This window comes from Tenrec ecaudatus, chromosome 7, assembly GCF_050624435.1.
Source record: "Tenrec ecaudatus isolate mTenEca1 chromosome 7, mTenEca1.hap1, whole genome shotgun sequence".
NCBI classification, from domain to species: Eukaryota; Metazoa; Chordata; class Mammalia; order Afrosoricida; family Tenrecidae; genus Tenrec; species Tenrec ecaudatus.
The window spans coordinates 96,186,283-96,258,371 of NC_134536.1; positions in this window are offsets into that span (position 1 = coordinate 96,186,283).

Below are 72,089 nucleotides of genomic sequence, written 5' to 3' on the forward strand. Positions count from 1 at the left end.
CTGGTCTAGCCAGATTTGCAAGGTAGAATTGGGATCATGATAGTTGGGGGGAGGAAGTATTTAAGAACTAGAGGAAAGTTATATGTTTCATTGTTGCTACCCTGCACCCTGCTTGGTTCATCTCCTCCCCACAACCAAATGGGCTCTTGTTTTCTTCACAAATGATGTTTGGATGTCCTTCCACACCTTATTGCATCCTCTGTAATTAGTGTTCAATGAGTCAAATATAATCCTGAAACATTCCTTGAATTTAGATAAAATGTACTCAAGATTTAATTTTGGCTCTGGTGTATTCGCTTTAATTTTATTCAACTTCAGCCTGAGCTTACATATGAGCAATTGATGGTCTAGCTCATGGTCAAGTTCTGCCTCCTTTTGGCTGCTGATATTTAGTTTCTCCATCATCTCTTCTCATTGGTGTTGTCAATGTGATTCCTTTGTATTACCTCAAGAGAAGTCCACATGTATAATCACCTTTGTGTTGTTGAAAAAGCAGTTGCTGATACTTGAAATATCAGTGACATAACTTCCAGCATCACAACAAAATCTAAACCACCACAATAGGATGTGTTAATCTGGGTAGACAAATTCATGGACACTTGTATGTGTTTAGGACAGAGTTTTATATAAAGGGTAATTAATTGTACATTAAGAAAGCATCCAACCCAGTCCAGTCCAAGCCCATAAGTCTGATGTCAGCCTACATGGCCGATACCAATCTATAAAGTCCTCATCAGACTCAGCAAACACATGCAGTGATGCTGAATGCAGGACCATCAGAGCTCAGTGGGTAGAAAGTCTTTGGATCAAGTGATGTTGTAAACATCTCAGTGCTGGCAGGGGTCTCTGTGTGGCTTCGCCAGTTCCCTTGGCTACATCAGGGTAGGTCCATGTGGCTTCTCCTCAGGGATGTCTCACAGGAAGTCAGCAGAGAGAGAGAAATGTCTCCTGCCTCAAAGGAGGAAAATACAGGAGTTCCCAGAATTCTCAGGAGAAGGCCATGCTCGCAGAGAGGCCTCATTGGTTATATCTTGATTACAGGCCTAACTCCACCACTTCACTTGTAATCCTCTCAAATTGACACCAGATTTTGTAGCTATCACATATGACAAACTGACAAGTGGGGAATTTCTATTCCACTAGCAATAAATACGTTCTTAACAGGAGCTTAAAGGGGTAAAGAAAATTAGAAGTAGAAAGAATGACGGCACATCCTATTGCTTTCATTCTTTCTTGGTTCTACTCCATTATGACTTTTACCTCTACCTTTCCAGATCACTAATTATTTCCAATGTTACTGAATCAAATGACCACTTTCTGGGTATCGTCTTACCTGACCTATCAGCACTATTTAACCACGTTGGCCATTCCCTTCTCCCTACATTATATTTTCTCCTGTCTTCCAGGACACCCATACCCTCCTGATACACTTTATATCACTTGACTCTTCCTGTGAGTCTGTTTTATGCCTTGCTTTCATTCCCTTGGGCATTTAACATTTTAATATCCATTGCTCAGGTCTTGGTTCTCTTCTTCATATATGCATGTTTTATTGATGATCTAATGCAGGTTTATGGCTTTAAAAATCATCTAATCGCTGTTGACTCTCAGTGTTAACTTTGTATCAAGCTTGACGGTCTATATACCTAACAGCCTACTCATTCTATCACCTGGGATGGATCAAAGCAATCTGAAACAGAAATGGACAATGTGATCTTTCCAAACTCTTCTCACAATTTGCTTGACCTGAATTTTTATATCATTCAATGACTATGGTCTACACTCTACTGTTTCAATTGTACAGGCTCAAATCCAAGGTTTGCTTCGCAGACATAGATTGGAGGTTTTTGGAGGATACATAGGGAACCTACAGGAACAGCAAATAGCACAAGGGACTCAGGGGATGAGGGTACAGTGGTGGTGGGTAAAAGGGAGACAGTGTCAAGGAGTCCCTCTAGAAGAGGATTGTTTGGAAACTTATTGTGGTAATAATTGTACTATTCTACTTGATGTGATTGAGATATGGAATGATATAATATATGTATTAATTCCCAACTAATAAAAAAGCAGAAATGAGAAGATAAAAGTAGGAATTAGGAGGTGATAATTCCCTTTATAGCTTTTTATTTTTAATAAAGAGCTTTGAACTAGATGTTTTACCTCCACAAATACTAAATGTAAAACTCATAGGCTGAAATAAATATGGCCACATTAACCATAAAGACAAGAATATACACAATATTCAAACTTTAGGAAAAGAAATTACAGTGGTAATATTTTATTATAGGAACTAATTATAATGTTATTTCTTTCCATAATGATACATAACATTAAAATAACATAATTTTCTCTACAGTTTTATAATTCAATACCAAGAAATAATTTAAATAGGTCAATTGCTGCAAAAATAATATTTATTCATCAATTTTTATGGGAATGTATTGCTTCCTGAGACACCAACTAGTTTTATCTGCTAAATAGTCTATAAAATATAGATAAATAATATAGATAAAGAATAAAACTTGAGTACTGAGGGCACACACAAGTTAATTTTATTTTCCCTTACCTAATGAGCATGTCCATAAATCACAAAACAATATATATCAGGTTATATTTACATTTCAACTGTATTTTCTTATCAGATATTTGGAGTTGTCAATTTGATTTTATATAGGTAGCTATTGAAAGAGCACACTGCTCAAGAAAGACATTCTTTATCAATTAAGTTATTAATTGGTTTTAATAAGATTTCAGAGTATATTTTTTGGTTTAAGTTTGAAAGATTATGTCAAGACAATATTATCAGAGATTCATTCAGCCTCGATGACTCCCTAATGGTAGGAGTCCATGACCATTTAAAATTGTAGTCTTTATTTTCCCTTTCTAGACTAGGATTCTTCTACAAAATATTTGATCACCCATGTTTCTGTTGTTCATCCCCCTGGGAAAGGGGGCGGTGGAGTTAATACATTGATCATTGTGGTTGGTTCCCACTTTCTCCCCCACATTCCTCATACCCTTATGGTACCGCTACTTTCATTATTGATACTGAGGGTTTTATCTGTCCTGCATTCTGTGTGTCAAGAGCTCTTATCTGTACAATTGAACGTGTTCTTGTCTAGCCAAATTTTAAAGATAGAACTGGGGTCATGAAAGTAGAGGGGAAGACGGATTAAAGAACTAGAGGGATTTTATGTGTTTTGTCAGTACTGTACTGCACCCTGGATGGCTTATCCCTTCCTTGTGACCCTTCTGTGAGGGGATGTCCAATTGTCTACAGATGAACATTGGGTCTTCATTCCAGCTGCCTTCATACACATCAAAATGGTTGTTTGTTTTGGGTCTTCTGATGCCTGATACCTGCTCCTGTCGCCACCTCATGATCAAACAGGTTGGTGTGCTTCCTTTATGTGGGCTTCGTTGCTTCCCTGCTAGATGGCTACTTGTTTAACTTCAGGCCTTTAAAACCCAAATGCTATATCTGGTAATATCCGGGAACCATAAGCTTTCTTCACCATATTAGCTTATGCACCCATTTGTCTTCAGTGATCATGTCAGAAAGGTGAGCATCACAGAATTCCAGGTTATTAGAATAAAGTGTTCTTACATTGAAGGAAACTTGAGTAGACAATGTCTTTCTGCTACCTTAATACTTAACCTGTAAATATATGTACATAGTCCTATATCCCTATCATTTATATTAATACGTTTACATATATACATCCCTATGTTTATACCTATATAAATGTATTTTGCTTCCTAATTCTGGCCTCTATTTCCTTTTAGTTTCCTGCTGTCCTACCATCATGTTTGACCTTCATCAGCTCTCTGTGCTTCCTCTCAGCTACACTGCACTTGTTCAAATCCCACCAGGCGCTCTGTGCCCTCCTTGCCATAGAGTATAATTCTTTTGTCATTCCATTGACCCTGGCTTTGTTGGCTCTCCACTCCCTTTCCCTCACCTCCTCCTCCTCTCCCCTGTCCCCCCAGAAAGGTCTGTCACATTGTTTTCTCCTCAGGATTGTTTATCCTGCCTATCTTATATAAATAGACATGAATTGTTAAAAAGCCCATGAAGAGTTCCAGTTCTGTCTGCTGACCCTTGCGAATGTTTTCCGATTGGGTCTGATGGAACGCCAAGCCCTGCCTCCCGAGTCAGAAGTTTATTTTCAGAATTCCTCTGGAACTTCGTTGAGTTGCTCCCCTTACTGCTCCGTTACGCTCCCTTTGTGATATACCCAGGTGTGGGAGGGTCAGACTGGATACAATTCATGTATAACAGAAATGTGAGGGAAAGGAGACAGTGGGTGGTGTAAAATATGAAAATAAAAATAATTTATAAATTATCAAGGTTTCACAAGGTTTAGAGGCAGGGGACGGGGGTAGGGAAAAAAGAGGAGGTTATATACCAAGGGCTCAAGTAGAAAGAAAATGTTTTAGAAATGATGATGGCAACATATGTACAAATGTGCTTGATCCAATTGATGTATGGATTGTTATAAGAGCTGTAAGAGCCCCCAATAATATGATTTATTAAGTTTTAATTAAAAATAAAATATTAAATGAGACACAGAAAACAAAACAACAGTGGTGATTCAGAAGTAGATGGCCAGGTTAGCACCTCTGGGTGAACTTGAACTCCCAAACTTGTAGTTGATAGCTAAACACTTACCTATTAAAAAAATAAAGAATGCTTAATCAAAATAGTCAGTCAAGGCAGCTAGGTACAAAACGGGGCTCTGGTGGTGTCGTGGGTCCACACTAAGCTCATAAAGGGAAGCTCAGCAGTCCAAAAACTCCAGTGAGGGGAGGAGGCGTACTGCCCATGCAGAGTTGCCCTCTCACTAATCACACCAGCAGTTCTGTCCGGGGTCACTCAGAGTCAGAATTAGGCACAGTCCAGTTCTTTTGTCTGATAGCAAAAGGACCAGTTGTTCATAAAGGAATCGGCCACACATGCCATACTTTCCGCCTGTCCCTAACTCTCCTTATTCCTGTTGCCCAGCAAAGAGAAGCCAGCTTCCTTCGAGGACCACTTAGCCTCCTACGCTGATAGCTTTGTGAAACAAGCCACCAGTCAGAGCACAAGTACTAAAAGCTCAGAGCATGAGATTTATACCAGATACTGCGGCTTCGGGAACGTTTCCCACTAAAGTCTTCTTTTAATTCTGAACCATTTTACTGGCATATGATCCACATATCATGCAATTTAATGGCTTGATCTTATTAAGGGGGGCTTAATAAGATCTTATTAATTGAGCAATTAATGCTACAATTTCAGAGCATTGTCTTCTTTCTTGTACTTGCTATCTCCCTATGTCAGCTGACCTCCCTGCCATGTCCCTGGATAGTGGTTACTCCAGTCACTGCCTCTCTACTGCATGTGATATACAGATAAATCAAAATTAAACCAAGAAACAAACCAACAAAAATGACAAAACAAAACAGAAACCCTCAATCAAAAAGATAGCAGAAAACATTACAAACTGAAAAAGCTTTAAAATGGATCAAAAAGGAAATCTCTAAAACCCCAAACCAGCACTACAATCATTGAGTCGATTCCAAATCCCAGTGAAGTTAGTTGTCTGAGGGAGTTAATGATAACTTTAGAGAGTTTGAAAATAATGATTGCTTTCCAAGAGCTCTTACAGTTTTTGTTTATCTGCATCCCAGAGTGCAAAGAAAAAATATCCCCATTGTTACAAGGAAAAACAAAGAGGGAGAAATGTGGTTTTTATACCAATAGACAGGACGTTGATGATGACTCTGAAGAGGCCAGGGACTTCACTGGGAGCAGGAGATGGGAGCAGTGGGGTGGAGGCCTAAAGATGGAGGGCGTAACACAAACAAGCAATAAAAGTATAAAAATAAAAATTGCTTAATGAAAAAAAACACCTGAAGACTCCTTACTCCTAGGATCTAAATATTGGTTTGAGTAGCTAAAATCTAAGCCCACTGTTGTGGGATCGATTCCAACTCATAGTGTCACTGTCACAAAGGGTTTACAAGCCTATAAGCCTTTCCAGAAGGGGCAGACTGGCCAGCTTCCAGTAGTAGCCCACCACTTAAATCCCTGAGCCACCAGGGCTCCAGTATCAAAATGATCACTGTAATATAATGTGGCAATCTATAGGCTCTGCCTTAACTCATCGTAGTCATGCTTCACATAAATGTAACATACATTTGGTGAACTCCAACTAGGTGCCATGCTCAACATCACGCACGTAACAGATCAGATTAATCCAGTGATGGATTCAAATTCAGAATATGCTGCAGCAATTTTCTTTATGGTACCACTATTGCCCTTGCAGCTGCAGTTAAAACACTCATCATTGGGATGTGGGCTTTCAGAGTGACAGCAGGACCAACATTGTTTATTTCCTAGGTGTGGAACGCGTGTTCATAATGCCTTCAAGGAGACAGAAATTCGTTTTGGCCAACAAATGTTCATCCAGCTTTCTGCTCTTTGAACACAGCACCTATCCTAAATTTAACTGAAGCAGAGAATATTGTCTGAGAATAATGAAACCAGCATTAATTAAAATAGTCTGTGGAGTCACAGGCCAAGTTTGCTAGAGAAGTTAAAGAGGACATGATGCGGTACTGCTCATAAGGTGGAGGTCGTTTCCTGGGGCTGCTTATAAATCACTGGCAGGCCTGCTGGCAGTTATCAGGACCTCCACAGTCTGAGACTCGGTTTTAGAGACAATATTCCAGTCGAGATAGAGTGTGAGCAAGAGAATGTAGCTTAATGGACAAAGCAGTTGGTTAAAACAATAAGACTTGCATTTCCACTGATTGTAGAGAGTTTGAAAAGCTAAGAAGAGTAACAGAGAAGGTGTGAATCAGCTGTAATCAGGCCCCAGAGACAGTCAATCAGCATTTTAAATTTAAATATATATAATATATTATAATTAAAAGTTATATGGAATTATTTTTAATTTGGTGTTAAGATAATGAGCATTTTAATAATTCTTTAACCATCATTTATCTTGGTGGGACACACACATATCCAGTGGCTTCAAAAACTTTGTAGAAAAATTCCATTCTTTTAATTTGGGTTTTCAATGAACTTTTTGACATCCCCTCATGTCTCCTGTGGGTGTCTCCATGTACATTTATGGATTGAAGCTCTGTGGCACCAGGGTTAAATTCTGGCTGCTAATCAGAGAGCTCTGTAGTTTGAATCCACCAGGCAATCCATAGGAGAAATATGAGGCAGCCTGCTGCCACAAAGACTGACAGCCTTGGGAACTTTAAAAGGCAACCCTTCTGTGTCCTATAGGGTCACAATAACTCAGACAATATATATTCAATTATATATATGTGGTGAGATATATAATATGTAAAACATATATATATACAATATATATGCAATTACCTTTTAGTGACTCATTTAGAAAACACATGAAAGTATTGATCTAAAAACACAGTATATAAACTTTAAGTTCATAATTTTTAAGTAACAATATAATTATTTTATTTTCATTAATATTTTGGAAAAAATGTTTCCTCCACAGGTAAGCCAACAAAAATGACCAGATTGGCCCTTGAGTGTGAATGCTCATCAAATGGGCCATGGTCAGATACACTGCATCTGTCCAGCCAATGCATAAGACTTTCATACGCATGTCTCATGTATTCGCATGAATCCACAGGTTGGATGAGAATCTTAAAGGCATCTCTTAATTTGTAATTTTGTAATTTTCTTCTTTATTTTCTTGTGTCATTTTTCTATCATTTTTAAATTACATTTGAGACCATGAGCTCAACTCATTTTCTAAGCTTCTTGTGGAAGACCCCAAATTAAAAACTTTAATCAATAGGTGAAAATAAAGACATAGTCTTCCTCATATTGTATATATTACTATTTCTAAGAACAACAACCACAAAAACAACCTGGGGAATTCCTAATAGAATATTTGCTTAACCACTTATATAAAAAAGCCATTTTAAAAAGTAGACAAAATAATAAAATAAAACAGAATTATATGTTTATTTTTTCTTTTTAAATCATTTGACTCGGGCCTCATATAGCTCTTATCACAGTCCAAACATACATACATTGTGTCAAGCATATTTGTACATTTGTTGCCATTATCATTTTCAAAGCATCTTTTTCTACTTGAGCCCTTGGTATCAGCTCATCTCCCCCTTCCTCATAAACCCTTGATAATTTATAATTTTTTCATGTCTTATACTTACTGCTGTCTCTCTTCATCCACTTTTCTGTTGTTCATACCCATGGGAGGAAGTTATATGTAGATAATTGTGATTGGTTCCCCCTCTCTCCTCCCACCTGGTATCACTACTCTCATTATTAGTCCCAGTGGTTTATTTGTCCTGGATTCCCTGTATTTTCAGCTCTTATCTGTACCCATGTGCATCCTCTGGTCTAGCTGGATTTGTAAGATAGAATTGGGGTCATGAGGGTTGGGGGAAGCATTAAAGAACTAGAAGAAAGTGGTATGTTTCATTGGTGCTACACTGCACCCTGAGTGAGTCATCTCTTCCTTATGACCCTTCAGTAAGGGGATGTCCAACTGACTAGAGATGATGGCCTTTGGGTCTCCACTCTGCACTCCCCCTAATTCACACTGATGTGATTTTTTTGTTCTGGGTCTTTGATGCCTGAAACTTGATCTCATTGACACCTCATGATCACACAGGCTTTTTTTTTTTTTTGTAAATCATTTTATTAGGGGATCATACAGCTCGTATCACAATCCGTACAAACATACATTGTATCAAGCACATTTTTATATTTATTGCAATCACCATTTTCAAAACATTTTCTTTCTACTCCAGCCTTTGTATCAGCTCCTCAGTTTCCCCCCTCCCTCCCTTATGAATCCTTGATAATCTATGAATTATTATCATTATTTCATGGGTTACACTGACAGATGTCTCCCTTCACCCACCTCTCGGTTGTCCATGCCCCTGGAAGGGTGTTGTATGTAGATCATTGTGATTGGTTCCCCCTTTCTCCCCCACCTTCCCCTTCCCCTCCTGGTATCGCTACTCTTATTATTGGTCTGAGGGGTCTATCTGTCCTGGATTCTCAGTGTTACAAGCTTGTATATGTTCCTGTGTAGTATGTTTTTCTTTACATGATATTCAAGATAGGTAAATCTATGGAGATAGTAATTAGATTAATATTCCTTAGGGTTATATCAGATGAGGTTGGAGAGAAATGGGGAGTTATTAATAATGAGTACAAGAAAGACTAAAATGTCTAAATTTGGTTGTAGTGATGAGTGCACCACTCTTTTCAATATGTTGAAAATATTGAATTGTGTCATATGTGAATTATATGTCAATAAAACTGTTAAAAAATGTCAAAAGTAAAAGAAAGAAAAACACTAAGAAATAATACCATTGCTCATTTATCATGCCCTATCTTCTGCCTGTTTTAATCCTAAACTGAGTTTCTTAATGACAAATATAATGCATGCTAATAAAATTTAAATTCTAAAACAAACCAAAGCCCAAACTACACTATCATGTCAATTCCAACTCACAGCACTACTATATACCAGAGGTGCTTACAGGTTTTCAGCATGCGAGCTACTTATAAATTGATCAAGTCAAAATGATCTACCAACTGCAAAAATGCACAACACATATTTTTATTTATTCATAAATGAATTGAGAATTCTTTATATGTAGGTTTATGTACCTTGCATAGTCACTTGAGTCCATATTGCACAACACAACACAATGAACTATGTACATTTTTGTCATTACCCGAGTTTACTCTGATGACTTTCACTGAATGGAATGAGCCAGGGATGCCTAGTGCGGACAGTAGCTGCTGACAGCCAGCCTCAAGCACACTTCCAAATGATCACCAGTCATGGTGGAACGGTCCTTGGACTTAATGATCTTTAAGTGGGAAAAGGCTGACTCACATGAATAAGTAGAGCCGAATACTGCAGTCAAGGAGGTAGCACATAGTCTCATGTTTGGGTACTTTCCCTCTGTGAGTAAGTTCCAGAACTGCTCATGCGCTCTGGACTTCAGCTGAATGTCAGCTTGTAGTGTCAAAATCTCCCATTCTGTATGAAAGTGATACGTGTTTGTTGTCTTACTTGGTCCAGCTTCCCCATTCACTTTAATACCCTTTCTTACATTTAAGAGAAAAAAAACAAGGTCTAAAAATTGTTTGCGCATGCATTTGACACCTAAGATAGCATCTGATTGGCTGTGCTCTGTATCAATTAAGTGACGGGATTGATGACAGGCTTACGTCTAGTTTTTTAATGCCATGCAATCTACCCACTGCATGTGCGATGACGAGTAGATCGCGATCGACGTATTGAGCACCCCTGTTCTATAGTTTTTGAGACTGTGCGTCTTATGGGAGCAGGTAGCTCCAGCGCTCTCCTGCCGAGTAGAGGTGGGTTACACCCGCCCACCTTGTAGTTAGCAGTCCCGCTCAGAACAGCGCAGAACTGCACCTTGGGTTTCTGAGTTTTTAAATCTCTCTGAAAGTAGACAGCGTCATCTTTCTCCCACAGAGTAGCTCGTGGGTTCAACCAGCTGACCTTGTGATTAGTAGTTCAATATATAAACCGTTTACACCACCAGGGATTGTTGAATTCACTTTGTAGTCCTGTCTATATTGTTCAGCTCAAAATGTGGTCACAGGAATAAGTTCATTCAGCCTGAAAGTTGACTAACGGCCATTGTTTAAGACATTTATCAGTTTCTATCTGATGAGTAAGTGGGGCTTTTTTCAAAGATTTGAGTTTTGCTTCAAGTTTTCTCCCATGGCCCCCTAATGTCAATTCCTTTCAGAACAGTCGGTTGAGTTATCAGGGCTAAGTTTAATGTAGCTGATTTGTCCTGTGGGTGAATTATTTCTACATATCTGTGATTTTCTTCACTCCTCTTTGTTCTGGACCAATAGTTTTATCTTGGACCCCAGGCACTATTGACCAAAGAACATGTTATTGTGAAATACGTTGTGTAAAATGAACTTGATGTCCCCTGAGACAATGGTCCTTACCTGCCAGGCTCAGTGACTTATTTCCTCAAGGTGTTTGGTGAAAGCGAAGGAGTTTTTTTAATTTTTCCTACTAAATGCTTAGTTATACCCATATATTTTCAGTTTATCTAAGTACTATGTGGAAATAGGCTCTATCAAACATGAATATATCTGTGGATGTGGTCAAATTTACCTTCCCACACATGTAGCTTGTGTGTCTATCTATGTATCCATTTGTAGATTGTTACTACAGTTATTATAGCTTCTGCATGTAATAGTATTTCATTTTGTTTCCTTTAACTATTTAAAAAACAATTTGGGGAGGAGCTCTTACAGATATTATAACAACTCATAATTCAGTTAGATCAAGTGTAATTGCACAATTGCTGCCATTGTTTTGAAACATTTTCTTTCTTCTTGAACTCTTTGATATCAGCTCCTCTTTATTCCCTCCTTCCCAGACCCTTCACCCAGGTACCCTTATCATTATATTATATGTTAGTATTGTTGTTTTGCGATATTTTACACCATCCAATGTATCCGTTCACCTACAATTTTGTTATTGGTCCCCTGGAGATGACAGCGCTACAGAGGAAAGCAAGAAGGATACAGGTCAGGGAGTGCTCCTGCAAGTCGGACCCGCCCACATGGGGCAAACACAGAGGGGAGTGCAACAGACTAGGAATGGGAGCAAAGCCAAGAAGTCCCTGAGGAATCCTGATTGTAGACTTCTGATGGTGGGAGAGTGGGGGGCAGCACTTGGCACCTCATCAGAATTGGTGTGGAGATATTCACAAGGGGGCCACACTGAAAATCTTAAGGTGTAATGGGTTGGGGTTGGGGCACTAGACCGTTCCATCTTTGACTGCAGGAAGAGCAATGGAGTCTTGTAGAAGGCATCCCCCTGGTTCACGAATGCTGAGGACTAAGAGAGGATAAATTCTCTTGGTAAGCAGCAACTGGGATGGATCCTGGAAAGAAAAGAGGATTGCAATGATAGATTATAAGGGCCTGCTCACTATTTAACAGAGAGATACTTATCTACTCTCGGTCAGGATAAAAGTTAGACTTGGAACTCTTTATATCCTCTCTCTCTCTCTTTCTTTCTCTCATTTTCTTTTGGTGTATATCTATATAAGATAGGCAGGGTAAGTCAGCCTAAGGAGACAGCAATGGGACCAAAGGTTGGGGTGGGGGTTATGGAAACGGAGGACGGGGATCAGGGAGCAGTGAGCCAATAACTGTAGGGGAAAGAGAATAACAAGGGATCTAAAATTGCTAATGAGGAGGGTATAGTGTTCCTGGTTGTGTTTTATCAGTTGAAATGTATCCAAGAGGAATTACTGAGGGGTGAATGATGGGTAAACATGATAGTGGGACAGGAAGAAAGAAAAAATAAAAAGAGGAAATAACAAGAAAGTAAAAATTACATATAGGTATAAATGCAGATATGCATATATGTAAATATATAAATATAGGTATATTTTCATATATATATATGTATGTATGTATATACAACAAGGAAGCAGATGGACTTTGTCCCTCTATGGAAATCCTACCTGAGTACAAGAACAGTTTGTTCTAATAAAGTGGCAATGCATGATACTCACTTTACCAACACAATCACTGAACACAAAATGGGTGCATAAGCAAATGTGGTGAAGAAAGTTGATGGTGTCTGGCTATTAAAAGATATAGTATCTGGGGTCTTAAGAGGCTTGAAGTTAAACAAGTGTCTGTCTAGCAGGGAAGCAATAAAACCCACAGTGAAGAAGCACACTAGCCTGTGTGATCATGAGGTGTTGATAAGAATAGGTATCAGAAGTTCTAAAACAAGCAATCAAATTGATGTGAAGGAGGCTAGATAAAGTGGGGATCCTTTAACTCTTATACTTTTCCTGGTGTGTCCTTTTGGCTTGATTAGCTTTGTATTGTGGCCTCTACTTAGTGTATATTGTCTTCTCTTCACACAATTTCCCTTCTCAGTAATTTAACTTCCCTTCCCCTTCCATTGGTAACCAGCAAAGGTTTCTTTCTGTGTGAAAATCTTTCTCGACTTCTTATAGCACTGGTCTCAAGATTATTGGCTAATTTCATTCAACATTGCACACTCTAAGTTCATCCATGCTATGAAGTGTTTCACAAATAAAGAATTGTTGTTGAATATACATTACATGATTGTATCACAATTTTATGTCCATTAATCCATTGATGAACATTTAAGTTGTTTCCATTTTTTCCTATTTCTAATAGTGCTGTGATGAACATGGATGGACCTCCACATGTTTTACATGTAATAGCTCCTATTTCTGTAGGGTTTATGATGTTATTTTTCAGTGCTTTCAAGTCAATTCCAACTTACATCCACTCTATATGTACGACAGAATCAAAAAACACTTAGTCCTGTGCCATTCCCACAATTGTTCATATGTTTGATTCCATTGTTTTAGCCGCTGTGTCAATTCATTTTGTGGATGGCCTTTGTGTTAGTCTGGGTTGACTAGAAGAACAAATTCATAAACACTCATATGTGTATAAGAAAGAGCTGTATATAAAAGAGGAATTGTATATTAAGGAAGCATCCCAGCCCACTCCAATTCAAGTCCGTAGGACCATATGTCCAATACCAGTCCATGAATACCCCTTTAGACTCATGCAGCACATGTAATGATGCCAAATACAGGAAGATTGCATGTCAGTAGGTGGGAAGTCTTATGGAACCAATGGTGGTGGAAGCATCTCAGCACTGGCATGGGTCTCCACGTGGCTTCTCTAGCTCTAGGGCTCTGGCTCCATCGGCATGTAACTCCATGTATCTTGTCATCGGGAATACGAAGCAGAGGGTGTAGTATGTTCCACCTCCAGGGAGCTATTTATCTCCGTAGTGCCTCCAAATGAGGTCACCAAGCTGCAACATGAATGCCAGGATAAACTCCACCCCTTTAATCTTCATATTATCTATCAAGTTAGCACCAAATTATGTAACTACCATAGACCACCCCTTGTCCATTTCACACAACTCTTTAGCCATATATAATTTTCAAACAAATAATATCTGTACCTAACAGGATAAAACTAAAATGCTCACAATAAAAATAATGTGCCACCCTCATTTAAACAACATTCTATAAGTAAATAAAACAAAAATATTCTATATTTATGTGAACACCTACACCATAATCCTATGAACATACTCCTAGGAATATATTACCCCACCTATGAAAGTTCGTAATCCAGCCGCTTCATGATTTTATCCATCCCATTTTGGGTATCCAATTTCTATACCTCCCAGTGTTCTGAGGAGACAATCACATTCTGTGATGTGAAGAATCTTCATTCCAGTTGGAATCTTGTGAAGTCCACATCCATAAGCAAAGTCAAATCAGGACAGTCCATCTATAAAGTCAGCAGTAACATGCAACAGTTCACAGGCTCAAATATCTTCTCTTCATCTGGCCGCGGTCTTGTCAACTCCATGTAGACTGCCTCATAACCTCACCAGTGCGTGCATTGGCTGCCTTGCCTTTAAGCCATGGGTCTCATCACAAATTCTTGACAACTCTAGTCCCCTTGTGCTAGGACATGAACTCTAGACCAGCAACCTGCTCTTGTCTTCTCCTCTCGTTCCTATGAACCGGTCTACAGGTATGAGTGGCCAGACTCAACCCGTGTCTTTCGTGCTGCATTTCTTTCAGTTCAACTCAACAAGTAGATACAGGTGGTCACCTAGCAAGCATTTCAGTCTGCCCACAGGCTCCTTTTAACGTTCAGTCCTAGAGAGGAGAATTTCTTCATGGTTCCAGATTTTTCCAGTATCAAGCACACACCACTAGTTCAAAATTCAAAGGTTCCTTTTGCTTTACAATCTGTCAACAGCCCCCTAGGCAAGTCTCTTCATCTTCAAATGTCCTGAGCATTCAAGACAGTAGGTGAGGCATATTATTTCAAAGCCTTCTTTGAAGGTATGCCCATTTAAAGGTCAAATTGTAATGGCTCAAGGTAAATGGGCATATAAACACTCTATTTTCATACTTACCATTAATCATTTCTATCAATTATATCAACAATACTAAGCAGAAGAAATCAGTATAAACAAAGTAGAATCAGATCCTAATCTATCCTTATCTATCTTAATCGCTATCTAAACTATTCTATTGATACAAAATATGGGATTGGGCCTCTGACAGCATCAAGCCAGAGCCAGGCTTTCTGTCAGCCATTCTGACCTTCTGTCAGCCATTTTCACTAAGTAGCATGCTCTCTGAGAATTGAGAGGCAATTTCTATCCCTGAGCTCAAAATATGTATACATCATTAATTTTTGCCATTTCAAACAGGGACCACCAAAAACAACAACCAAACAAAATAATCAAAACTTTAACTTCCCATATTCTTCCCAGATATCCAGTAATCTGCATGGCCATATTTGACCTCTGGCTAGCCAAAGAACAAAAACTACCATGAGGCAGAATTGGAACAAGCATCCACTCTCCATTTTTCTCCATTTTTTTTCTCTAGCACCCCACTCCCAAGCTACCATAAAGTGTTAGTCTGGATTGAGTAGAGGAACAAACTCATAGACGCTCATATGTGTATGAAAAAGAGCTTTATATAAAAGAGAGATTGTATATTAAGAAAACATCCCATTCCAGTTCAAGTCTATGGGTCCATTATTAGCCCATATGTCTGATACCAGTCTATGAATGTCTCTTCAGACTCAACACATGCAATGATGCCAATTGCAGGAAGATTGCAGGCCAGTGGGTGGAAAGTCTTATGGACCCAATGGTGGTGGAAGCATCTCAGCACTGGTGTGGATCTCTGTGTATTTTCTCCAGCTCCAGGCTCTTGCTCCATCAGCATGTAGCTCCATGTATCGTGTCATCAGGAATCCGAAGCAGAGAGAGTATACTGTGTCCCGCCTGCAGTGAGCTATTCATCTCCATAGTGCCACCTACGGAGGTCATCAAGCTGTGACCTGATTGACAGGCTAAGCTCCACCTCTTCACTCTTAATAAACTCAACTTGGCACCAGATTATATAACTCCCACAGCCTTCTTTTACACCAACCCACTATCAAGCATCATGTCATTTTCCATTGACTGACGTCTCTTGGTAACATGGCTCAAATATGAGAGAGTTTCACCAAACTTACTTTTAAGGAGCATTCTGTCTCTAACGTGGTCCTCAGTATAAACAAATGAATATTGTTATTTATGATGATTATGATTGGCTCATTAATTGTAACAAATATAGCACACTAATATAAGATTTTAATCATTGAGGTAGATATAAAAACTCTATGTACTATCTGTATAATTATTCTTTGGTTCTAAAATTTATTTTTTAAATATTCAATTTTTTTAACTTGGTGGATAAAAAAATAAGGGTTTTGGAGAAAATTATACCACTGTCATATTAATGAAAATATTGATTTTCAATATTAATTTAGAACAAACAACTTCAATCAGAATGATTATCGGAGATAACATAGAATATCATATATCAAGAAAGAGGCCAAGTCTCCAGTATACAGTAATCTAAAAAGATCATTAGAAATACATGAAATGAAAAAATGATGATAGCAACATATGTACAAATGTGCTTGATACAATTGATGTATGGAATATTATGAAAGCTGTAAGAGCCCCCAATAAAATGATTTTAAAAATTACTTGAAGCATAAACAGGAAGAATTTAAATGAAAAATTAGTCAATCTATATTAGATACTTCACCCTTATTTAAGAAATTGATAGGTGAATGAGGCAGAAAATAAATGAGATATATGATTTAAACATTATAAATCAAATTTATCTATTCATATTTATAGAATGTCTAATAGCTGAATACATACTCATCTCCATCTCGCATGGAACATTCACCAAGATAGAATACGTTCTAATCCATGAATCACCCCAACCCATTGTCATTGAGTCCATTCCAACTCAACACAGCTTAAATTTAAAAGAATAGAAATTACATAAAGTCGATTAACAGAACACATGAAATTAAAATGAATAACTATGGCTCAAAGAAGAAATCCTTAAAGAAGTCTAACTTTTTTGAAACATGAGGTTCTTCTGGGTTGCCACCATGGTACACAGGCCACCATGACTTCACACAGGGATCTCAAATGAATTTTCCTTTTTGATCTCTCGATGGCTATGCCAGTCTCTGTTACTGCTCGTGAGATGGATTACCTTTATACCCAGTGGCCTGGCAAAGCTGACCGACGTTGAGTTACAGTTGTCTGCATTTTATTTGCACCCTCTCCCCAATCACTGTGTAGGCCTTATAAAGTGTATAAAGAGAAGAGAGCCAGAGCAAGCTTTTCACTCCACTCCACCCAGTCTAATCATGACAAAACGTCAGACAAATTTCAATTGTACTAATATCTTACTCAGACTCTTCAAATCTATTCAGATGATCAAAAAGAAGGAAAGGCTGAAGAGCTGCTACTAGGATTAGTTTAACCCACGCGTTGGCATGTCCAGGATGAGATCCTGGACAGAAAAGGAATATCAGGGAATAAAGGAATGAAATATGGACTTTAGTTAATAGTAATACATTATCAATTGCTCATTAGTTATGACAAATATGCTCTTTCAGTGTTAGCGGGTAATAGAAGAAACTGGGTGAAGTCACGTGGGAACTTTCTGAATAATCTTGCAATATTCCTGTAAATCTAAAAATACCTTAATTTCTTAAGCAGCGCTGTTATATTTAGAGAAATAAACCAGATACAAATATATGCATGCTGTAGATATTTAATTTGTAAGGAAGCCTCAGAAAAACTAATTTAGAACTCTGGTGATAGTGCTCTTGGGTTGCCTGAGGCTAAAGATGAGGGTATAGATTTACTGGTAATTGACAAAAGGAATATTAATTTCATGTGACAAAATATTTTACACATTATTTTCACATTACTGTATATCTGTTTTTCTATATAGATAGTATATCTATTTTACAGATTTTAAATTATATCTCAACAAGGTAAATTTAAAAAAATGAAAAATGCATATACCCTTCTCTAAATTTGGGTTCTAAAAGCATATTTCTACATTCATCTGTTAGTTTGTCATACTGCGGTGGTTTCTGTGTTGATATAATGCTGGATGGAAACTGCAGCCAGCATTTCAAATATCAGCAGGGTCATCCATGGTGGCCAGGTTTCAGCAGAGCTTCCTTGCAAAGACATGCTGGGAACCAGGGAGAAGCAGCAGATTAGCCACTGAGCGCCTTCTGAACAACAGTGGAACATTGTCTGATATACTGTCAGAAGATGAGCTCTTCAGATTGGAAGACACTGAAAAGGTGACTGGGGAAGAGTTGCCTTCTCAAAATAGAGTTATGTTTAATAATGTAGATGCAACAAAACTTTGGGAACTTTCATTTGCTGATAAGACAGGATTCAAATGAGAAAGAGAGAAAAAAAGAAGGTGCAAACAGCCATTAATAATTGGAACATAGAATGTACACAGAATGAGGATACGGAAATTGGGAACATCAAAATAAAATGGAATAAAAAATGATCAATATCCTAGGTTTAATGAGCAAAGATAGATTGGTAATGGTCCTTTTGTATTGGATAATCATGTGATTTACTATTGTAAATCAATGGTGACAAATTCAAGAAGAATGGCATTTAACCATCCTAAAAAAGAACTTTCCAAGGCGTATCTTGAGTACAACACAATGCTGTATAAGATAAGATAATATCTATATGCTTACTGGAAAGAAGAGTTAATACAATTATCCACATCTACACACCAACTTCAAAAGCCAACGATGAAGAAATAGAAGAATTCCACCAATTCTTAAGTCTACAATCTGTAATTGGTAAAAAAAAAAAAAGCATTGAAATTTCATTAGAAATTGCTAGTGATTGGAATACTTAAATTAGGAACAAAAGGAAATAATAAGTAGTTAGTAAATATGGTATATAAATGAAACTGGAGATCCCACGATGGAATTTTGCAATTGCAATGACATGTACACGGCACATAGACTTTTCACACAGTTACATTCATTGGAAATACATTTTATAATGCATTTTTGTAACAAATGAGTGGAAGTTCTCATGTGAAGAAATTTGGAAAGCTTAAATAGCAGCTCACCAGATGGAATACTCAGGAATCAATCGGATACCTCTGTGGAAAGAGAAAATGGAGTTCAATAACACCAGCCAAATCAAGGCCAAGGACTGACTGTGAAACAAACCATCAATTGCTCATATGAAGTTTCAGGTTAAAGCTAAAGATTTATTTTAGAAAATTAATGAGAGCTAAAACACAGCATTAAGTATATCCCCCCTGAATTTAGGGCAAATCTCAAGAGGAATTTGAACACATTGAACACTTATGACCTAAAACCTGACGAGTTGTGCAATGACATGAAGAACATCATAAATGAAGAAAGCAAATGATATAAAAAGACAAAAAAAAGGGCTAAGATTGATTTCAGAAACAAGTCTGAAACTTGTTCTTGAATGTGGAGTAGCTCTAAAGGATGTAAGAAGTGATGAAGCAAAAGAGCTAAACAGAAATTTTCAAAAGGTAGTTTGGGAAGACAAAGTAAAGTATCATTATCAAATGTGTAAATATTTGGAACTAGAAAACCAAAAGGGAAGTACATCAGCATTTCTTAAGCTGAAATAATTTTTTTTAATCCAGGCCTTAAGTTGAAATAATATAATAATCGTCAAATGAAATAGAAGTAAGACAGAATCATTGTACCAACAATTTTTTTATCAACATTCAATAATTTCAAATTGTAGCATATAAATAAGAATCAAAACCAATGGTATTGAAGGAAGAAGTTCAAGTTGAAAATTTAACCTTTAAATCTAAAACTTTCACCAAATTGAGGCAGCACTGGAAGCACATGCTCTTCAAGGTCAAATGATTTGTAAGACAGCTACCTGTCCTAATGATTATAAGAGATCCATATTGGTACTCATTCCAAAGCAAGATGACCTACTGGCATGCAGAAAATAATTGTCAATATTAGTAATCCCACATGCAAGTTAAAACTTTTCTGAGGATTATTGAAAAGCAGTTGCAGCAGTACATTGATAATAAACTACTTCATTCAGTAGACAACGTGAATGAGGGAAATCATTACTGATATCAGATGGATCTATGCTGAAAGCAGAGAATACCAGAAAGATGGTTACATGTATTTTACTGACTATGCAAAGGGAGTCAATTGTGAAGATCATAGAAAACTATGGATAATATTGAAAAAAGGGAAGTCCAGAACACTTCATTGTATTCCTATAGCACCTATGTACAGAACTAGAAGTGGTCACTGGAACAAAACAAGGGGACTCTGAATGGATTAAAATTAAGGAAGATATGTATGAAGATTTTATCCTTTCGTCATGGTTATTTAGCCTGTATGCCGAGTCAAAGAAGCCACGTGACAAGCTGGGCTGGATGAAGAAGAATGCAGCATAGGGACTGGAGGAAGGTTCTCCCACAACCTGCTGTACACTGTTGGCATGGTCTTGCTTACTGGAAGCTCCGAGGTCCTGAACCAATTAATGTAGAAAATCAAAGAATAGAGTCTTCAGTATGAACTACATAGAAAGGTGAAGATAACAAAATCCTCACAACTGGACCAACCGACAAAATCATGATAAAGAAAAGATTGAAGTTGTCAAAGATTTCATTGCTTGAATCCAGAATCAGCACTCGTGGGAGCAGCAGTCCAGAGATCACACAACAAATTGCATTGAGCAGATTTGCAGGAAAAGACCTAATTAAAGTGTGAAACAGTAAAGATGTCACTTATTCAAGCCATGGTGTTTTTAATTGTCTTATACACATGCGAAGGCTAAACAATGAATACGGAAGACCACAGAAGAATTGATGTATTTGAATTATGTGTTGGCAAAGGATAGTGAATATGTCATAAACTAGGGGAAGAACAAATCAATCTTTCTTGGAGGAAATGCCAGAATGCTCCCTAGAAGTGATCATGACAAGACTTCAGCTCACATAAGTGTCATCAGGGGGACAAATCCCTGGAAAAGGACAGCATACTTCAAAAACTAGAGATTCCACAAAATATAGGAAAACCCTCAATGACATGGATTGATACAGTGTCTGAAACAGTAGAATCAAACATAGCAACAATTGTGAAGAGGGTGCAGGTCAAAGAAGTCTTAGAATTACTGTAAATCAGAATGACTTCACACACCTAACAATATAAAGCATACTGGAACCTCTGGATTAGTGGGATTCTGTTCTATAAAATTGAGTAGTTATTTATTACTCCTCATATTCTACATTATGGTAGGGAAAGCTGACGTTTACTTTCTTTGGAGAAAAGATATGATTTTTTTCAATAGTTGCATCTTAATATCTCATGATTTTATTTTCGTATCTTTTCACTGTCTGGCTACTCTTTTGTGGAGAATGATACCCTGATAGTTTGTGAGTAATAAGCCATAGGATGCAATGTCATATTCAAAAAAAATGATAACAGAAATAGTGGCTATGTGATTCGAATGTACATAATTCCAATGGTACAGAGAGATGCACACCTGTGATATATCTCTGTGTCTGAAAGCCCCTCCAGTTTCAGGAGAACTATTAATAACTCAGAACTGCGCACTGCAGGAAGATGGGTGCTGACTTTCTAAGCAGGAAAGGAACGGCCTTTTAATTGTGCTAAATGTTGCGCTGCTAGAGTCGTCAGGAAGTAGTAAAAAATTATTATGCTGTGGAAGCAAAATACATTTTAAATTACCTATCCATATCAATGACAAGTAATGGGGTTTTTATTTCCTCTCTTTACATACTATTAAGAAGCATGTGTAGTCATTTAAATTAGGTGTGTTCATGGGGAGTATGTGAGCTGCAAAACAGTGCAGTAGGCATGAACTTTCTAGTTATAACTGTAAATGCCCTTAATGCGTGGTGGAAAACGAGCTGATGACCTTCTCAGGCAGAAAACGTTTGGACTGTCCCTTCCTTGCACAGCCCGGGCCTCACCTAGACTGTGGTGTGGAGCTTGGAAGATACACTTCATAGGGTGAGACAATATTTTAATGGGGTAAAGATTATATGTAGCTTTAATTGAAATATAAACAGATTTTTTAATTATAAGAAATCTTTCAGCTCCCTAAATATCCTAATGAAAAGATGTCCATGTAGATCAGGTGTTTAAATTACCAAATGATCTACATGGCATATATGTGAGGCTACATAATAAGCAACACAATTTTTGTTTCCCTCACATTTTCTCTACCCGCTAAAATCCATACTTATATCCCTGCCTGAAAATAAGATACAATATTTGAGGATGCTAATCAGCATATATTTCCTTCTGCAGCTTTTTACTTAAAACAACAAAATTAATGTTCAAAAATGCACTGTCATAAAATGTTAGTTGTTTCAAATCAAACTTTCCTCAAACAAAAATATTCATTGCTGTTTTAGATTCTTAGTGTTGCTATAACAGAAATACGAGAAGTAAATGACTTTTAACAAAAAGAAGTTTGCTTGATTACACTTAATGAGGCTAGAAGTCCGAATTCAAAGTTCTGGCTGTTGGGAAGGACTTTCTCTAATGGCTCGGGGAGGTCTTTGTCTCTGGTTCACTGTGTTCCTCTTCATCGTGCCAGTTTTCATGCTGTGTGTGTATTCTCTACTCCGTGCTTTTTTGCTTGTAGCCTAAAATCCTCTTCCTATATCTCAAAAGCGTTGACCAAAATATTCCTTACACTTTATAAAGCTTAATTAATAAAAGAGGAAACCCATTTCCAGATGGAATTATGTCCACATGTATGTTGTTATGTGCCATGCAGTCAGCTCCAATTCATAGTGATCCTACGTACAGTAGCGGCCCTAGTCCTACGCCCACTTCCTAATTGTTGTTAAGTTTGAGCCCGTCATGGCAGCACTGTGTGCATTCATCTCATTGGAGGTCTTCCTCTTTTAATCTGACCCACTATATGGTGTCCTTCTCCACAGCCAGGTGTATCGTGACATGTCCAAAGTATGTGAGACAAAGTCTTACCGTCCTTAATTCTAAGGAGCATATTGGCTGTACTCTTTGTTAGTTCTTCTGTCTGTCCCCTGTACTTTCCTAATTCAAATTCACCAAGCCCTCTATTGTCTTCCTTAGTCATCGTCCAACATGTCAAAATTACATGAGACAAAGTCTCGTCAGTGTTGCCTCTGAGGAGCATTCTGGCTGTACTTCTTCCAAGACAGAGTAGTTTGTTCTGTTAGTAATCCATGGTGTTTTGACTGTTCGTTGTCAGGACCGTAATTCAAATCCATCAGTTCTTCTGCAGTCTTCCTTATCAAGGTCCGACTTTCACACACATATGAGGCCATTGAAAACAAAATGGCTTGACTCAGGTGCACCTGAGTTCTCTTTTCAGCACTTTAAACAGTCTTGTCCAGCAATGGGTTGTTTGATCTCTTGATGGCTGCTTTCATGGGAATTGATTGTGGATCAAAGCAAGACAAAATCCTTGACAACTTCAATCTTTTCTCTGTTTTATCATGATCTTACACATTGGTCTAGCAAAGAGAGTTTTGGTTTTATGTTCAGTGGTCATCCATGCTGAAGGCTGCAATCCTTGATCTCCATCAGCAAGTGATTCAAGTCCTCCTCCCTTTCAGCCAGCAAGTTTGTGGTATCTGTGTATTACAAGTTGTTAATAAACCTTACTCCTATCTTAATGCTACATTCCTCTTTAGTCCAGTGTCTTGGGGGTTATTTGCTCAACATACAGATTGAATAAGTATCGTGAGAGGTTACAATCATTTGCTATGATCCACACGATTGAATGTCCTTGCACAGTCAACGAAACAAGTAAACATCTTCTGGTATTCTCTGCTTTCATTCAATATCCATTTGAGACCAGCAATGATATCCCCTGATCCACACCCCCTTCTGAATCTGAATCTCTAGTAGCTCCTTGTCAATATACTGCTACAACTGTTGTTGGATGACTTCAGGAAATTTTTATGCACATATCATATTAATGGCATTATTCTAAATTGGAGCATTTTGTTGGCTCACTTTCTTGGGAATTGGTACAAATATGAATCTCTTCCAGTCAGTTGGAAAAGTAACTGACTTCCAAATTTCCTGGCATAGTTGAGTGAGTGCTTTCAGTGCTTCATCAACTTGTTGAAACATTTCAATTGGTATTCTGTTAATTCCCAGAAGCTTGTTTTTGGCTAAAGCTTTCAGTGAAGCTTGAACTTCTTCCATACGTACCATTTGTTCTTGCTCAGAGGCTACCTCTTGAAATGAATGAATGCAAGCTAATCCTTTTGACATGGTGACTGAATATTTTTCAGTCTTCCTTTTTTATTGTTTTCTGCATAGTTCAATTTTTTACCATAAAATCTTTCAATATTCCAGCTAGAAACTTTATTTATCTATTTAATTAGTTAGTTAGTTCTTTCATTTTTAAGATATGCTGAGCATCTTCTTCCTTTTTGGTTTTCTAATTCCAGATCTTGGCATAGTTTATTATAACATTTTGCTTTGTTTTCTTGAACTGATCTTCAAATTTTTCTTTTTAGCTGTACACCTGGAAATATTTGAACGTCAAACTTGGAAGACATCTATCATGTCACACTCAATGATTGTACTCTGGGTTTTTTTTTTGATCATTTTATGTGTGTGTGTGTGTGTGTGTGTGTGTGTGTGTGTTATCTAAGGATTTCTGGTGGCACGGCAGGTTAAATACTAGGCTGTAAACGGCAAGGTGGGTTGTTCAAACCTAGCTGATGCTCTGAAAGTTGAGGTATTCTGCTTCCATAAAATCTTGTCTCTGACACCCTGAGACAATTTTAACCCACCTGCTGCTCTGAAGAAAAAAGTTGAGACGATTGGCTGCCGTAAGAGTCGGTTTCTGAAACCTTATGAAACAGATTGACTCTGTCCTATGGGCTCCTATGAGTCAGAATTGACTAGAAAGCAGTGGGATGTTTGTTATTCCACACATATACTTGCATCAGTTTATTAAATGACATGTTGGAGACACGCTGTTAAGGAGGAGACATAATCTAATGAGTGACAGACTGAGAAGCACTCCCTCTCCCAAGAAAATCCCAACAAGCAGAACATTGAGTAATACAATAATACTGATGAGATGAAAGCAAGGCTTCAAAATTGAGATAAGATAATATGACATATGTACAGCATTGAAGAAATATGCTGCGGCAGTAAGTTCTTACATTGAACTAATTCAATAACATAATGATATCATTCATGATAAAACCAATTTGATATAGGCTCCATTCACAAATGATCACTTCAGGAAGACTAATCAGACTATCAAGGGGCATTGGTGCTTCTCTAGCTGAATTTTCACCCTCTATGTAAGAAACATGGCTTACCTGTACCTATATAGGTACCAGTGTGCCTCATATGGTACTGCCTGCCACTGGAGACTTGTGTGCGGGTGTGACGTTGAACAGGCACCAGTGCCTCCTCCAGACGAAGATGGACTAGGAAGAAAGGCCTGATGAACTATTTCAGAAAATTAGTCAGTGAAAATCCTTTTGATTATCTGATTTAATCCAAAGCCAATCACGAGGACTGTGTAGGATGAGGCCAGATTTCTCCTGCATAAGAGGTTCCAGGAATCAGGAAACAGCAGTTCACAGCCATATTCCTGAGGTCTCACAGAGGAGCACCCATGTTGGGGGCTGAGGTTTAAACTCTGTCATATGGGCACTGGTTGAAAGAGTTTGCTTCACATTTCCATGACAAATCACATGGTAGACAGCACAGTCGCTGTAACCCTGTTGAAGAAGACTTGAGTTTCTTCCTAGGGCTCTAAAGTTAGGGCCAATGGGTCGTGACTAAATAATTATAGGGACTGTACAGATAACTCAATCATTTTTTAAAAAAGATTTATCTAACAGAATGGGCTGAACATGAACAGCTTGTCCTATAAGGCATCCGCTCCCATCACTGAATGAAAGTGATCAAACAGAAGGACAAGCTTTTGGAAGATACTTCGTAGACAAGATCCAAATATTAAAGACCCTTCAAGGTCCTTTCAGTCCTAGGAGTCCATGGTTTCGTGTATTTTTCAAGAAAGTCGATGAAAATGTAAGCCTTTTTCTCATCTCCAGCTCAGGACTTCTATGCTGAATTTATACTCACATTACCCTGATTTTTATCATCACCACAGGGTAAGCACCTTAGATGTAAAGGAAATTGCTAGTAAAAGGGTCAGTTTGCAATATTGATGAATTCCTGCCAGCTTACAGATAAAATCCATTTCCATATTTCAGTTTTTCCTGAATTCTCCTTTCTATATATATATAATTTTCTGCCTATGACTGTCCCTGCTTGCTTTGTCCACTCCTTTATCTTCTTCCCCTTGGGTATCTGACTTCTGAAGACTTAAGTTTCTGGAACTGTTTACCACCTATGTCTTGCCAAGTTTGACTCTCTAGCTTCTCTTTCACTAAGCTTTGATTGACACTCATTCTGCTGAGCTTTCCCCTCTCAGCAGCAATGCCTTTTACTCTCTTTTTATTATAATCTGAGAGAATATGTAGTTCAATCTTTTAAATTTTTAACCTACTCCTACAAGGAAGGATACCTTTACTTTTTTATTTATCTCACTTAAGAAACATTTAAATTTATTATCTATATATTTGTTATCGTTTTATTTGTAGTCATTTAAATTAAATTAAATTTCTCTGTCCTGATTCCCTGTGTTTCCAGGTCTGATCTGTACCAATGTACATCCTCTGGTCTAGCCGGATTTGTAAGGGAGAATTGGGATCATGATAGTGGGAGGCAAGAAGGATTAAAGAACTAGAGCAAAGTTGTATGTTTCATCTTTGCTACACTGAACCCTGACTGGCTTGTCTCCTACCTGCTACCCTTCTGTAGGGGATGTCCAGTTGCCTACAGATGGGCTATGAGTCCCCACTCCACACTCCCCCTCATTCACAATGATATGATTTTTTGATCTTTGATGCCTGATACCTGATCCTATCGACACCTCGTGATCACACAGGTTGGTGTGCTTCTTCCATGTGGGCTTTGTTGCTTCTCAGCTAGATGGTCGCTTGTTTATCTTGAAGCCTTTAAGATCCTACATGCTGCAGCCTCTGATAGCTGGGCACCATCAGCTTTTTTCACCACATTTGCTTATGCACCCATTTTATCTTCAGTGATCATGTCGGGAAGCTTGAACATCACAGAATGCCAGGTCATTAGAACAAAGTATTCTTGCATCGAGGGTGTACTTGAGTAGAGGCCCAATGTCCATCTCTTTTTTTCATATTCAAGGTCCAGGGTTGTTGTTGGCATCTGCTTCACTTATCTTTTGGGGTCTTTGTTGTAGGGTATATTGCATCTGACTATGCTGCCCTCTTGGTTCATCTATGTCACAGGAAGACCCTTGAAGGAAGTTCTGCTGAGTATAGGGTCTTCACATAAAATCCAGTGGTAATCTAATAATATGCACATGAATATCCACATAGATTTTTGTCTCTGTAAAATTATTTTCTCTGCATGCTTTTTAAGTAAGCAAATATTAAAAGGAGTATTCCCCAGAAAGGTAATTAAAATAGAGGCCATGCTTTCAGTATTAAAATTCTTTGATCATTTAAATTATTTTTAAAGCAAATTACATCAAAGATCATACTTACTTAGAACCCAAAATTGAGGAAGTATTTTTCAAAGCATTAAAAGAAGTAAATACACACCTAGAAGGAAGACTTTTAAATTTAAAGTTACATTTGAGATAATTACTTTCATGCTTAACAAACATTCTGGATCGACTCAGGGTAATGTTTACATTTTGTAAAGAATTGTAAAGTGCTTATTCTCACCCCTTCCCTGCAAGAAGCCTGCTCCCAATCACAGTTATTTTCTTACTATATTGTGCATATGTAAAAATTCCCGAAAAGTCCCAAATTCCATTTTACCTGTGTCATCTGACAGTTGCCTTTCATGTAGCTTCCTCACCGTCTAACCTCTGTCTCTTCTCACTCCCATATGTGAGGAAGAATCAACTTTCTAGGAAGACACCGGAGAGCTAGTAAGCTAGCAGAGCCTGCCCAAGATAAATGTTCCGCATGCGGCCCCGTGGGCTTCTCCTAGTCCTGTGGAGGGACAGGCCAGCACGCCATCTCCCTGACTCTAATTTTACCTGACCACCGGGTGCCAAGTGTCGTGGGTGTTCAGAGATCCAGTCCCTTCCTTTTGTCAGTGAAAATGTTAAATTGAAACTATAGGACCAGTGTATTTTATATTTGTTTAGTGACTAACTCACGTGCTATGCTTTTCACAGTCACAAATTCACCTAAATATAAAAAAAAAATTTTAAGAGTATAGTATAAACTAAGTTTGGCATTATGTTTCTAGAATATTAAGAAATCCGAATGCATCAGGAAAGAACATTAAGTTCAACGCTGGTCAAAAAGTCTCCCAAAATGCCACAGCGGGTTAAGGACAGACGGACCGACTCTGGTGTTAACATGCCGTGATTTGGCGGAGTTGCATTAGTAACTGCTTTGTGTAACACAAAATTAGTGCCCTTTTTCTAATGTACTTGTGGATGATGAAATAGAATCTTTTCTAACCATGGAATTTGATATCCAATTACTCGTCACACCACGTCTAAGCAGACAGTGTTATTCTTATTGCTTTATTAATACCATGCCTGCCATTGTTACAAGATGAACTGTACCCTCCACTGGCTAGCTCACTTAGTCCTCATCCTCATTCTGCCTGTGAGCAGTGACTGTATTCATTTTGTAGACGGCAAAACGAGGCCGTCTCAAAAGCGCACACACATTACCTTGACTTTCCTGATTAATGCCTATGGAATCGGCGGGGGAGGCGGCTCTCTTCTTGCAGTCCTATGCTCGAACTTTTTATCAGCCTTTTTTTGTATAGGTATTTTATCAATAAGGTGTGATTATTCATAATTAGGATAACTGTAAATCCATACCTTTAGTCCTTGTTACTGCCATTGTCTTGAATCATGTTGACTCTGCACAACAGAATGAAAACCTGCCTGCTCCTGTGGGATCCTCACAATTGGGATGTTTGAACCCGTTATTGTAGTCATTGCATTGATCCATCTTGCCGAGGGGCTTCCTCTTTTTCTCAAGCCTTCTCCTTTACCAAGCATGTGTCTTTTCCCAGGGACTGATCTCGCCTGATAATGTGTCCGAAGTGTGTGAGATGGAGGCTCACCTCCTCACATCTCACAGTTAGTCTAGTGGCACTTCTTCCAAGACAGATGTGTTTATTCTTTTGGCAGTTCATGGTATTTTCAATAATCCTTGCCAGAACCATAGTTCATATGCATCAATTCTTATATGATCTACCTCATTCCTTTTCTTTTTTTTAAATCATTTTTTGGGGGCTTGTATAGCTTCTATCACAACCCATGCATACACCCATTGTGTCAAGCACACTTATACACTTGATGCCATCGTCATTTTCAAAACATTTTCTTTCTACTTGAGCTCTTGGTATCAGCTCCTCATTTTTTTTGCTCTTCCTCCCCCATGAACCCTTGGTAGTTAATAAATTATTATTATTTGATGTCTTACACTGACTAATGTCTCCCTTCATTGATTTTTCTGTTGTCCATCCCCCTGGGAGGGGGTCATATGTAGATCATTGTGATCTGTTCCCCCACCGCCCACCTTCCCCTTCCCCTATTAGTATTACTGCTCTTATTATTGGTCCCAATAGGTTTATCTGTGCTGGATTCCCTGTGTTTCCAGCTCTTATCTGTACCAGTGTGCATGCTCTGGTCTAGTAAGGTAGAATTGGGGTCATTATAGTGAGGGTGGAGAGGAAGCATTAAAGAACTAGGGGAAACTTTCCCTAGTTTCCTCGGTGCTACACTGCACCCTGACTGGCTTGCCGCTTCCTTGTGACCCTTCTGTAAGGGGATGTCCAACAGTCTACAGATAGGCTTTGGGTCTCCACTCTGCACTCCCCAACATTCACATTGATATGATTTTTTGTTCTGGGTCTTTGGTGCCTGGTACCTGATTCCACTGACACCTCATGATCACACAGGCTGGTGTGCTTCTTCCATGTGGATTTTTTTGCTCCTCAGCTAGATGGCTGAATATTTATCTTCAAGCCATTACGACCCAAGATACTATATCTTTTGGTAGCCAGGCACCATCAGCTTTCTCTGCCACATTTGCTTATGCACCCATTTTGTCTTTAGCAAATGTGTCAGGAAGGTGAGCATCAATGGAATGCCAGGTTATTAGAACAAAGTGTTCTTCTGTTGAGGGCATACTTGACTAGAGGTCCAATGTCCATCTGCTACCTTAATACTTAACATATAAATATATGTACATAGATTGATTTCCCTATCACTATATATAAATATATTTACATATGTACATGCCCGTATTTAGACCTCTATAAATGCCCTTTGTGTCCTACTTCTTTCCTCTATCTCCTCTTATTTTCCTCTTGTCCAACCATCATGTTTGGTCTTCACTAGGGTTTTAGTAATTCCTCTTGGTTACATGGCCCTTGATCAAGTTCTACCAGGCATCCTATGCCCTCATCGCCATTGATTTTAGAACACTTATTGTTCCCTCGTCCCTGGGTTTGTTAATACCCACTTCCTTTACCCCACCTCCACCTCTCCTGTGCCCCCCGAGAACCATTGGTCCAGTTGTTTTCTCCTCCAGATTGTTTGTCTCACCTATCTATCTAGATAGACATGCAGAGACAAAAATAAACACAAAAACAAGACAGAGTAAAACAAAACAACAACAACAAAAACCAATGACAAAAAAACACCCTATAAATAGTTCCAGGTCTGTTTGTTGACCTTTAGGAGTGTTTTCCAGTTCAGTCTTACGGGGTGCCATGCCCTGGCCCCGAAGTCTGTTTTTGGTATTCCTGAGAACTTCATTGCTTTGCTCTTCTTGCTGCTCTGTTGCATGCCCTTAACATTTCTCCCCAGTGTGGTGGGATCTACCTCACTTCACATGCATGTGAGGCAATTGAAAATACCATGGCTTGGGGTCTCAAAGTGACACCCTTGTGCTCCAATACTTCAAGGATGTTTTGTGCCACAGGTTTGCCCAGTGCCACGCATCATTCGACTTCTTGGTTGCTTTGTTATGAGCATTGATTGTGGATCCAAACAATCCTTGACAACTTCAGTGTGTTCTGTTCATCATGCTGCTGCTGAATTTTTTTGTTTTCTTTTGTTCCTTATTTTGTGTGTGTGTGTGTGTGTGCGTGCATGCGCGTGTGTTCTCCATTGAGTTGCAAACTATAATCAAGATTACAATCTTTAATTTTCACCAGCAAGTGTTCCAAGTCTTCCTTCCTCTCAGCAAGCAAGATCATGTCACCAGCATATGGCAGTTTGTTACTAACCCTTGCTGCACTCTTGATTCCGAGTTCTTCCTCATGCAGTTCAGCTTCTCAGATTATTTACACAGTTTGTAAATGAAATAAGTATAGTGAAGGATACAACCCTGATGGGCATCTTTCCTCATTTTAAACCACGAAGGAATCCTTGTTCTGTTTGAGTGGCTGCAAATCCATCTATGCACTGGCTCAAATTACATCAGCAATAAATAAAGAAGTTCTAACAAGGGAATCTTCTTACATCTTTGTGAATAGTTCATCCAAATTCGTTACGATGCCCCACAATTCATGGTCATCTTTAATGCCGGTGAATTGTGTTCATCAACTCGTTTACTTTCTCAGGTGCACTTACTAGACAGAAGTATGTCATTTTTTGGTTTGTTTTAATTCAAACAATTATCTTCATTGTGTACCAAGGTTAAAACAAAAATCTTATAAAAGAGGCCCACATGAAAATATGTATAGCTGTTAAGGTTAGAAGAACAGTGCTAGAAATTGGTTGAGTGACTAAAATTCAAATACAGAGGCATTTTTAAATAAAGCATCATTATATAGAAAAAGACATAAGATAGTGTTCAAATAAGAACACATACTGCAAAAAACAAATCAAAACAAACAAAAAAACACTTTAATGAAACACAACCCATTTAAACTGGTTTGGGGAACTTTTTTGAAGACGTTTCCAAAGCAACAAATGGGTCACTGTACTTTTTTTTAAGGAAAGTACATTCTGGTACAGTTTGTTTTTCAACTGTGTCATCTTTTTACTTAAAAAAAACACACAAAAAAACCAGATTGAAAGCTGTTTGAACTAGCTTTATCTTCTTTAATAATTTGCAAACTCATATATATAAACTTAAATGGAAATTTCTAAGACAAAGGATTCTTTTTATTTTTCTACATTCATGGCAGCTGTAATTGTAGGATGATACTTTGCGGACTCAGACTTTTAACATAGATAAAATGCATCAACATATTGTAAGCCCTACTAATTAAAAAGACTATGCTGATTTAGAGCTAAAATGGTAAGCAATGGAGGCAAAGGCTATTCCATGTAGAAAGAACATCTTGATTTAAGCCATTGCTTGGAAAAGGCCATTATTAATTTCAAATGACATATAATACATAACAAAATATATGCTGCCCTTCAACTCAATAAATTGGTTTGCAAATACACAAATAGATAGTGCACACAGAAGGAAGTGTTTTATAGAAGAGGTGGCATTTGAAATATGCCTGAAGTGTGAATAGGAGTCAAAAAGTAGGCAGACCGCTGTGTAAATGCTTCATTGCCTGCTGTAGGCGTGCACTGGAAGAAGGAAGATCCATCAGAATCATCTCATCGAGTCACTTGTGCTAAAGAATCTGCTCATCAGAATTGCAAGGATGAATCCAGTGGCAAGGCTAGGGTATTGCAATGAAAATAAGAGGCAGAAAAATGTGTTCTCTAGTTAAAGAAATTGTCCTTTAGTGTAAATGAGCAGAAATGAAACCTGCAAACGAGTGGAGATGGTAGAAATGAACTGGGAGAAACTGTTATCAGAATGTTCCAAATTCTGTCTTTAAAGTCAGGGAGCATGATATTTGTGTAGTCCAGGACGTAGGTTATTACCTGAAACTTAGCAAGCATCAATATTTATTGAAAAAAATAAATAATCAAATGAATAATTAGATAAAATCTAGACTATCTAGGATGCTGTTTCTAATTAAGTGGCTGTACTAAATAAAAATAAGAATGCAAAATGATAAGCCAAGTCTGATATTAACAAAACTATTAATACACAGGAAAGAGCTAATTTCAGGTGGAGGGATGTGTTTTCAACAGGTTTAAGATTTAAAATACAACAGAATATTCAGGTAGGGCTATCTAGCAGAGAGTTTGGAACACAGCAAAGGGGATGTGTGTTGAAATAGATAGGTGAGCCATCATTTCAAGTGTTGCCTATATATTCATTATTTAAAATGTGAGATTCTGTTCTTCATGCTATTAATTATAAAAATCATATCCCACTTTGATTTGTCCATTTGTTTCATTTCCCCTTCTTATCCTGTTACCTATTTCTGAAATACAAAGTACTCTAAAACCAAATGGCTTTAAAACAGTAATTGATAGTTATCTCTCCCCGTTCCCCAGGTTGATTGTTCTCCTCCAGATGGATGACCTTGAGGTCTCTCATGCAGTTGTAGACAAATCACGGGGGAGCTGGAATTATCTGGAGGCTTCCTTGGTCACATATCTGGTATCAGGCCTGGTTTGGCTGAACAGCTGATAGAGCACTAATTTTGCATAAAGCCTTTGCACAGAGCTAGCAGTAAGAACAATTGTGAGGGTGGCTCAGGACTGAACCATGCTTTGATCTGCAGTGTATAGGGTTGCCATGTGTCAGAACAGACTCTCTGGACCTGCCAGCAAAGACTGTACAGGCAGAACACTGTGTACTTACAAGTTTATAATTTTCAGTATTCATTGCATATCTTGTGGATAGCAAAAGATAGGAGAAAGCAATATAATATGAGCACAGAAAAATCCTAAAAACAATTATTTTAAAGAACTCAACTTCATTGCTTCTGAGCTAGATGACTGCTTGTTTACCTTCAAGCCTTTAGTTCCCCAGACACTATATCTTTGATAGCTGGGCACCATCAGCTTTCTTCACCACATTTGCTTATGCACCCATTTGTCAAAGCCCACATGGAAGAAGCATACCAGCCTGTGTGATCATGAGGTGTCGAAGGGATCAGGTATCAGGCATCAAAGAACAAAAAAGAATATCATTGTGAATGAGGGGAATTGAGGAGTGGGGACCCAAAGCCCTTCTGTAGGCAACTGGACATCCCCTTACAGAAGGGTCATGGGGAGGAGACTAGCCAGTCGGGGTGCAGTGTAGCAACGACGAAACATACAACTTTCCTCTAGTTTTAAATACTTCTTCACCTCCCCCTATAATGATCCCAATTCTACCTTACAAATCTGGCTAGAGCAGAGAATGTACGCTGGTACATATAGGAACTGGAAACACAGGGAATCCAGGACCAATGATCCCTTCAGGACCACTGGTGAGAGTGGTGATACCAGGAGAGTAGAGGGAGGGTGAGGTAGAAAGGGGGAACCGATTATAGAGATCTACATATAACCTCCTCCCTGGGGGACAGACAACAGAAAAGTGGGTGAAGGGAAATGTTAGGCAGCGTAAGATATAACAAAATAATGATTTATAAATTATCAAGGGTTCATGAGGGAGGGTAAGAGAGAGGAAACAATGAGGAGCTGATGCTAGGGGCTTAAGTGGGGAGCAAATGTTTTGAGAATGATGAGGGTAAAGAATGTACAAATGTTATACAATTGATGTATTCATGGACTGTGATAAGAGTTGTATGAGCCCCAATAAAATGATTAAAAAAAAACTCAACTTCAATCCTTTCTTATGTAGAGTATCCCATTCGTATGCAATATGGGCTTTGGCCCCTGGCAGGCCCACAAGAGGGCCTGGCCTTTGGGCCCTTTGACTAAGTAGCATGACTCTGTCTCTGCGATGTCCAAAAACATCCACAACCTGCGACCGTATGTCCATCACATTTACACCCTCTCAGGTAGGAATAGCCAAAGAAACTCCTCAGAATCAAAGCTTTCACTTCTAGTGCCATTTCCAGGGACCCGCTGAGTAAACCACATGGCCACGCAAACCCCTCTGGCTCCTGTGGCCAGGCCATGGAGAAGGAAAAGTAAATCCCCCTGAACGCTATATGAAAGAGAACAGAAATGACTCCGCCCTCCATCTCTATGGTTTGTTTCTCTAGATTCCATGCCCTGTAACAAAGGTGTTAGGTTGACTTTTCTAGAAAAGTGAAACTCATGTAGCATGTACGCGTTTATGTATAGAAAAAGATTTATATCAAGAAATGTCGTACACAATTGTAGAACTACATTCATCAAGTCCAGTTCAAGTGACACGTCTCCTGACTCGAGGAGGCTGACAAACAGCAAGGAAGATGATGAACGGTGTGAGGGGCGAGTGGGCACAGAGTGGCAATTACTGAAGCACTATGAATCTGAAGTGGGCCCAATGACCCCACAATGGTAGTGTGCTGCGACTTCCTGGGATCAGCAGGTGCTATAGCAGGAGATGGAGGAACCAGCGGCAGGATCCAGCCCCAGCAGAGGATGAAGGGTCAAAGAGGAGTCAGCTCTGGCTTTCTCTCTCTCTTATCCAAAAGGCAACACCCAACCCAGTGTCATCAGGTTTGACCTGACTGAAATGCTGGACTCCAAGAGTGTCTGCTTGACGTAATCCCTAAGCTTCACACAAGTTTTGCATGGCTGTAGATATATAATTTCAGTCTCATCCTCAGTCTTAATAGGGCCTTTTCTGCTGTGTCTTCTCTCTTCTTAACAAGGAAATCTGTCATCTGGTCATCTTGGATTCAGTCTAAGATGATCTTATCTTGAGATCCTCAACTTCATTGTTTCTGTAAAATCCTTCTTTGTCACATTCAGATATTCTGGTTAGAATTATATTTTGAGGTCTACTAGTCAATACATTTCAGAGCCTAGTGGCAATGTGTGTTAGGCTTTGAACAGTTGGATGGTACAAACATAGCAGCTGCTCCATACAATGGAAAATCAAGGGCAGTAGATATTCAATTTGGACAATCAATGCATTCTAGAGACTTATCTATAAAAAGTATGAAAGTCCTATTCATAAACCTGAATATCTATCAATGGGAAAGCATAACGTCCTATTTCAATATCATAGCAGGAGAGCCAAACTTGACTTGATGCCAACTCATAGTGACAGAGTAGAACCGGCTCTCTGAGCGCCCCTCACCCCAGTCGCACCCTACCCCCCTACACCAGACCGTCACTCTTTACAGAGGTAGAAAGCCCATCTTTCTCCTGAGAAGTGGCTGGTGGTTTCAAACAGCTGACCAAGCAATTAGCATGCCAAGATGTACCCACTGTGCCACCATAATTAAAAACAAAAACAATCAACTTATGCCACTTTATTTAAAAAGACATTTACACTTGTGTTGATTCCTATTTACAGTCCAAGTATAACCAAAGTACTAGATGCTAGCAGTATTAAGGTAATATAGAGTAATGCTTTCATACCTGACATTGGATTTATTTTTATTTTTGTTATTACTATAAATGCTTTTATACTGTTTCCAGTTGGGTTCTTCCCATTGTATTCCTTATAAGATTAGTTATATGAAAATATGAAATACAAGCAGGGAATTCCAAAGCATTTGACATTTTTCTACAATATTAAGAGGAAATTGGGGAAAAACCTACACCGAAATTATTCACTTATAAAGAAGATGAAGACACATCATTTCTATTGTGGTGAAAGAGAAACAAAGTTTAAGTAAAAAGTAACGAAATGGAAAAGTCACAAGTTAATGTGATTTCCAAGATGAAACCGGGAAAAGTTTTGCATGATTTTCAATGTGTACCTCTCCTTCCCCTTTGATGAGAGTAAAGGCCCTAAGTTGCTAATAGCTGGCCTACATCTTTGGAACAACCGGGATAGCTGAGCCATCCCGTCCAATTCGACACAACCTGCAATGGACATTACATGAATGGAAAATAAACTTTATATTTCAAACCACTGACATTTTAGATTTGGGTTTTACTATGGGTTACATCTATTCTATTATGTCAATGTCCACACAACAATGTGATTTATGATTCTTTGAAGTAACTCTTTAATAGTTATGAAAAATTAAATCTTCTGGACTAAACTAACTTAGTTAAATTTTCTTTTTAAACATTTACATCATAAAATATTTCTGGTCTTTTAAATTATGGTTTACTTAACAAATGCCAAAATAAAAAGTGTCCTTAGGATTTTAATGGCTACATTACAAATTATTATTTAAAATCTTACTAACACATCTATGATAAGAAATTCTTTGTATGTTTTACATAACTCTCCTAAACTTAGTTTTTTGTCACACACTTAGGATTTTGATGGGGAGACCTGGAAACTAAAAATTCTCTTGATCTCAATATTTTCATCTAGATATTTAAAATTATATAAAATTATTTTCATCTAGATATTTAAAATTATGTTATATATTCAAAACATTTGTGGAAACTTCCATCATCTTTTAATTCCATCCTTCCATGAACACTTTGAAGCTCCCTCCTATAGTAGCCTTTAGTAACCGACATGATTGAATGAGGTCTTTTGACAAGCCAAAATTCAAATTCACCAGGTTATTTTATTTTGCTAACCTCTATAGGATGGATCCAACATCCATCTGTTACTTTGTCTTAAGGTGGTAGCTTGCATGTTGATAAAATCTCGGAAGCTATACCACTAGTATTTCAATTATCAGCAGGGTCCCCCATGGCATGAAGTTGTAAGCAAAGTTTTAGACTAAGACAATTTAGAAAGTGTCAGTGAACATTTCTAAAACTTTGCCTGTGAAAATACCATAGATCACAGAGTACTATCCAATATTTTGACACTCACTTTGGAAATATCATCTGGAGGGTTGATTGGTGGAGAAGGAAACCATATTTAGTATAGTGGAGAAGGCAACGGTGAGGGGAAGCCTCGATGAAATTGATTGACACACTGGCCACAGTAATGAGCTCAAACATGTCACGTATTGTGAAGATGGCTTGGCACCAGGTAATTCATGTCATACATAGAGTTGCCACAAGTTAGACCTGACTGAACAACAGTTAACTGCAACAATCAATGTGATGGCTTTGGAAAACAAAACAAAACAAAAAACCACCAAGATCCTGCCTCAGCCATCTAAATAATTATTTTATGAAATTAAAAGGAGGTACCAAAAAAAAAACAAACAAACCTAATTGTGCTGGGCTGAGCAGAGTTTTCATAGTAGACATTTTCCCCACTAGGCAAGTATCAAGCAACTTGTGCTGTTAGTGCACCCAATGGCATCACCTGAGGAGTTCCTCTCTGACCACAGTGATTGTTTTCTTTTCTTTTTTTAAAAACATTTTATTAGGGACTCACACAACTCTTATCACAATCCATACATACATCAGTTGTGTAAAGCACATCTGTACATTCTTTGTCCTCATCATTTTCAAAGCATTTGCTCTCCACGTAAGCCCTTGGCATCAGGTCCTCCTTTTTTCCCCTCCCTCCCCCCTCCCCCTTCCCTCATGTGTCCTTGATAATTTATAAATTATCAATTTGTCATATCTTACCCTGTCTGACATCTCCCTTCACCCATTTTTCTGTTGGTCGTCCCCCAGGGAGGAGGTCACATGTAGATCCTTGTAATAGGTTACCTCTTTCCAACCCACCCTCCCTCTACCCTTCCAGTATCACCCCTCACACCCTGGTCCTGAAGGTATTATCTGCCCTGGATTCCCTGTGCCTCCAGCTCCTATCTGTACCAGTGTACATCCTCTGGTCTAGCCAGACTTGCAAGGTAAAATTCGGATCATGATAGTGGGGGGAGAGGGGTTGAGGAAGCATTTAGGAACTAGAGGAAAGCTGTATTCTTCATCAGTGCTAAATCGCACCCTGACTGACTAATCTCCTCTCCTAAGCCCCTCTGCAAGAGGATCTCCAGTAGCTTGCAAATGGGCTTTGGGTCTCCACTCTGCACTTCCCCCTTCATTCACAATGGTAAGATTTTTTTTTCCTGATGATGCCTTATACGTGATCCCTTTGACATCTCATGATCACACAGGCTTGTGTGCTTCTTCCAGGCGGGCTTTGTTGTTTCTGAGCTAGATGACCGCTTGTTTACCTTCAAGCCTTTAAGACCCCAGACGCTATATCTTTTGATAGTCAATCACCATCAGTTTCCTTCGCCACATTTGCTTATGCACCTGTTTGCCCTCAGCGATCGTATCATGGAGGTGTGCACCCAATGATATGAATTTTTGTTCTTTGATGCCTGATAACTGATCCCTTTGGAACCTCATGATCACACAGGCTGGTGTGTTTGTCCTTGTAGGCTTTCTTGCTTCTGAGCTAGATGGCCTCTTGTATCTTCAAAGTTTTAAGACCCCAGAGGCTATATTTTTTGATAGCCGGGCACCATCAGTTTTCTTCACCACATTTGCTTATTCATCAAAGCAGTTTCGCTCAAATCTCATTGTGTGTGTGTGTGTGTGTGTGTGTGTGTGTGTGTGTGTGTGATGGTTGATTTAAGAGAACAGCATTTGGCTGTGAAATTTTGTTTCCTGCTTGGGGAAAAAATGCCACAGAAATTGTTGTGATGTTGAACACGGCTTATAAGGACAGTGCTCCAGGGAAAACTCAAGTGTTTGAGTGGTTGTCTCATTTCAAAAAAGCTGAAATGTTGATTGATGACAAACCTCACTCTGGATTTCCGTCAACTTCTTGAAGGGATGAAAATATAGACTTGTAGTGCATTTGGAGTTCATTCCACCAGGTCAGACTATTAATCAAGCTTTCTATTTAGCGATTCTGAAAAGATAGTGTAACCGTGAGTGACAAAAAATGCCTGATTTGTGGCAGATGGGAGACTGCTTTGCCACCATGACAATGCACCTGCTCATGCAGCCATCTCAGTGTGCCAGTTTTTGGCAAAGAAGCCAACATGCCTCTTTTATCCATGCACCTCACTCACCTGACCTTGTTCTGTGTGACTTCTCTTTGTTTCCTTGAATGAACAAAGATATGAAAGGACGGTGATTTGATGACATAGAAGAGGTGAAAACTAAACTAAACTAAACAAACAAACAAACAAAAAAAAAACCAGGGAGGTGCGGTCATTCCTCGAAACAGGTGAGTTTGAAAAATGTTTCCAAGAATGGAACCACAGAGTTGACAAATGTGTTAAGTGTAATGGAGAGTACATTGAAGGTGGTAATGGTGTTTTATAATACATATATATAGCTTTGAAAAATAATCCTGTTTGGGGGGGTAACCCCTCCTAGATGATAAAAAATTATTACCATTGTTTCTAAACTTTATGTGCCAACTAAGTGGTTGAGATTCTTCCTCTAAACTGTGCACATTTGGACTGTGATAAATTCCGTTTCCTGGCGGGAAAGGGATACCCCACCCCAACCTACTCACCTCTAATCAGTGGTGACAACCAATACTTACTAAACAAATTTGGGACCCCAGGATGTGTTGTTTACCAAATTGTACGTCCCAGTCAAGGCTATGAGAAATGCACAGTGCTCAAGCTCAACTAGTAAATCCTGGTGGTTTATGCTGGCTAAAGGTGGAAGTGGGAAACCGTGTATCCCTTACTTATCAGGATAAGTAGCAGATGATGTGTCTATGACTACATAACTCAGATTTTCCCAAGCAGGGAGAAAACCGTCAGCTCCACATAGATCATGGAAGTCCATTTGCCATATGCACCTACATGGTACAGCTAAAATAAAGCATCGCAGAGACAATTCAACCCTGCTTTTGGCCTTCGAGGGTTTATATTATCATACAGGGAGGTCCAGTCTTAAGGGTGACCTGCTCCTTTCTCTGGACACTTTGACAATGAGAGTGAGCATGGAATAGGAAAGTCGACAATTTCTTTGCTTTTCGCATTCTTCTGGTGCCCTGGCATTTTGCTGGTGACATATCACAAGGACTGGAACACTGATTCTCACTATGGCAAGATTATCTGTATGCTCAAAATATAAGAAAACATGCTTGAAATACTTTGTTGGAATTAAGCAAGGGGGTCAAAGTATTCTTCTGCCCATTTTAATGGTTTTCTATTATACAACTAGATGTCATTCAAAATAACATTTGATTCAGTTAAACGAGGACTGAATTAAGCACCGGGAAGCACAAGGCTCTTATTCCAACAAAAATGTTAGTTCTGAGAAGTAAAAAGGAAATCCGTTAGAAAAATCCATGATTTGTGCTCTGAAAGCCCCTCGGAAGGTGTATTTCAGGGCCAGGTGGGTAACGGGCACATGCCTCATTGACTACATCTATGGATTGACCTCTTTTTTAGAATGATGGAGGCAATATGGCATTAAAATAAGTAATTAGCTTTTAGCTAAACTCCTGGGCTTGTGATTAGTATGCAATAGGGTGGCACCCTCTTCATTATAAGCAGCTGCACAATCAGTTATGTTGTTTGCCTAGCAGTGCTTGTACAGAAAGAAGGCAATGAGCCTGGGAGAATTAGTAGCCACTTTGACTTTGCTGAAGTAAACACAGCAAGTTACTTTGATTGTTTAAATTCAATTAGACTAAACCCAAACCAAACCCTTGCTGTTGAGTCCACTCCAGCTTCCGGTGACCTGCTCGGGCAGAGTAGACCTGCTTCATGTGGTGTCCCAGGCTGTGACTCTTGGAAAGCAGCCTGCCATATCTCTCTCTGGCAGAGCAGCTGGTGGGTGTCAGTCCTGGACCTGTGGGTCAGCAGCCAAGTGTTTTAACCATTGGGTTATTAGCGTGAGTTTCTATTAAACTAATACTGGATATTTTCAAAGAAAAAGAGAAAAATTCCAAGCAGGATATTTAACATAACATTAAATCCTATAGGGTCTTCCCTGCTACTGATTCTGTACCCACTATAGGATCAGTTCAGTATTATCTAAGTTTTCTTTCCCCTGAAGCATTCATTTATTAGAAATGATAGTTGTTGGGAGGCCACTGAGAACCTGGGAAACGTGCTAATTGCAAATGCAGCAGATGGTGGCAGCCAACTCATTCCTACTGTTAAAGGGAGTTCGTGGCAAAAGCAGATTTTAAAAAATCATATAGATAGATAGATAGATAGATAGATAGATAGATGATAGATAGATAGAGACTTTCGTTGGTGTGTTTTCCCATAGTAATGAAAAATCCCATTCTCGAAGTGTTTTAAGAAGAGTCCTTTATTTTGGTTTCCTTTCCAAACTGCTTATGATTCTTTTTCCATAGGTGGACAGATCTGTTTATTTTTTGAAAGTCTATTCTATCTATAAAAGAGAAGAGAATTATTTTATTGTTCCAGGATCCATCTCTAGTGAGGAAATGTTGAGGTCTGGGGTCTTTCTCTATGCGAGCTTGTTACTATAGTTTAAGTAAATCAGGGACAATAATATAAAACACATTTCTAGATTCAGAAGAAAAGCAGTCTAGTCAAGATTTTTTCAGGATTAATAAATTTCAAAACCCCAAACATTAACCCGACAGGCACTGCATTCAGTCCCTTCTGGCTCAAAGGGACCCTGCCAGGGAGGGTAGAACTGCTGCCCCTTTGGGTTTCTGAGGCTGTAAATCTTCATGGAGCAGAAATCTTCCTCTGTCTCATTCAGAACACCTGGAGGGTTCAAACGGCAGCCCTATGTGTCATCTACGACACCGCCAGGGCTCCTTAGAAAATTTACGTATAATTTATTTGTAACCTACAAACCATCCTGTGCCCTGGGTGCATCTCCCTCACCATTGTTATGTCTGACAGATTATATTGAGCCACAGTGTAAATCCATGCTATTGTGGGTCTTCCTCGTTTTCACCGACCTCCACTTTACCTCCTTTTGGAGGGAGTGGTCTCTTCCGGTGGCATGTTGAAAGTAGAAGAAAAGTTTTGACATCCTTGCTTCTAAAGAGCATGAGGCGATACTTCTTTCAAGGCAGATTTGTTTGTTCTTTTGTCATTCTATGGTACTCTCAATATTCTTAGTCACAACCATAATTAAAATGCATCTATTTTCTGGAATTCCTTATGCTTCTCTTGTATAATTTATAATCAAATGTGTCAATACCGAAGTTAGAAAGCCAAAAAGGAAGAAAACACTCAACATATCTCAAGCAAAGAGAACTGAAGAAAAAGTCAAGCCTCAAATTGTATTATGTAGGGATTCCTTGGGCAAAATGTAAACCGATGCAGAAAGCATCAAAAGAAGATGGGAGTGCCAAAAAGAATTGGTCAACATTGGAAATATGTTTAGTTATTTGACTGACCACGCAGAAGCATTGGACTGTGTAGATCATAACGAACTCTGCACAACATGGAGGAGAATGGGAGTCTCAGTACTTCAGTGTCAATCTACAGAACCTGCACATACACCAAGAGGCTGTCTTTGAAACATAACAGAGAATCAATTGATACCACAGCAGAACTGAAGCATTGGTCTCATGGTGTTGGCCAAGAATATTGTTCTGCTAGAAGAACAAAGAACTCTGACATGGAAAGAGTAAAACCAGAAGAAGTTCTAATATGAGTACTCTCACGCCGTCCTTTGCAATGTTTCTATAGTGTTGTATGTATCAATAGGAATTAATAATTATCTAGGAAAAATCAGTAAGAAACAGATTATTTAAAAACGTAAGCATTGGGGAGCAGGGAGGGAGGGGAAAAAAGAGGACTTGATGCAAAGGGCTTAAGTGGAGAGCAAATGCTTAGAAAATGATGACAAAGAATGTACAGATGTGCATTATACAATTGATGTATGTATGGATTGTGATAAGAGTTGTATGAGTCCCTAATAAAATGTTTTAAAAAACCATAAGCATTGGTATAACAAAATTATAGAACTTAATATTGCTGTAATTGACAAGTACATATAAGTCAACTTTATCTCTGAGATTTGTATATGTATAACATTCTTTAGGTATCAAAATAATGCTAATTGTATACGTTCATTATTCAGTTTTAAAAGTGAAGAAAGAGACTGGAATTCACTGCTAATTTTTATGAGTATAAGTGAGTATGACTATATATATATTAGACAGACAGACAGAAAGAAGAAGATGAAGAATAAAAAGAGAAAGAATTCTCTATAGCTCTTTATGTTGTGTTTGTGTGCATCTGTGAGTGAGGCCATGGATGCCTTTTTGTTGTGAACTATCTTCTTTCCAAGAGTTTGTGCTTAGTAAATATTCTGAGAGAAAAAAATAGGGAAACAAGGACTAGAAATAATGTATGTGCCTGGAGCCTTGGAATATTAAAGTAGTCTCTCCCCCAAGAATAAAGAACTGATGGCTGTACTGTCCAGTACAATAAAGAGAATGCCTCTCTCTGGAGCGCAAGTCAGGCTTGCTGACTACCCATTCTAAAATATTGGGATTCTCTAAGTCCTGATGGTGAAGCAGTTACACTTTGAGCTGCTAACCTCACGGCCAGCAGTTCAACCCCATCAGCTGCTGTGCAGGAGAAAGAGGTTTTCTATTCCTGTCGATTTAGTCTCAGCAACTCACAGGAGCGGGTCTAGCCTGCCAGACAGGGCTGAAGAGAGACCATGAGTTGAACAAGCCGGATAACAGTGAGTCGGAAGGTCCGGGTTTCTTTGAAGCCTTGCTATCCATTGTTTGTGCCAGTGTTAACTGACGCTCTTCACTTTACACTCTAGGAAGTAGGCTTGAGGAAGAAGCAACATAGATGTTGTTATTGTAGCTACTGCTGACGTTGTAAGTGCTTGCTTTCTGACCAGTAGTCTTGTTTCATCTGTCAGCATCAAGGAAACTTGGAAGGCTAACTCGTCAGTAGGTTAAAATATTAGATCCTTCATAGGATCTTTTTCTATATTCAGTAACTTCTTGGTTTTGATTTTGTAAGTTTTCCTCAAAGTCCAATGTTGTTCCAACCCATAGCACTGCCAGCTAACGTGCCACTCTCACAATTGTTCTTATGCCTGAACCCGTTGTTGGAGCCACTGGGTCAATCTGCCTCCTCCAGGGCCTTCCTGTCCCTCACTGTCCCTGTGCTCCACTCATGTGATATCCTTCCCAGGGACTGACCAAACTCTCCTGAAAACACGTCCAAAGTCGTCCCTTGCTTTCCCTGCCTCTAAAGAGCATTCGAGTTGCGTTTCTTCCAAGGCAGATTGGTTTGTCCTTTTAGGGTCCATGGCATTTTCAATCTTCTTCTCCAGCACCACAAGCAAATGCATCAATCCTTCTTCAGTCATCTTTGTTCTGTCTCCAACTTTCACATACATATGAAGCAACTGAAAACACCATGGCTTGGTTCCGGTGCACTTTAGCCCTCAAAGTATCATCCTTGCTTTTCAATACTCTGAAGAGGTCTTCTGAAGCAGATTTTCCTAATGATTTTGCCCTCTTGACTGCTGCTTCCATGAACAGATTGTGGATCCCAGCAAGACAAGAGCCTTGACAACTTCAAGTTTTAGCAGTAGAAAAATTTACACATTTTGTCATATCTTTTCAATCCTATTACACAGTGCAATGGTCAAAAATGTGGGGCACAAAAACAGACACTCAAAAAATGTGGAACAAAAAAGGGACACAATGGACTCAAACAATGACCCCTTGACCATACAGTTGCACAGCACAAGCCTTGCGATCGTGTATTGAACACCTTTCTTTATCTCCTAGGTACTTGGAGTGTTTGAAACTGCTTCTCAAGGAGTTCCGGGTGGAACACCTGGATTGCTGGTTGACTTCTAGCCATCAGGCTGGTGGTTTGAACTCACCCAGATGCGCCTTTCATTTGCTTCAGAAAGATGACAATCTTGCAAACGGGGTGGAGCCGTTCTGCTTTGCACATGTTGGGCTTCCATGAGTTGCAATCAACTCAACCAGCAGCCTACAACAACGACGACAAAAACTCGTTTTCCTGGGAAAAACCAGTCTATCCAACATTCTTTATCTAATAAGTCATGACTACTTTCCTCATAAAGAATAAACTGACAGCACAGATATAATCAGATGCAGAAAAATAGCGCTTTGAAAGAGCTACTTTGTTGAAGGATAGCAGTCCCCTTGAAGCCAGGTAATAACTGCCACCTTCTTTTAATAGCAAGTAAAATTGATCTCCTTCTAGAGCTATTTCTAGCACAGCTTCAGGCATATTTGAAAACTATAGCCCAACAGCCTTTTTTTTTAGTTTTATACTTCTATCTATAAAAACAAATATATTCGATGATCATGCAAATATTATTTTACTAACACGAAAACATCACTACGATTTTTAGGAGTGATAACAGTTCACTGTAATGCCAAACAGACACAGATTTCTTTACCTACAGAATATAAGCCTCTTAAACATGTATGAAAAATCTGCAGTAATTCTGATTTTACTTGTAACTGGGACTGGGAGAGACTCGGAGTTTCAAGCCTCTTCACTCCTGGATTCTTGCCGTGCTCTGGAGAACGATTTCAGGGGAAAGACAAAACCCCTACACGCGCCAGAGAAAAAGGCTTGAACAGAAAGCGTACGTTCTATCGGAGAGGGACACTTGAGAAAGAATGCTAAAGAACCTTTCTGCAAACCCTCCTCGCTGAACCGGAGTTCATGCTGATTGTTAGTGGTGCTCCAGGACAAGGTGTCCCTGTGGGTTTGTGAGACTGTTAACTGTTTACGGAGTGTCATCTTTCTCTGGAGGAGAAACTGTTGACTTTGCGGTGAGCAGCCCAACACATACCCATGATACCACCAGGTTCCCTTAAAAACAAACAAACAAAAGCTCTGCTATTGACTCAGTACTGACGCTTAGCGACCCCGCCGGCCAGGCAGAACTGCTGCTGGGAGTTTCTGAGACTGACCGACTGTGGGGGTAGCAAGCTCCCTATTTCTCCCTCGGAGATGCTGCTTGTTTGAACTGCCGATCTAGCAGATGGCAGGCCAGTGTGTAGCCACGAAGGCACCAGGGCCCCATTCAGCTAATCTAAAAGCCCTGGCAAAAACGTGAAGCTGGATCTTACATTCAGCTAATGGTGGACCTGTCACCATAGGCTGGCTTTCTGGCAGGTCTACTGGTATTGGCTGATCTTCTGTAGTGTACCCTCCTCCTTGCGGGCATGTGTGTTCTGGCATCCAGCACCCCAGACTTTTTCTTTTCTCTTTAAATCATTTTATTGGGGGCTCGTACAATTCTTATCACAATCCATACATCCATCCATTGTGTCAAGAATATATGTACATTTGTTGCCATCATCATTCTCAAAACATTTGCCTTCTACTTGAACCCTTCCTTAATACCTGCTACTCATTTCCCCCCTCCCTCCCCACTCCCCCTACCTCATGAACCCTTCATCATTCATAAATTATGATTATTTTGTCATATATTACACTGTCCGACGTCTCCCCTGCCTTCTTCTCTGCTGTCCCTCCGCCAGGGAGGAGGCTATACGTAGATTCTTGTAATCAGTTCCCCCTTTCTACCCCACATTCTCTCCACCCTCCAGGCATCACCACTCTCACCACTGGTCCTGCAGGAGTCATCTGTCCTGGATTCCCTGTGTTTCCAGTTGCTATCTGTACCTATGTACGTCCTCTGGTCTAGCCAGATTTGTAAGGTGGAATTGGGATCATGATAATGGGGGAGGAGAGCATTTAAGAACTAGAGGAAAGTTATATGTTTCATCGTTGCTACCCAGCACCCTGACTGGTTCATCTCCTTCCCACCACCCTTCAGCAAGGGGTGTCTGGTTGGCTGCCAATGGGCTTTGAGTCTCCACTCTGCACTCACCCACATTTTCAATGATATGATTTTTCGTTCCTTGGTGCCTGACACCTGATCCCTTCGACAGCTCGTGGTCACACAGGCTGGTGGGCTTCTCCCAGGAAGCCCACCCCAGGCTTTTCCATTCTGTGCTCTTGACTCAGACCCAAAAGTCGAGAGTCTATTGAGTCCGTCATTGTGGGGGTTGTGTGAACATCCAGTCTTCCTCCACACCCCCTCCATTTCATTATCTCCAATTTCTCAGGACTCTTCCACTGATAAAGAAATGTGCTTACTGAGTCATTCTGCCCTTGATCTTCCTTTGTGCCGCGCGGTGGAGGAACCCTGTCTGCACCTCTCTTCTGTGTTTAAGATTCCTGCCACTTTCCTTCCATTTATCCCCTTTCCTCCCCTTGCAGTTTCTGACTAGCTCACATAACCAAAAGCACTGGCTGATTTGTACTTGTTTGCATGGATTGTTTAAAAAGGTAGTGCTCAAGTTCTCCTTGCCCTTACAAATCCAGAACATTTCCTTTTTTAACTTGTCAATTAGGAGGGGGTTGGGATTATTGATCATCCAGATCTTCATTATTGTATTTAATCAATAATTTAAACAACTAATCAAAGCTCCCACTAGCTTGACCTCCACCACCACCACCGCCCCCTTACCATCTTACATGTTATCTTCACACTTACCTAAGTCAAAACCTGCCTACCATTTAGCCTATTACTTCCCCTTAAGTCCCCTTTACTCTCACCCTGGTAATTATTAAAGTCTGTTCCTTTTGGAATGAAAATATTTATCTTGACCTTTTCTGTTTAGAACGGTGGTCTCATACAATATTTGTTCTTTTGTGACTGAGTAACTTGACTTAGACAGTGTCCTCCCTAGTCATCTATGTTGTGAGATACCACCTCCCACCAGCACCGATGGCAAAGTTCACAAAAACAAAGGGCAGAGAGTGCTAGAGAAGGCGTGGAGAGATAACAAGCATCACAGCCTGTAGGTGAGACTGTGGGGCCACACCACCATGGCGGGAACCAGGGCAGTGCTATGCAAAACAACTCCAGTCAATGTTGACGCATCGTCACCCCCTGTGGGTTTCTGAGACTGAAAGTGCTTACAGGAGTAGAAAGCCCAGTCTTTCTCCCTCAGAGCTGCTGGTGGCTTCAAACTGGTGACCATGCAGCTTGCAGCCCAGTGCATAGCTCCGCACTCAGACAGTAGGAATAGAAATAACCAATGGCTCAGCAACGTTGCTACTCTGCACATACCATAAAGGAATAAAACAAGAGTGGATAGATGCACTCCCATGTTCATTGCAGTGATATCCACAGTAACAAGAAAGTGGACACAATCCAATGCCCAGCAGGGGCAGAATTGGTAAATAAATATTAGTACACACTCACAATGGCCTACTAAGGACTACTAAAGAATAATGATGAAACTGTGAGACACCTCACCCCCAATTCTTAAAAATCTGTATGTAATAGACTCTTCTTTTTCTGGATCTCAGGGTTGAGTATTTTGTTTGCTATATACTTAGGGTAATTCTTGCTGTTTTAACAAGCCAACTTCTAAATTTAAGTGACCGAACACGATACATTTTTAGTTGTCATTGGCATAAAGGCCTTACATGTGCTCATACATGAGGTCGTGGGCTCTGTACATAGTCATCCAGGGACCAAGGTGATGGAGCATCTGTTGTCTTTCGTGCATTCTTTTAGTACGTTCCTACTTTTGTGGATTCAAATTTTATTAAGGCATTAATTTTATTCTTATAAAATTGCCATCCAATAGTTTTGTGGAAAAACTGATTTAACCTTGATTTAATCATCTGCTTTGAATTTTTGTTGGTACATTTTTAGTACTGCATTTTGAGTACATGAAGAGCATTGTGGGCTAATAAGGATTTTGACAAAATTATTGGACACAAGGGTCCAGATGGGTATCTGATGCTGGGACTGGTGGGAGAGACATTCCTTCTGATTCGCGCAGTTATACAGGTGTCCCCCTCCAGATGACAGCAGGCATAAAAAGTGGGATAACAATTTCCCTGTAAACCTGGGAAGCCAAAAATAGAGGTAGGTAAAGACTTTTCATAGCTCTGGTGGTGTGGTGGGATGTATGTTGGGCTGCTAACTGCAAGGTCAGCAGCTCAAAATCACTAGCTGCTCCATGGAAGAGAAATTAGCTTTCTACCCCCATAAAGAATTAAAGTCTTGGAGACCCACAAAGGAAGTTCTGCTCTGTCCTAGAGAGTGTATAAGGAAATTAACTTGACGGTTGCTTTTTTGGTTTAGGGTTTTCATACCTGTTTCATGGGTTTCAGCACAGTTTATAGACTAAGAGACTAGAACAGACTAAAAAGGAATAAGCTGACCACTTGTGAGGAATTAGACATGGAATACCTTCTGAATAGCAGTAGAACACTGTCAGGTGCTAGAAACCTCAGGGAGAGCAGTGAACCATTGTGAGATATAGTGCCCGAAGATGCACCCCTCAGATTAAAAGGCCCTGAAAATATATCTGAGGATGCCTTCTCAAAGCAGAGTCAACCATAATGACCTGGATGCGATAAAGCCTTTAGTACCTTTATTTGCTAATAGGGCATGGCTCAAAATGAGAAGAAACAGCTGTAACTCCGCTCTTAGTAATTGGAACTCGAAAAGCACACAGCATGCACGCAGGAAAAGAGTGAGCTAGATCACATAGAGATAGATATCCTAGGCATCAGTGAGCGTCAATGGACCGACACTGGCATTTTGAATCAGACACTCATATGTTTGCTATGACAGCAGTAACAGATTCAAGAGGAATGGTGTCTCATTCATCCTCAAAAAGAACATTTCAAGATCTCTCTTGAAATACATTGCTCTTTAAGTGCATACTCTTTAAGTACATTCTATGATAGGATTATATCAATGTACATACAAATAAATCCAGTTTATACCACTATTATTCAAATTTACCTACTAACTATTAAAGCTAAGGAGGAATAAAGAATTCTATCGGTCTGAAATTGATCAAATGTAAAATCAAAATGCATGGAAATTATTGGCCAATAAAAGGAAAACAGTAGGAAACAAAGAGGAAAGAACAGTTGTTGGAAGATACAGCCTTAGTAATAGAAATAAATTTGGTGATCACACGATAGAATTTTTCAAGACCAAAGAGCTCTTCATCACAAATACCTTTTCCAACAATATAAGCAGTGACTGTACAGATGGACTCCTCCAGATGGAATAGGCAGGGATTAAATTAACTACACTAGTGCAGGAGTCACACAGTTGTTACATGTCAGGCTGCTAATCCCAAAGCCAGGAGTTCGAAACCACTAGAGGTTCTGCAGGAAAAAGATGAGGCTCTCTTCTCACATAGTTAGACTTGGAAATTTATATGGGTAGTTCTATCCTGTCGTATAGGGTTGCTATGAATCAGAATTGACTTGATGGTAGAGAGTTTGGTCTTGGAGGAAAAGTCGATGGAGAAGCTCATTATCAGCAGCCAAAATGAAGCCAGGGGTTCACTGTGGACCAGACCATCAATTGCTTCAATTTGAAGTTGAAGAAAGTATAACAAGTTCTAAATGTGACCTTGAATATATCCATCTTGAATTTCTAGATCATCTCAAGAATAGATTTTACTCATTGAACACTGATGATGGAAGAACTGGCAAGCTACAGAATGACATCAAGAATACCACACATAAAGAAAGTAAAATTTGGTCATGAAAACACAAGAACGAAATCAAAGACGAACTGAGACTCTGAAAGTTGTTAATCACAGAATAGCTAAAGCAAATGAAAAAAACCATAAAATCAAAGAACTGCACAGAAACATTTGATGGGAGCTCATGAAAACAAAATAAAATAATATAATGAAAAGTGCTTGATATCATACAGACCTCCCTCTCTGATCACTGTGCCTTAAGGCTGGAAATCAACAAACAGAAATGAAGAAAACAAGAGCAAATAATTGGAAGATGAATAACTCTCTACTGCAAAAGGAGTGCATAGTGGCCCAGATCAGAGATGAAATTATGAAATTTCGAGAAACCAATGAAAATGAGAAGATAACATCTAAAACTTATGAGACAGAGAAAAGGCAGTTATCAGAAGTTTCATAGGAATTCATGCACACATGAAAAAGGAAGAGAAATTCATGGTTGATATGCTGACACAAAATTTATAACAACTAGAGCAGAATCAATAGGACAATCCTACGAATAGCAAAAGAAAAGAAATAATAAAAATAAGGACTGAGATTCAGGAGAGGGAAAACAAAAAAACTATGGGGAAAATTAATGCTAAAAGTTGGTTCTTTGAAAGGATAAACAGGATCAACAAATGGCTAGCAAACCTAACCAAAGAAAGGAGGGAACGAATTTCAATTGCAAGGATGAGGGATGAAAGAGGGGACATTACAAGCGATCCTAGTGAAATCAAAATGATAATTACACAGTACTAAGAAGGACTGTATTTCAATAATTCAACAACTTTGAAGACATGGGCAAATTTTTGGAAAAACAATCCCTCCCTAGACTAACCCTGATGGATGCCAAGTATCTCAACAGACCTATAGCAATAGAAGAAATAGACAAGTTTATCAAAGGATTACCAACAAAAAAAAAAAATCCCCTGGACCAGATGGCTTCACAGGAGAATTCTAGGAAAGAACTAACACTAATCCAACACATACTCTTCCAGAACACAGAAAAAGACGGCAAGCACCTGAACTCCATCTATGAAGTTAGTATAACTCTGATACCAAAACCGGGCAAGGATCCCACAAGACTTGAGAACAACAGACCAATATCCCTAATGAATATTGATGCAAAAATCCTTAACAAAATACTGGCCAATAGAATACAGAAGTATATAAAACAACTAATTCACCATGACCAAGTGGGATTCATACCAGGGATGGTTCAACATATGAAAGACCATTAGTATAATTCACCACATTAACATAAAAATCTATAAGAATCGCATGATAATATAGATGCAGAAAAAGCATTCAACAACATCCAATACCAAGTCCTGTTTAAGACACTCAAGAAGACAGGAATGGAACGAAAATTCCTCAAGATAATACAAGCTGTATAAGAAAAACCAACAGCCAATGTGATTGTCAATGGAGAAAAGACGAACATAATCCCACTGAAAAGGGGAACCAGAAAAGGATGCCCCTTGTCCCCACTCTTATTTAACATTGTACTGGAGGTTTTAGCCAACAACATAAGGCAAAGAAAAGACATCAAAGGTATTTCCCTGGGGAAGGAAGAGTTAAAACTATTGTTATTTGCAGATGATATGATTTTATATATGGAAAATCACAAAAGCTCCACCAGGGGAGTACTGGAAGCAATATGGCAGAGTGGCAGGATACAAAATGAACAAACAGAAGTCAATCAGATTGCTATACATATTGGTTAATACCATTGAAGGGGAAATATATAAATTGATACCCTTCTCAATAGCCAAGCACAAATTGAAATATCTAGGGGGTATATCTGACAAAAAGAATAAAAGATCTACATGAGGAAAACTACAGAACACTATTACAAGAAACCATAATAAACCTCAACAAATGGAAGATTATCCCATGCTCCTCAATTGGAAGACTCAATATAGTAAAGATATAAGTTCTGCCCAAGGCACTATATAAGTTTAATGCAATCTGTATACAATTACCCTCATCTTTCCTCAAAGAAATAGATGAACTCATTACCAATTTCATATGGAAAGGGAAGAAACCCAGAATTAGCAAAGAACTCCTCAAGAAGGACACAGTGGTAGGGCTTACTTTACCTGATTTTAGCACATATTATACAGTCACAGTGGTCAAAACTGCATGGTATTGGTATAATGACAGATACTCAGACCAATGGAAAAGAACTGAAAATCCAGAAATAAGTGTCAGCATATAGACAACTGATCTTTGACAAGGGCCTCAAAAATATCAAATGGGAAGAGGATGCCCTCTTCAACAAGTAGTGCTGGAAAAACGGCTATGTACCAGCAGAAAAAATGAAGCAAGACCCTATCTCACTCCATGTACAAGAATAAACTCAAGGTGGATAATAAACCTTGAGGTAAAACCCCAAACTATTATGGCCATCAATGAGGGAATTGGGACCAACCAGAGAACTTTGGCGTTGGGAATACATAGGCTATCAGAAATAGGGAACAACACAAACACAGAGGAGGCACAAATTGACAAGTGGGATATACTGAAGATAAAACACCTGTGTACATTGAAAGAATTCACCAAACGAGTAATAAGAGAGCCCACAGATTGGGAAAACAACTTAAGCAATGACACGTCAGACAAAGGACTTCTTACTAAAATCGACAATACTCTGCTAGTTTCCAAAAAGAAAAAATACTAATTGCCCACTGAGGAGGTAGGCAAAGGACTTGAACAGAAGTTTCACAGGGGCAGAAATCTGAATGGCCAATAAACATATGAGAAAAGATTCCTGATCATTTGCCATAAGAGAAATTCAAATTAAAACAACTATGTAATACCACCAAAGATAGCCCAATTCAAAAAATCAGAAAGCAACAAGAGTTGGAGGGCTGTGGTGAGATAGGAACTCTCATACACTGCTGGTGGACCTGTAGGTATGTACAGCCACTATGGAAATCAATTTGGCGATATCTGAAACAAATGGAGATTGAGCTACCCTATGACCCAACAATCCCCCTACTGGGTATATACCCAGAAGAGGCAAGAAACAAACCATGGCCAGACATCTGTGTTCCAATGTTCATCATGGCACAGTTGATAATTGCAAGGAGTTGGAAACTACCCAAATTTCCATCAACAGACGAATGGATTAAAAAACTGTGGTACATACACACAATGGAGTATTACACACTGCTAAAAAACCATGATGAATGCATGAAGCATATCACCACATGGGAAGAACTGGAAGAAATTATGCTAAATGAAATAAGCCAAACACAAAAGGATTAGTACAACATGAGTTTGCTGAGATAAGCTTTTTAAAAGAAAAGTGCAAAAGGGGCATAGGGAAAAATCTACTGTATACAAACATTTCTGGGGTGAGGTTCAAGTAGTATGGCAGGGGACAGACAAAATCCAGGGGTACATAGGATAGCGAACTAAAAATGAGGAGAAAAGATGGGGGGAGAGACAAAAATGCATAGTGGGGGAACAGGGCACTAACCCACCCAAGGGATGGTATTGTTTATATCTCCAGAGGGAAAGAAAGACCAAACTTCAACCTGGTGCTCTAAGGTGTGAATGCAACATACTGGCATGAAGTAGGGGACCAGTAGAGAGGTCTGAGGGCCTGGCCCCAATTCTAACTATGTGGACAGCTGCCCCCCTCCACCCCCAAGTAGAATTTAGTTCAGAGGACAGCACTGAAGCTGCAGCTCAGGGAGAATAAAATGTCTGATCAGAACACATGGGAGCTAATGAAGGGGGAGGAAGGGAGAGTGGAGCACATCCTGGCCCACCAAGCTGTGAGGATGATATCCCTGCTCAAAGGAGCTAATTCACAGAGAAGATCGTAGGGCTGGCTCTACTAAGAGAGACGACATCCCTCACTGACCCATAGCCCTACAGGGGACAACACTGGAGACACAGTGTGGGAATTGCGCCCGATCTGACCCACCACACCAAGGCAAAAAGCCAAGAGTGTGCAAAAGAACAGCAAGGGGAGCAGAGCAAAGAAGTCCCAAGGGAGTACCAAAAATAGACTTTGGGACCAGGGCATGGCACCCCATCAGACTCCACCAGAAAACACTCCTAAAAGCCAACAAACAGACCTTGAACTATTTTAGGCTTTTCTTTTTGTGTGTGATTTTTGTTGTTGTTGTTGTCATTGTTTTGTTTTCTTTTGTTGCTTTGTTTTGCTCTGTCTTGTTTTGTTGCGCATATTATTATCTCTGCAGGTCTATCTAGAAAAGATAGGCTGGATAAACAACATGAAGGAGAAAACAAGGGGACTGATAGTTCTCAGGGGGACATGAGCGAGGGGGAGGTGGGGTAAAGGAAGTGGTGTTAACCAACTCAGGGACAAAGGGAACAAGTGATCCAAAAGGCTGAACATGAGAGTAGAACAAGAGGAAAGTAAAAGGAAATAGAGGAAAGAACTAGGAGGCAAAGGGCAGTTATAGACATTTAAATACAGGCATGTACACATGTAAACATATTTTTATATATGATGATGGGGAAATAGATCTATGTGCATATTTTGATAGGTTCAGTATTAAGGTAGCAGATGGACATTGGACCTCCACTCACATACTCCCTCAATGCAAGAACAATGAGATAGTTATTTTATTGTGCAACCTGGCCGATAAACACATGTGGGGTTAATTTAACAGCAGAGAGATAAATGGCTCTGTGAGCCTCACCTTTCTAGTTCTCTTGCTTTGTGATGATCAGGCCAGGTAGCAGCTGCCTTAGCCAGTTTTCTGCTTCATCTTCAAAGGCTCACTTCCTGTGAGATATCCCTGAGGAAAAACCACATGGACCTATCACGATGCAGCCCTGGGTGCTGGAGCAGCTGTGTGGAGACCCCTGCCAGCACTGAAATGCTTACACGTTCACTGATTCCGCTTTCCTCCTTGCAGTTGGCGTCATAGTGTACGTTTTGTGAGATGGAGGAGGACTTTGTGGATTCATGTCGGACATATGGGTTAATTTGGGACTTGTGGGTTTTCTTGATGTGCACTTAACCTTTAAATGAAACTCTCTCTTATACATGAGTTTCTGTGGATTTGTTTCTCTAAAGTGCCCAGATTGATACACTTCTCCACAACTAAGTCCCCTTCCTAGTGTGTGTTGCAAATTCAGAAAACTCACTTTAACCGCATAGCAAAACAATGTGCTGAAATGCTTTCATTTTGTTTCCTTCCTTTGAAGACTCTTGTTTGTGATCCTAATTTGCATCACAGACTTTTTCTTCTTTGATTGTTCAAAGGAAAACAATTGCCCAGGCGGATTTGAATGATCATATGACCTAACCCAGTGAGGTTCAAAATAATAAACATATGGGTTAATGTTGAACTTGTGGGTTTGGGCAGCACAGAGTTGGGGTGTTTTCTTGATGTGCACTTAACCTTTATATAAAACTCTTTCTTATACCAATGAGTATGTATGTGGATTTGTTTCTCTAATGTACCCAGACTAACACAAACACTTTGTTCCATTAAACTGGCACTCCATGATGCTCACCTTCCCAACATGATCGCTGAAAACAAATGGGTGCAGAAGCAAATGTAGTGAAGAAAGCTGATGGTGCATGACTATGAAAAGATATAGCATCTGGGGTCTTAAAGTCTGAAGGTAAACAAGCAGCCATCGAGCTGAGAATCAAAGCCCACATGGAAGAAGCACACCAGCCTGTGTGACCACAAGGTGACACAGGTATCAGGCATCAAATAATGAAAAAATGAAATCATTGTGCATAAGGAGTACAGATTGGGGATCCAAAGACACCTGTAGACAACTGGACATCTCCTTACAGAAGGGTTTCAGGGAGAAGATGAACCAGCCAGGATGCAGTACAGCAACGATGAAACATACAACTTTCCTCTAGTTCTTAAATGCTTCCTCACCCCACCCCACTGTTATGATCCCAATTCTACCTTAAAAATCTGGCTAGACCAGAGGATGTACACTGTATAGATAGGACCTGAAAACACAGGGAATCTAGGATATATGATCCCTTCAGGACCAGTGGTAAGAGTGGCAATACTGGGAGGGTGGAGGGAAGGTTTGGGTAGAAAGGGGAACCAATTATAAGGATCTAAATATAGAAGACATAGAACAGAAAAGTGGGTGAAGGGATATGTTGGAGAGTGTAACATATGACAAAATAATAATAATTTATAAATTTTCAAGGGTTCATGAGGGAGATGGGAGCGGAGAGGGAGGGGAAAAATTAGGAGTTGATACCAAGAGCTCAAGTAGAAAGCAAATGCTTTGAGAAGGATGATGGCAACAAATGTACAAATGTGCTTGACACAATGACTGGATGGATGGATTATGATAAGAGTTGAACGAGCCCCCAATAAAATGATTAATACATAAATAAATAAAAAGAACTGTGCAAAGTTTTTGAGTTAGAAACCCAAAAAGGAAGAACGTGTTCAGATTATCTAAACTGAAACAACTAAATAAATAATTCATCTTGAGCTGAAATATTAAGGATTCCATGGGTAAAATATTGAATAAAACCAGAAACATTAAGTGGAAATGGAAGGGACACACAGAATCACTGTACAAAAAATATATAGTTAAGATTCAACCTTTTCAAGAGGTAGTATCTGATCTAAAATCAATGGCAGTGAAGGAAGAAGTCCAAGCGGCACTGAAGACATAAGCCTCAAATAAGCGTTCAATAGTGAACAGAACACCAATTGAAATACAGTAGAACCCAAGACCTCGACGCTAATCTGCTCTAGAAGTAGCATCGAGATGTGATGCAGTTGAGTTCTGAATCAATTTTTCCCATAAGAAATAACTGAAAACAGAATAATTCTTTCTTGAGCACCAAGTTTTTACCCTAACCTTGCCTTTTTATACAAAACATTACACATAAATTACAAAGTGAATAAATTCAGAGTTAAATAGCAATTTAAATAAGAAACAAAACATTAAAAAGGTTTAATATATGTGTCTGCTACAGATAAGTGAACTTTCCTATGTAAACATTTAAAAATTAATTCAAAACTTACAGTAAGATAAATTGTGATTGTGTCAATTCTGATTCATTGTATCATGATAGGACAGAATTCAAAACTGCCCTTTGGTTTTCAACATTGTAATCTTTACTGTCGCATCTCTCTCCCTCAGAGCAGTAGACAAGCACTGGTGTGCACAGAACACTGGCATTTTAAATTAGGAGCTGATCAATCAACCACTGTGCTACCAGGACTCCTTAAAATAACCACACATCATGAAAATGCCATTGAACATAATTACATTTTGGAGAACTCAGAAGCTTTGCCAAGCTCTTGAGATTTGTTCCCCTTTATCATCCCCTACATGGTCCATTTGTGCTAATTATCTCCCTTGTAATTATTGGTCTATTGTCTGTGTGGCTACAGGAGGACAGAGTGTCAGTCACAGACATTTGTCCCTGTCTGGCTCCAGCATAATGACTTCTTAATAATGTTGGTTCCTAACAATGCCATTTAAATGAATGAATGACCTAGGTACTGGAGATCTGTAACATTAACATAGATTAATACACAACAATGTTAAAACTCAAATAACACAGAAAAATACAGAATATGTCTTTCTGCAACTCGGTTCCATTCCTCAAAGGAACAATAGCTAATAATTTCTTAGAATTTTTGTACTTTTATGACTTTAACAGCATGTATTATTTCTTGGTGAATTCAGTTATCAGATGAATGCATTGCTGTTGTATGCTGTCAAGTTCATTTTGAATTATAGTGAGTTTACCGTACAGCTGCACTTCAGGTTTCCAAGGCTACAGCATCTTTGCAGATGCCCATTGTCAAGTCCTTTCTCCCACGAGTAGGCTCTGTCAACTTTTTCATTGGTAGCTGTGGTAAACTGTTGTGTAGAGAAATTAAATCAGTGACATTTATATATATGTAACAAGGAACTTTATAACAAAAAGTAACTTAATATCAAGAAGGCATCCAGCCCAGTCCAACTCAAGTCCATGGGTCCACGCGTAGCCAAAGACCCATGATGCCGCGAGGGCAAGCAGAAAGCAGGGAGATCATAGGTCAGCAGGTGCAAACATCTGGGGTCCAAGGTCAATGGGAACACGGGAGACAAGCTAACTATGAAGTTGGCTTCCAGTCCAAAAGGGGATGTGCTGTCCCTAGAGACAGAGAGAGTCCCAGCAAGGATGAAGGTGAAGGGTAGAGAGGAAGAAGTTCTTACTGTATCTCTTGCAGAGAAGGCCACACCCTGTAGTGGGATTTAGCCAGTTCCCACCTGTTCAGCCAGAAATGCTACCTACGCTTTTGTTATTAAAATGGAACTGTAATCAGTGTTCTGTCTAAGGTGGTCAACCACCTAATATGGAAACTACAAATTTACATTCCTTATCCTTATTTTAAAGGTCAACTGTGCAACAGTGTATTCTAAGTGATTATAGTAAGGTTAATTCTGTCCATAGGTATAAAAAATTAGATGGAATTATTCCTGTAATTTTTCTTATTTGTAATATTTATTTATTCATTCCATAAAACTCGTTATATATTTAATTAAACATTCTTTGTCCCTTTGCTTTTGTTACTTCACTAGACAAACACGTAACATAAAGAGAATGGTGCCAAACAACTGGAGGGTGACATGCTGTCATTCGTTTCAGCTTTGGGTTGAGCCCCAAATTCCCAAGAGATATTAGGCACGAATTACACAATTACACAATTTCTGAACATGTTCAAAGAGCTTACATTTTGTCAGAACAATTGCTGTTAGTCTGAACAAAGGAGCTTTTGATAAATGATCAGAGTATGTTCAAAGAAGAAAAACATACTCTGAATATATCAAACACAATAACTATTGTCTAACCGACCTACCTCTAAAGGAAAGGGATCCTCCTCCTACAGTGAAAACATGGTAATGGATAAATCACACAGCCAATGATGCTCAGATAAATGCAAAGATAAGAGCAAGTGAGAATATAAATCAAGAGGTAAGAGGTAAAAACCTTATATAACAGTTTTATTATTTTTATCAGGCATTTTAAAATATTTTTCATTCATATATTTAAATTATATCCTATAGAAAATTAATAGTTTTGTGTACCTCTTATTGTTCTTATAAGTATTAACTGTATGAAATAATAAACTACCTTTGAGTATGTAATTTTTTTTATTAAGGCAGCAAACCGTGGTTAAATTATTTGAATCCCACCACTGGCCACAACCTCAAGGGCACCTTAAGATTAATTGAGACCAGCTGTAATCTTACAGATCAAATGGGTTCAAGAGGGCACAATCTACAATGAGAAAACATACAGATGAAAGACAAAGGACAGAGGCATGGGGAGTCCCAGAAGCAAGAGAAACTCCAGGTCCAGAACTTCATTCGAGGCAGGTTTTTATATACTCCCTGTCATATAGCCTGTATCTCGTGACAGGTTTCTATACAAAGTGACAATTGACAATTATCTGAGGGCATAGGAAGAACCATGAATGCATTAGCCAAGCTGGTCACAGACAGGAGGTGAGGGTAAAGTCAGGAACAGGGAGTCACTTATATTTTGCAGACTGCTGCGTTTCAGAAACTTTGCAGGGAACAGGAGGGAAAGTGTCCACTGTATCTCAAACTGAGAGTCAGACCAGTCAATGCATCATCAGCTCCCGTGGTCGAGCATCAGCATTTCCCATTGGCCTCACTTCAACCATGAAAGATGGTGGTCCTGCACCATTTGCCTGAGGAGCAAATAACTTGGCCTCCACAGAGCCATCATCATACTGTGACTTGATTGGTAGGTTGGGCTCCACCCCTACACTTTCATGCAAATTCAAGCTGACAGAAAATCTCACTGTAACTGTAGCCAAGTGTTTTGCTATTACACCATCAGAGGTCCTTCAGATAACTGTATTTATTTGTTCATGTAGCCTCAAATCAATGATGAATGATCTAAACAAAAGATATAAACAGTACAGGTGATTAGGGTGAATTCCTCCAGTTCCTATATATCTTATTCGGCATATTCTTAAAAACAAAATCCTTGATGTTGGCTCATTTCTTTGTGATTTCTCTGTTTTAAACAAGGGAAGTCAGCATTATATGAGCCCCAAAAATTCTATTTCCCCATTAGGTGAAAGTTCAGGCTGCTGTATCAGTCAAAGCAGCAACCCATGAAGAGGTGGTGGAATGACTTACGTAATGACTTCCACCACTGTAGTTCTTTAGTCGTTTTAACATTACCCGAAAACTTTATTTTATCTGGTCATTTGGAGGGTCTACAATGGGTACATTTATCCAGCAAGCAACCCAAATTCAAAACAAATTGACTGCCAGGGAGTTGACTTTAACTCATAGGGATTTCCAAGATTATAAATCTCGAGGTAAATAGAAAGTGTCACCTTTCTCCATTCTGCAGAGCAGCTGTTAGCTCCAAATTGTTGGCCTTGCAGATATCAACTCAGCTCGTAATCCGGACATAACCAGGGCTCCTCTATGGCCTACACTAGTGGTTAATGACTACATGTTCGGGCACTGATTATACTTTCCTTCCCACTGCAAACAACTCAGGCAAAGCACCTTCAGGAGGATGCTCTGATACTGCAGAGATGTTAAGACCCTTCATTTTCCTAATTAAGGTAGCGTGTCGGGCTGCTCATGGCCCACTGAGCAGTTCCAAGCCAGCAGCCTAATGGAGGGGAAAACATGAAGCTTTCTACTCCGTGACAAAATAGTCATAATTTATACATTATCAAGGGTTCGTGGGGGGCGGGCAGGGAGGGAGGGGGAAATGAGGAGCTGATACCAAGGGCTCAAGCAAATGTTTTGAGAATGATGATAGCAACAAATGTACAAAGGAGCTCGACACAATAGATGTATGTATGCATTGTGATAAAAGTTGTACGAGTCCACAATAAATTTATTTTTTTTAAAAGAGTTACAGTGTTGGAAACCCAAAGGGGCAGTTCTACTTTGTAAGGTCACTAAGAGTCAGAATGAACTTGATAGCAGTGAGTTTGTTTTGTGTCTGGATCTTTCATTTGTAAAAGGGAGATATTCTGAATTTGCTGTTACTGGGCAGATACGTACGGAGAATGTTTGTGACGTGGAGTAAAATGTTGAGGATCTGAAAAAAATATCTGGTCTTGGAAAACCACAGAAGAGTGGCTCTTCTTTGCCGTCCAGGGTCACGATGTCAGGATCAACTCAATGGCAGAGAAGTAGTGTAGTTTATTACCTCATAACCCTCTATAGGGTTGGGCTTGACTAGATAGTAGTGTGCTTGATTGGGTATTGGTGATAGTTCAAACCCACAAACTGGTTCATAGAGAAATATATGGCTTCTATAAAAATTCATAACCTAGAAAACCTTATGGGGCAGTTCTTGCCTGTCCTTTACAGTCACTGAGTCTATGGAGTCCATCCATGGCAGTGGCTTAGGTTTGCTTCCTAATTAAATCTAACCATATCATTTGACATTAAGCTATTTGATTTGCATTGTGTGCATAGGGATATTTTTAATACACATTTTTTACAATAATAGGACAATAAGTTGTGATCTATAATTTTTATTCTATATTGGTATACGGTGCTAGGGAATTATTTCAGCAGAAAATCTATACATACAGTATTTGTATTATTTTGTGATTTTAGTAAGGGTAAAATAAATGTAACTAAGCTAAAAAAATGTTTCCTCATGAAAATATATTTGCAGGCACAGGAAAACTTTAACATGAGAAATCTTCAAAAACTTCAGGAAAATGGGATAAGATAATGACATTTTCCCCCGAACTTTTTGGAGCTTCGACTATTTTGTAAAATATTTCATAATCTATCGTATTTGTACAAGCAACACATTCTAACAGGTAAATTCAGACACAAACATACTAGAATTTCTTTATTTACTGTAATATTTTGTTTGGGTTGACTGTTTGTTCTATTTCTCTTTAATATCCAGGATAGTAGAGGAATAATCCAACAGCAAGAATATACTTCTGCAAACATAAGGATGAAATTGTTTAAACATTTAAGTGGCTCACTGGTATCTGCTGTTTGTTGCCTCTGTCTGCTCTATATCCTCCATCAAATACCAGTGGTTCTCAGACTGTTGATCTCAAACCACCAACATCAATAGTTCCAAGAACCTTTCTCCTTGTGCCATAGAGGTGGCCATGCTACTTTACCCTAGTCCTTCAACCCCCTTGATCGGTTCAGAAGTGGTTAAGGGACCCAGCCCATGCAGATCCGCATGTCCCTATTTCTATTAAGGCTGCCTAGCTTCTGAAGTCAAAGTATCGTGCTCATTGTGGTCAAGTTTTTCACTGTACCAGAAACTTACCTGGTAATAAAGCCCACGGAGGCGAATGAAAGCCCAAAAGGAGGACGCGGTGGAGAGAGAAACAAAGACCCTCCAGAGGAGAAGGGGAACTCTTCACCCCCATCTGTATACATACGAACCTGCTGAGACACCCAAGGGTCACCTGAGGGCTATATTGTTAAAATGTTGACTCTGATTGGGTAGGTCCAGGGTGAAGATGCAAGCGGTGAAATCAGAGCGAACCAGTTCCAGTTCCTCCTGAAACCAGGTGTGCCGCCCATGGAATTTCTCAGTATTACATGTTATGAAATTCCATTTCTTATGTAAGAGTTGATTTGCTGACACCTGTAAATAAAGTGCCTTAATTTTAGAGATAAAAAAGTGTTTCCATGAGGAATTTAATTACTAAACCACCAGCCAGTGGTCTCTTACTGTACCTTGCATTTAGAAAAATGCTTTAAAGGTCAGGCTCGGCCTAATTTACTCCCAAATATATTCAGCAAAGCAAGCTCATGTTAAATTTGAATAGGTACTTTTCCTTGAAGAATAAATGTGGTTTCTAGTGATCCTGTAATAAGTGTTGATAAAAATGTGAGGGATTTGTGTTTTAACTTAGTCATTAAAAAGTGTTGGCCTGAACTACTTTTTATTAATAATTTCTAATCTAGTAACACTTTCTGAAAATCCAAGTGATATTATTTACAGAGTTCTAAGAATACAAATGGAGCAAACAAAACCTTCCTTTCCATCCTAGCCCTAGCTTTCTTCTTCACCCTGATTCCTTCTCATCTGTGGTAGTTAGACTTTATGTCAACTTGCACTGTTTAGGGGTGGAGTCCAACATGTCAATCAGGTCACTGCCTGATGATGCCTCCTGAGAGGTGTGCCTTTTTCTAACAGAGACTCTGGAGACCCCTCCCTTCTCTCTCTGTCTATTCGCCTTCCTGCTTCCTGGGACTCTGTGCCTGTATCCATGGGTGGCCCCCAGAGGGCTGCCTGATCCAGAGAGTCAATCAGCACCCTGTCAGGTTTCCACTGACCTAGGATGCATGCAGATCGGCATCCACTGGCCTGTGATCAACCTACATCCTGGCTCAGCTTCCTGTGTTGTTGGCCTCAGCTTCAGGAGTTTGAAGCGTGTCTGGGCTAGCAATGGACTGGTGGACTTGATTTAGGCTGGGCTGTGATAGCTCTTTGATATAAATTATTTCTAAATATAAAATTTCTTATTATACATTTGTGAATGTTACTAGTTTTATGTCTAGATAATCTAGCTGAGCACACTCTCTCATCTTCTCTCTCGCACTCTTTTTTTTTAAATTTTTATTCTTGAACCAAATACTGATATTAACAAATAGCAAAGCCTAATTGGTTTTCTTCAGTTTAGAAGTAAATGATTTTACCAGTTTTTTCAGTATTATGAAAACACTGTTTTCAAATGGTCCAGCAGACATTACATGTCTTTTTCATGGCAATATTCAAACATGAAAATCTTTGCAAAGAAGAAAGTGGGGTTGTCAAATATGTTTGTATCAGTGAGCTAATACACCAAACAATTTGAGAATGTTGTTGTCGACTATTCCACTGTTTTTAGATAATATTTTCAAAAAGTTTAGTCTTTATTTCTTCTTATCTAAGTAAAAGACTAATTCAGGCATGGGGAATAATATTGCATTGCCTAGGTAAGAGAAGGTTTATAATGTTTATAGTTGTAGATATATATGTACATATGTGTACATATATAATGTTACAGTATAGATATATATGTGAAAGATACTGTGAAAGTTAGGTTTTGTTTCAACTTGGCTGGGTCAGAATTCTCTGTGGTTTGGCAGTTAAGACAGTAATTTCACATGATGTGATTTATGCCAATCTCCATAATGGGATCTGCTATGAGCAGCCGATTGGGTGTAAGATTAGGGTGGGATGCAGCATCTTTAATTGATAATACATTATTAATATTCATTAGCATTAATTATACTGAATTAATAATACAGTATTATGAATGAAAGCCAATTTTATTTCTTTATAAGTCCTCAGTTTTTTCCATATGACCTTTCGCTGTTTCACACTTCCATCCAGAATAACCGACTACATTGACCTGTGTTGTGGCTTTGTAGAGTCCTCTTGACTTTGCCAGTATCCCACTTTTCTTCTCTTTAATTGACTGGGGTTATGAGTTTGGGAGAGAATATTTTTTGTTGAAAGAAAGGTAAATGCATTAGATATTGGAACTAGTTAAATAAGCCTCCAGTCCACTGTGAAGATTTATGTAAATCTGTTGGAAATTGGATTGTGTTTGATGTTTGTTGTAGCTATAAGTATAAAGACTTCAAATTCTTTAAGTGTCCTGGTTTTTGTCTCCCCCACTTGAAGGTGGGCTTCCCTATGTCCTTTGGACTATGCAGTGTTTTTAACTATAATCAATATTAGTTTTGTAATACTGGAGCACCGCTGCTGCCAGAGAAGTGAAATGTTCTATTTGTTTTATTATCTTCCATTTAAATATAGCCTTAAAAAAATTAATTTTCTCTTATGTTTTAGGGTCCCTACATGCATCTGTAGAATGTAAGGGAATGTAATTTTGATATTGCTGAGACATAATAGCTGAACTAGCATGTCCTTATCTCTAGTACCAAAAGGAAAATAAATCATGTGGAAAATAAATCATAAGTACAATCTTATGTAATCATAAGTTATACTTCCATTATCTTCATAAATATTTCCACGTATTTCTAGATGAAAACTCTATAAAGTGCACAATTTCAGTAATGCCAATGAATAATGAATTTGAGAGTGTATTTAGTGAACCAGAAAATTGAAACCAAAGTTCCCATATGAAGACAAAAGATAAGGAAAAGAAATTCATAGGTATATGAGGAAGTTATTTCTTTACAAAATATGCTGTAATAATTCTATTTATAATCATTCTAAGACTGAGAAGAGAGGAACATCTTTTTATTCGTCTAGTTCAACACCTCAGACAGTGGACTCTACTCATATTGTATAAGAGAGAACGAAGGAAATCATGAAAGAAGAAACCTCGTGAGACTAACAGCTTTGCCCTATCACCAACCCTATTAATTGTGTAAAGTGCCCAGACACTACAGAGTTCAATCTGGATGAGTCAACAGCTCGTGTCTATTGATTTCATAGGCCTCTTCTAATCTGAGATCAGAACTAGATGGTATCTGGATACCACTATCACTCTTCTGCCAGGAACTCAATAGAAGATCCTAGATAGAATGGCAGAAAATGAAGAACAAAATTCAAATTCCCAATAAAGATCAGATCTATTGGACTGATAAAAACTCAAAAGACACCTCAAAACTGTGACCTGAAGCTTTTAATGTGAAACTGAAACTATTTCTGCAGATCACACTGTACAGTCAAATAATCGATTGGCTTATAAAACAGTACCACTCGTGAATAATGTGCTCCCTTAAACAATGCACCATCGGATCCTGTAAGGTCAACATCTACCCAACAGCAAAAATGATAGGGCATGGATAGGAGGGGAAGCTAGTGCAAGGGAAACAGAACAAACCGAATGGAAATGAGGAGGGCTTGGTTGGTGGGAATGAACTTGTAATAAGAGTGAGGAGTACGTACAATAAACTTACCATTTATTGCCTTCCTGGCTTTATTATGACATGTATTCATCTGGTAGGTGTGGCTCTGCTACTGTGAATGAATATTATTGAAAGTTGTGCCCTATCACCAGCGCCTATTGATTGTGTAAATAGTGTCCAGACACTTAAGAGTTCAATCTGTACGAGTCAACAATTCATGTCTTTTGATTCATAGCTGGTCTATAGTGGTATAATTTCCTCTTCTCAATAGTGTTTTAAATTCTACATCACTGGTTGAATTAATGACCATTGATAGAATTACCTTCCTTCCCAGGAAAATGGCTGAGAGCGCTATCTAACATAGAATGACAATGACAGCGCTAAGGTAACCCAGAGACATATATAAACCAGAGATACACGGATGGAGTTTGGGCTCATGTGTACTTCTAACCCTGATCTAAGGACAATGAGTTCTTATGGAATGACCCTTCTTGATGCTCATCTCCACGAAGAGATCATTGCAGTTATGGGTGCTATAGCAACGTATGGAGAAGAAACCAGGAAGTGCAAGGCTATCTATCAGAAACACTAGAACCTGGGGTATAAAAGGCTTGCCTTCAAATAAGAAGTCTTCTAAGTGAAGCATCAACTAAGTCCACATAGAAGAAACACTTCAGCCTGTGTGATCAAAGACTTGTAAATAATAAAATCCAAACTGAAGGAGGGAATGGTTGATCAGAGGTTAAATGCTGAACACCTAATTTGCAAAAATCTATGAATGGCAGTGGAAGCCCAAAGTCCATTTGTAGGGTGAATTCCCTCTGACCACAGTTGAGGGAAGGGACTATCCTTGTTGTCAAACAGACAGCATTATAATGCTGATAGTGGAAGATGTAGGTAAGTTAAAATATGCTATCATTTGATCTCCTTTTTGACTCATTTTACATTTATTTCAATTTGTAAAAATTCTTTTAATGAAGGGAAAATACACCTGGAATAAGCCTTTTGTGAATACCTTCTGACCATAAACCAGGGATGTGAGTAAATTTACAATCATGCAGAATGTATTAGAAAGTAGATTATTGCAGATGCAGTTAGGTTAAAATTTAATACCTTGATCTCCCTTTTGACCCATTACAAATTTGTTTTCATTTTTAATATTTTTATTAGAGTTTTTATGTTTTACTTTGTTATTTTTCTCAGAGGTTTTTGGTTTGTTTTCACTTTAAAATGTTTTTCTATGAAATCCAGGATAGGTAATTCTATAGAGACAGTAGCTGGATTAATGGTTCCTTAGAATTACGGCCTAGTAGCCCTGGGGATGCAGTGGTTTCATGTTGGGCTGCTAACCACAAGGTCAACAGCTTGAAACCACCAGCCACTCACACCACGGGAGAAACACTAACCTTTCCATTCCTGTGTAAAGGGTCACTGTGAGTCAGAACTGATTTTGTGGCTTCTGTGACATGGAAAAGAAAAAAAACAAAACAAAAACTCACTGCCATCTAGTCAATGCTGACTCACAACAACTCTGTGGGTTGCTGAGACTAATTGTTGGTGGTAGTAGAAAGTCAAGGGAAGAAAAGTTGGAGGAAAATGAGGAGCTAATACCAATGAATACAAGAACGAAAAAACTGTTCTAAAATTGATTGTGTTGATTGTACAATTCTTAATATGATTGAACCATTGAATAGTATAGGTTGTGAATTACATGCCAATGAAACTGCTAATAAAAAGTAGAATCATGCAAAATAAACTACAGCTTGTACACACACACACACACACACACACACACACACACACACGACTCCAAAGAGCAGGTGAATCTCAAAGTGACAGTCAGAATTACTTAAGAAGCCACAAACTCCTGCCATAGAGTTAATCTTGACTCATAATAACCCTGTGCGATTTGATAACCTAAGATTTTGTTTCTGTTTATATGTGTTTTAATATGGTGGGTTTGGTTTCATAATGAGTACCTTCAGGGGCAATGAATTATTTAACGTGGCTCTTTTAGCCAGAATCTGTAACTTCCATCTAACGACATTTCCTGCATGGATCTGCTAAGGAGGTGGGGGAGGAGCTGATGGGATTCACCTGTGGGTCATTATAAACAGGATTCCCTGGAATGTCACCTGGGTGGGTATAAAATGAGCCCTCTGACGAGCAGCGGGAGGGATCTTCTCTGTAAGCGCGAGTGAAGCAAATTCTCTGGTCCCACGATATTGGCGCATTGAACTTTCTAGATCTAAATCCAGTGGAACCCAGGTACTCCACTGCAACAGTACTCACCATCATCTGATTTTGACGCGAAATGTCGGGGAAAACATTGGAATCCGACCGACGCACGTGATTTTTGGAAACAAGCAGTTCGTGTTTCGGTGAGTCGGTGTTAGTTGCCGTTGTCAGTACGCGTTGTTTAAACCTTTTGCGGCTTTTCCCCAAACGTTTTGCCAGAATTTTCTAAGTTTTTGTGGCTTTTTGGTAAAACATATGGGCCCTAAGAAAGTGTTTTGAAAAGAATCAACATGATAAGAAACTGGTTAACCTTGTTATCGATACTGTTGATGATAATTGATTCCACCCCTGTCGAAAACAGGTAAGAGACACCACCAGCAGCTCACACTGGATGCATCTTGAGAGAAAGCCAGCCAGGTCCTCGTGAAAACAGGCAAAGAAGGAAAACAACTGCTGAGAAGCAGCTCCCGGTTGATTGGACGGAAGGGGATCCCCTTCCAGACAAGGACGCTCTCTCCACACCTCCTCTCCGCATCCATGTCCACAGATCCAACCCTCATCCGTCTCAAGGTAGGGGCCGTATTGTTAAAAACTTGTTTAAAACTTTTTTTAGTTAAAAAAAGTGGTTAAAAACTTTTTTAATGTTGTGTATTTAACTGTGAACTTATTTACTTTGAAATTTCTGCGTAAGGTTTTGTATAAAACTGCAAGGTTAGGGTAAGAAACTTGGTGGTTGAGAACGGATTAATCTTTCAGTTATTTCTTACGGGAAAATTTAATTCGGAACTGGACTCATTGTATCGCAACGCTCCTTCTAGAACGGATTCGCGTCGAGGTGTGGGGTTCTACTGTATCAACTGCCATCTGAGCAATAGTAACTGAACAGGAGCCATTGCGTGGGCCAGAGTAATGAGCTTCCCAACCCAGGGAGCAAGTAAAGCTGAGTAATTTTGTGTTGGAGTCTGGTTTTGTGTGGTGGGGTGTCTCCAGGGGCACTTAATTCAGGGAACTGGGTTACTGACCCACAGAGCTCGTGTTGAATACTGGAGGCTTACAGCCCAGTGGTAAGTCCCTTTGGGTATTTATTAGCTGACCTGTAAGAACATGGTAACCAGCCCTGGTAAACAGCTCTGCCCTGAGCATTTCTCACAAGCATGATAACTTGCTAGCTTCCTTAATCATGACATTTGTTGATGAGCTCTTTGTAGCTATAGTTGCACTGGGTATTAGAACCCAGAGGTCAACTGCTTGTGACTCTTGACGAAGCAGTCACTTGAAGAGTGCACTCTTGGATTTTCTCAAATAACATCATCTGCTTTTTCATTTAGATATTTCATTCTAGTATCTGTTCCAATGGCTGCACAAATTCACAGGCAATATTAAATGTGTACAGGGTTTATTAAAGAAGTTATCAGATTGTAATGCAAGTAAGAAATGCTCAGGGTATTGGTGTTCTTCAGGACATATTACAAAGTACTTTCAGAGTTGCCAATAAATGCCTAAAGGTGCATGCCACTGCATTGCAAGCCTCACCCAAATGCATCCAGTCCAGCTCCAAGGGTCAGCAAAGCCTAATTAAATTCCTAGAGGCACCCCACTGTCTCAGTCAGCTTCCTACCCTAAAGCACTCAGCGTATGTGCTCTGTGGGCTGGAAGCCCACTCTGCTTCATGCTCTCAACTCAGGTCTGCGGCTATTCCTCTACAGTCACAGCAGGTTTCTGCACCTAGGACATTCACTGAGCAGAGGATATGCTTCACCCCTGGTTCTTGCCGATTGTAAGACCCCCCACCCCCATGCTTCTCAGAGGACTCATTTTAAACACAGCAGGATGACATTCAAATGACTCTTGTTCATAATTATTCATATGTGAACTTTCTCTGTATCTTCTCCCACCTTCTTTCCCAGACACACATACAAAAACACCATTTGGTGGGAGTTAAGACTTTGGCTATAAGAGCCATATTAAATTACTTACTGCCTAGGCAACTATAGCAAAATTATTTACCTTTGAATGATATAACAAAACATTCTAAAGAAAACAATGAAAATATAATTTTTATGGCTGGATGGTATTATTAAATCATTTTGAAGGAGCTGTTTTGATTTTATTTGTATGCTTATGGACTATTTTAATATCATGAAAAACTAATGAAATGTATTCATTATGACAGGTTTCCATTTATGTTTTTTTGTTGAGTCACTGACTTACAGCTACTCCATGCAAAACAAAATAAAACACTGCCTGATTTTGCCCTACCCTCCCAATTGTCATTTTTGAGCCCGTTGTTGTAGCCCCACCGTGTCCGTCTATCTAGTTGAGGGCCTTCCTTGTTTCAACATTTGATGACCTTCTACTGGACCAATACTACGTCCTTTTCCAGGAACTCATCTTGAGAGAGTGGCTGAAAGAGCCCACCGCTATTCAGAACACTAGAAATGTGAGATTTCGTTTGCTGAAAATTCAAAAATGTAGCCAAGCCCCTTTCCTTGCAGTAAAAATCCTGTTTAAGCTTAAAAATCACAGGGATCCTGTTCTAAACAGGAATGAGTGAAGCCAGGTAATTTAGATAAAAAATGGAGCATGAGACCCCAGGGGAT